The sequence below is a fragment of the Equus quagga genome, chromosome 11 (genome assembly GCF_021613505.1).
Source record: "Equus quagga isolate Etosha38 chromosome 11, UCLA_HA_Equagga_1.0, whole genome shotgun sequence".
In the NCBI taxonomy this organism is placed as follows: Eukaryota; Metazoa; Chordata; class Mammalia; order Perissodactyla; family Equidae; genus Equus; species Equus quagga.
Window position 1 is genome coordinate 101392556 of NC_060277.1, and position 69126 is coordinate 101461681.

Here is a 69126-nt window from a genome sequence, read left to right on the forward strand (position 1 = left end):
TCACCAGGAAATGGTGCCTGCAGGCTCCTGTTAAGCGATGAGCTCCAGCTCAGATGCTTGGTTATGCAGGCAGGTTATAGGACAGCTGAACTGGGATCCTGGATTTAGATATTTTAGCTGTTAAACCTACTATGAAAGATTCCTGTGGGTGTGGTTTCCTTCTCAGAAATATAGGCAAGAGGAAAAATAATTAGAAACCCACTTATGCTTGATAATTAAATCATAAGAAGTAGGAACAAGGTCTTCCCAGCTTCCACAGCAATGGCCCTGCTCTGGAAGCTGCAAGGGACTGAGGGGTTGACACTGGGCTCTGGGCTCTTCATCAAATCATCAACACCTCGACTATCAGTCTTGAAGGTCATTAGAGATCATCTAATCCTTTGCTTCCAACCTGAGTCTGTGGCCCTGAAAACTAGGAAATTGTATGACACAACTTTGTGTATGTGAGTCCATCGCTTTCACCATATTTTCAAAGGAATCTAAACCCTCCAAATGTTAAGAACCATTAGTCTAATCTCCTCATTTCAGCAGTGAAGAATCTGAAGCTCAGAGGTTAAGATGCTCCTTTGCGTTTCTGCAGCTGGAATCTGGCAGAGCCAGGACACACACTCACACCTCGCTCTGCCTTCAGGCCCAGTGCAGAGGGTGCTCTGATGGGGACCCAGCCTGTAGGGCAGTGAGATCTGGTCTGAGGCCACTGGGGAGGGTGGCTCCTGTGGCTTGGGGCAGGGGGAGGGTGCTTTGCCGTAGGGTTGCCAGATAAAATATAGGATGCCTAGTTAAATCTGAATTTCAGATGAGTACTTGTGTAGTATAAGTATGTCCCAAACATTACCTGGGGGCATACTTAGACTCAAAAATTATTCGTTTATCTGAAATTCAAACTTAATTGGGCATCCTGGCTTTTGGGGCGTTTTGTTGGTTTTTTTGCTCAGTCTGACAACCCTCTCTGCCAGGGACAGCCTAGAGGACTTCAGCTGGGAAACAAACACTGAAGACCAGTCAGTGGATGTTGAATGGATAATGAAGGCCACTCATAGGCCCTTGGCCTGTGAGTCTCAGCCCACTGATGACACCTGTGTGGTGTTCTCCGTGACTTCAGAAGGCCTGAGGAGTCCTCAAGCACTACAAATATTCTACATGCACATGGCCTCTCAGAAGATGACATTTCACAGGTCTGTGAAGAGTAAAGATCAAATTTATTTAATACAACACCCCACAGGGTCCCTGCAGCCGTGTCTCTGAGGTGGACAGGGGAAGTGGTTTCACTTAGGTGTGCTCACTAGTGAAATTCCACCACAAAATGGCCACAGCCCCTCGTCCACCCACTCAAGACACGATCAGAAACATCTTAAGACCTCAGGAGACCATTTCTTTAGCAAAGAATAAATAAAAAAAAATTAGTAAGAAAAATAGGCATTTCATTTTTCTATTAAAAACAATATTTGCTGTAGGCCACCATATTCCTGTCTTTCAGCCTTCAGTAAGGTAGAGGAAAAGAAAGAGAGGGTATAGAAAAACAGCTTAAGAACATCTGTGCTTTGTCCAACTTCATTTTCTATTTTGTGCATTGCCCGGAATGAACCTTGTCTTCAAGTCGGCATCTAAAGGGGTCACTCTCAAGCAGCTTTGTTTTTCCATTTGTGGTGGGTGAGGTCATAGAGGGGACAGGGTGCAGCCGTCTGGTCAGTGCTGTGCACTTCCAGAAACAAAGACTACCCAGAACCACAGGCCTTTGAAGGACCAAAGGCAAAGAGAAAAACTAGCCTCTAAGCCAGGCCATTCGCTAGAAGTGATTGACTACAAAACAAAAACAGGTTTCTGTGTCTGAGGGTGCTTGGAAAAGTTCTTTATCTCTGTACAAGACAAAATATTCAAGTTTCGAAATATCCCAATGGCCTGTTTACTCTGAACCTCCTTCTGCTGCTCTTCACTCCTGAGGATGCTCCAACTTGGTGAGAGGTGGGCCGTGTTGGAAATTAACCAGCCCCTATGCATCTCTTTATATCCAGCATAACTGTAGTAAGATGGATTTACAAACTGGTGACTTGGTCTGAGGAATTGCTTTGTTCAGTGGGAGCAGGGCAGGTTCATAAATAAGTGCACAGAGCTCTTGGAACACAGGAATCATCTGCTCTTCTTGGAATATGGATGTCTTCCCAGGGAGGAGCATCTGCTCTTGCAGTCCTAAGTTCCATCAAGGGAGCCTTCCGTTCTCTGTAGTGACAAGAGACAAGACAAGCCATGGTCACATACTTCAGGACTCAAGACTGGCCTGATGGATAAATACGCAAAATTGCAGACAGCTCTTCTCAAAGGAACTCCAAAGCAGTGCTGTCATCCACTGGTACCCCTACCCTGCTGGGACAGCTCCTGCCACACTCATTTCTCCCTTCGCTCCGTGCTTACTCTGCTCCACTCCCCATACACACGTTGTACATCAGGCTATCAACCAACTCCATTAAGCACGCACTGTGCACCCAGCACCACGTCCCATGGGCTCTACACTTACCCACAGAGGAAGACTAGTAAAGTTAAGAAAGACCTGGCTTCTTGTTCCAGCTCTGCCTCTAAAATGAGAGGAACCTTCTCTAGGTCTGTTTTTTAATTTTAAACATGAAGGAATGAAGTCAAATGGTAAAACTTAAATGTTTTAAAATTATGTGATTCTGCCTTAAAAAGGATTGAAATTCTGAGACATTTCAACATGCATAAACCTTGAAAATGTCACGCTAAGCAAAATAAGCCAGACACAAAAGAAACAAATTCTGTATGATTCCACTTATATGAGGTACCCAGAGTAGTCAAATTTGTAGAGACAGAAAGCAGAATAGTGGCTGCTGGGGCCTGGGGGTAAGGGGAAGTTAGTGTTTAATGGGGACAGAGTTTTGGTTTGGAATGGTGAAAAAGTTCTGCGGGTAGATGGTGGTGATGGTTGTGCAACAATGGCAGTGTACTTAATGTCACCGAAGTGTACACTTAAAAATGGTTAAAGTGGTAAATTTTATGTTGTATATGTTTCAGCACAATAAAAAAATTTTAAAAAAAGATTCCATATGCTGTCTCATAGTGTTTTCTAAATGCTTCATAAGGTATCTGTGTCACCTACCATCAGTGACCAGACCCCCATCTGACCCAGGCACTGTTCTCTACGCTGGGGATGCAAGAACCTGCCCCCCAAAATTTTATATCCTCCCAATTATTGACAAACAATGCTACCATGAAGTAGAAGGTGGAAGAAGTCCTAACAAACTGCAGCAGGAGTTCAGGGCGGGAAGAGGACCAGAGCTGGGCAGCAAGGGAATCACAGAAGGCTTGAGGGAAGTGACTCTGGAGCAGCCTCCAAGGTGGGGCAGATTTTGACAAATGGATGGAGCAAGGGGCAAGAGTGGAGCATGTTGGGAAATACTGGAATAGAGGGGCCCTGGGCAATGGTGAGCCCCAAGGGGCAGGCAGCATCTGAGTCCATGACTCTGGACCTTCCGTGAGCACAGGGCACCCTGCTGCAGGTGGAACTTAGGGAGGCAGGAGTGGCAGAAGTTGTGGGGATTAGCCAGGATCTTGGGAACCTGATGGCCGGGCTGGTTGGCTCCCTGAGGTTGGGCTGAGATAGAGCCCCTGTTTCTTCTGGCTCTGCCAGGGAGACTTGGGCAAGCTGACCAAGAGAGCTGTGTTGGCCCCAGAGGGCTGGAGGCCTGCCAACCCTGGCAGCTACACTTGTCCCCAGTTTTTTTGTTCCACCTGGAGGGGTGACCCTGGTGTCCAGCTTTTCTGCAGGCCCCAGACCAAGTCTCTCCTTTTCTAGGGGAAATGAGTGCTTGGGTAGCTGCTGCAGGACCAGCCTCACAGATGGGAAGGGCTGGGCCACCGTCAACTGGGCCTTGGGGATTTTGAAGTAAAGGTTAACATGCTCACATCCAAGGCCTGCGCTTGCTTGTGCTTGACTCAGAGGCCAGCAGTCAGCCACCCAAGTACAGCCATGAAATCGCCCCACCTCTGGCCAGAACATGGTGTGGACGCTCTGAAAGGTCATTTTGCTTCTTACACTCGTGGGATCTCTGCTTCTGGCTTCTAGAATGTACCCCTTATGAGCACTTTGAATACGTCAAGTCTGTGCTAAGTGCTCATTTAATCCTTGCGATAATCAGAGGAGGGGGTTTTATTTCCTCAAATGAGGAAACTGAGGCCCTGAAGGGTTAGGAGATCTGCCCAAAGTGACATGGCTAATAAATGTCTAGTTAGGGAGAAGTCAAGTGTTAATGTGGATCTCTGATTCCTAAGTCAAAGCCCGGCTTTGGTTGAATCCTGTGCCTTGGATAAGCAACTGCTACATCCCCCCCCCCCAATGTGACAGGGGCATTTCAGGGCCAACTAAGGTAAATTCCCCATCCATACCCCATACTGCCAGAGTGTTTGATGAAAAGAACTTTAGAATAGATAATCAACTAGGTTTTATATGGTAGTTTGAAGTTTGCAAAGTACTCTGCATATGTGTTTCTTGTTTAACCCTTAAGAAACTCCTAATGGATAGCTATTACTGTTTTTGTTGTTGTCATCATCATCTCCACTTTACAGATTGGGAAGCTTAGGCTTGAGGAAGGCAGGCTCACCCAAAAAATGGCCAGACAGCTGGAATTCACCCTCTAGTCTCTTGATCCCAACTCCTGAGCAGTTCCCATTGCAGCCCAGCTGCCTGCTGGCTCCCAGGAGCGGGGGAGGTGAGCTGTAACTGGGAATTGCCTTTTTTTTAGTAAGAAGGCAAGGTTCTTTCCAAGATCCTGAGGCCCACGCAGGTCCAGATTCACCTCTTTCACTTAAGTACAGGGTGTTCTCTTTCACGTTATCTGTCTGCCTGGGCCACAAACACGATTTATAAACAAGGCAAAAATGGCAGAGGAAAAATGAAGTCAGAATGTGCCATTGAAGCAAGTCAAACAATACTAAATTAGTATTTGGCGAAGTGGCTATCTCATTGTTAAGATATTTCCTCCAATATGTTTTCAGAAGCAACGGCCATTAAACAACTGGGAATGATCGCCAGGTTTGATTTCAGGAAGGAAATCCCCTCCCATTTCCCTGCTGGGCAATTCAATTAATTTTCTCCTGACCCTCACCAGCTGATTATTAGGCAAACTATACCTGCTTCTTTTATAAACAAAATGCATTTGCTTAAAGATTCAAAATCTCTTTCCCAATGGTTGGGAACCCCTGTGCTCCTGTCAAAAGGCTATATTATTTTGGGGGGCAGGACTAGCCGTGGGTGAGCTCTCAGGAGCATCCTGGGAGCAGACTTCTGGGCTCATAGGCCAGCTGCTGGGGAAAGGGAAAGGTCTGTCTGTCCTAGAGCTTGGAGCCTTTGTCCAGAGAGACCATTGGATTGAAGACAAAGTAAATAAGTCAGTCCTACAGGTCCAGCAGACCCGCCTCGGGTGGATACAGCCATATTGACTGCAGTGGCAGAACATCTCTTTACCTGGGTCTCACTCTGCTCATGGAGCAAAGTACTCACTTTCTACTCACAAGGCCATGACAGCTGCGGCAGTGACTTCACTTCTTGGAGGGAGGATTGTATCGTGGACTGGCCAGGGAGTCTGGACACCTGGGTTCTAGTCCTGGCTCTGCTATTAACTAGCTGGGTGACCCTGGACAAGCTTCTGCCAATTCAGGCCTTGATTTTCTCACCCATAAATTGGGCTCCCTGCCCTTCCAATGCAACAGTCTCTGATTTCAGGAGTCTGAGTGGATTTAGGCTAGAAAAAGACATTCAATTCATTCTTCTTTTCCTTAAATTGATAGCTTTCCTCTATAAAAAGAATGTCAGTGGCTTCCTGTCCGTCAGAGGCATAATGAGTTCCCTGTTTTACAAGAATTCAGACTTGGGCAAAACAAAGGAAGCCAGGGGCCCATTGGAAGGGATAACAGCAATCTTGCTCAAAATTCTTCCCAGATCTTAAAGAAGTAGTTTATGAGACAAATTCCTCATTTCTTAAGATACAAGCTCCCAGTTAGTTAACTCCTAGACTGCTGGGTAGCTCATACTGAGGTTGGGAGTAGGAAGCGGGGGTCTTTGCAAAGATTTGAACATGAACCTCTGCATTTCTTTTAAACATCCCCATCTGCCAAGTAGCAGCTTCCTAAATCCTCTACTTCCTACAGAATGAAAGTGTTGGAGTCTTTCACATGTAAGCTCTAACTTACCTCTCTCTATCACTTGTTACTGTCACCCTCTTCTCCTCCCATTCTGAGCTGCCTTAAACTGCTCCGTCACTCACATTTTTACTTTTGCTGATATTTCTACCTGGATGCTGCTGTAATCCCACTCACTCTTCACAGCCTATCCAGATGACCCCTCCCTGGTGAAGAGACCGCTAACCAGGCGGAATGAGGCGCCTCTCTTCTGTATTCCCACAGTCTCTGGTGGACCTCTCATCACCTTGCTTTCTCATCAGTGATAACTCATCTGATTCCCTCATTGGGTCAAGGACCTTGAGTGTCCCCTGCTGCAGAGGGCCTGGTATGTAAAGGAGACTGGTATATGTTCTCGAAGTTGACATGAGCTGTCAGATGCTTCGCTCCTCCAAGCATACCCCCGGAATCCGCCTCACTTCCCAAGACTGCACCCTGGACTAGGAGGAAATGCGTACTTTGTTCATCTGGAGTTGAGTGACCGAGATTCCCACTCCTATGGGGGGATTTCCAGGGTCTCCCTTCAGATGAGGGCTGAGATGTAATGATGGAAACAGTGGGAGAGAATATTCAAAATCACAGCTGGCCCAGAAAACCCGGCTAAGCCTGATGACCAAACCTCCAAGAGCCCAGGCTAATCAGAGGAGCCCAGGGACCCTGGGCTAACACAGAGGAGGCCAGCACAGGTGAGTAATTAGTGAGAATGCAGAACCTGGGTGAGTCTGGAAATGTTTCACTGTTCAATGGACTAGTTTAAAAAAATAATGTTTATGAAACGTGTACTTACAGAATATCTGTTTTCCACGAAATCTGCAAAACAAAGGATAACATGGAGGTGAGCAACGCACAGAGCACGGGTTAGGCTCCCCACCCCCAGCATCTCAGGGGCTGGCGGCGGGGGGAGTCGGGGGGACTGCAGGGGGCATGGGAGTGGGGGTACAGGAGGAGACTCCAAAGCCGCAAGCTCGCTGGGTGCCCAGGTTTATGGCTCCTCTGCCCACAGACAGCTTCTCCTGGGCCCTGTAGCTCCATGTGACGAGCATATAAAGTCCCTGGCAGCTCATGTGACATTTTAAACAGTTAAAAAAATACCAACACATGTTATTTTTGGAAAAAACTGAAAACTACAGAAAAGTAGAAAATAGTAGATAAAAATTCTCTCTTCAAACCCTCTTGATGCTTTTGGCTTCATTTTCTACTATGAGAAGGTTTTTTTTTTGAGTTATAATTATACAGTATATGCCATTTTACAGCAGATTCTTTTCACGGAACATGATTTTCTAAACATTTTCTGGTACCTTCTTAAACATAATTGTTAGTAGCTGCATAATAATCATTAAAAAGATGTGCAATTGTTTACTTAACCACTTCCTTATTTTAAAAATTTAGGTTCTTTCCAAATTTTTGCTATTTTAAATAATGCTGCCAGTATCCTTTTTGGGAACAAAGCTATTTCCATATTTCATACTAGTTTTCCATCCCCAGGAGTGGGATCAACGGAGCAGAAGGTATAAACCTCGTCAATGCTCTTGGCATATATGGCCCAAGTGCTGTCTGAAGGGCGGGACCACCACATCTCCTTCCCCTGGGAATCCGCATCTCAACTGTCCAGAGGCCACACCGTCTTCTGGCCAGAGAGCATGCTGGGACTGACTGGCCCTGCCAGCCTGTAATGGTGAAATGACCCTGGCCAAATGTCAGGAAGATGTCAGTGAGGGTGAGATAGGCCAAGGAGAACAGGAGACATTGGTTGAAGGTGAGTGATCCCTGCCTGTGTTAGTTAGAGGTGGTTTTACTACAAGAAGCAAGAGAGGGGTGTGGCTTGCCCTTTTGGACTGGACCAGACCCCCACTAATAGCAGAGTTTCTGAATGGGTAGTGGCCCACACATTGGGGCCGATTCCCCTAACAGTTCACTATGATATAGTCGTGAAAACAGAGAAGGCTCAGGGACCTCTTGCTGCCTGGGGGAGGCCCCAGAGGAGATTGATGTGGGTACTGGGAGTGGTTGCCGTTCTTAAAGATGGTGGAGGTAATGGTGGTGGTGGGAGGGCCATAACCTCTCCCCAACGCCTTGGTCTTTCTAGGGAAGTGCTCCAAGGGGCCTCGGTTTCTATCCAGCTGCCCAAGCTCAAACCTGGTGCCTTCTGAATCTTGGGCAGTCTCAGGCCCCATCTGTCACAACGGGACTCAAAACTCTTCTGTTTCTTTCTTTAACTTAAAAATATCCTGTTTCCACAAGTCCACTTCCCCCTTGAACCTTGTCTTATCACAGCTCCATTGTATGTCCCCTCTAGAGGGAATAGGGCCAGAAGTTCCTAAGGGGCCCCCCTCAGTCCTGGCTGGGCCAGAGGCTGCGTCAAAGGCCAAATGGATGAATCAGCCCAACCACGAAGTCAGGCCATTGTGTAAACTTCCACACATTGAGTGAGGCTGTGGGCAGCACCCCACCCCCAACCCAAATCTGACCTGGGAGGACCCAAAGGACCCCATGCTTCCTGCTCCTCCAGAGCCCCAAGGGCTCTGGAATCAGACGTAAGAGGGAAAGAGCCCCAGGCTGTGTTTCCTAAAGCAACATGAATACGAAATACTAAAATTCAAGTATGCTGATAATACTGATGGAACACCAGTTTATGCACATTCATAGATTTGTTTCTTCTTGATGATGGAGCAACGACCACAAAAATAGAATCTGGTGGGTAGCATCCATTTTTTACATGGAATACTTTTTACCCTCTTCCATTCCGAAGCAGGAAACAGCGCCTTGGGGGCAGGGTTGGCAGTGCCCGCCAGCCTGGCTGGCTCTGGGCCTCTCAGGAAGGGTGGGGACCCTCAAGTGCTCTTCCCTCCCTCCCAGAGGGGACGTGGCAGAGCGGCCTTCTGCTCTTTGGTCCTGTCTCGATGACCAGCCACTCTTGGTATGTTGGATTTCTGCCCCCTTGAGAAGCATCCTGGAAGTCTGAATTCCAGGCAAAGAGAAAGCAGAAGATGGAGGCTGAGTGAGTAGATCCTTTTGTTTTTTGGGTCAGACAGGAAGGTGGGCCCGGTCTGACCCAAAAAACGTAGGCTGGTGTCTAGAGCAGGACTTGGCATCTCTTCCCAGGGCCATAAGTTGTCAGGTGGGATGTGCCTAGAACACCTCCCAAGGTGGGCAGAGGACACGTAAAGAGAAAAACCAGCTCGCTTGTTGGAGGAATTGTAGGAGGTGAATTCCTCTAAACCAGGGTTTCTTTTTTTTTTTTTTCGCTGAGGAAGATTAGCCCTAACATCTGTGCCAGTCTTCCTCTACTTTATATGTGGGTCGCTGCCACAATGTGGCTGATGAGTGGTGTGGGCTCGCGCCCGAGATCTGAACCTGTGAACCTGGGCCGCCAAAGTGGAACACATCGAACTTAACCACTATGCCACAGGGGAGGCCCCTAAACCAGGGTTTCTAGCCAATGGCACTATTGACATTCTGGACTGCATAATTCTTTGTTGCGGGAGTCGTCCTGCACATTGGAAGATGTTTAGCAGCATCCCTGGCCTCCATCTGTTAGATGCAGTAGCGTCCCTGCTCCCTCCCAAATTACGACAACCAAAAATGTCTCCAGACATTGCCAGGATGTCTCCTGCTTTGAGAACCACAGCTGTGGAAATCTCATCCTAAACCTGAGTTCTTTCATAGGTAAGAACTTGACTGTGTTGCCAATTGTGATAAACCACGTTAGTCTTCTGTCTTAAAAACTGGTATTAATATATGTTAATAGGTTTTGCTTTAGATGAACTGCAAGCTGTTTTACAAAGTACTTTCAGAATAAGCTGGAGCACTGTAAAACTATCAAGCACTGAGGAAAGTTCATTGGAGTAAAGATACAAACTTTCCTGGCTAGCCAGAAATTGCAGTTCACACAAGGCTCAACCTGGTTGAGTGAAGTTGCTGGGCAAGCCACGGACAGCCCTGCAGCTACGCAGAGACCCCCTAGCCAGCCATGATGTCTCTCTTTTAGTTCTTGTCACTAGGAGAACAAGGCAGAGGAAACAAAAATCAAACCTTTCCTTGGATTAATTGGCACCAGTCAGAGAAAGAGGAAGTTGACCGTAGACAGAAGAGAGGTGGGAGGGCTTTGACCCCAGGTCACCCTGCAACCCAGAGCAGCAAAGCTATGAACAGCCTGGGAGGACACCACTGTCTAAACCAGGAGAACTCAGGTGGGTACCAAATTATCCTGCAGCAAGTCCAAAGCTAAAGGGGATGGGAGTAAATTGGTTCTAGTTAAGTGTTAAGAGAAAAAGTTACCAAACTGTAATCTGGTCTACTTACTTTAAACGTTCCCTTCTTTGGACCACATACGTTACTGTTCAGTAAGAGACCAAAAAACAGACTAACTTTCCCATTTCTGATAAGCCATAACAAGAGCTACTATTGCTGACTGGGATTTGCAAATCCTAACCTTAGGCAATAATTGAAAAGAGAATAAGAGAAAAGAGAATAAGAACTTAAAAAACCTCAAGTGCGGGGCTGGCCCGGTGGCGTAGTGGTTGAGTTCACACGCTCTGCTTTGGCAGCCTGGGGTTTGTGGGTTTGGATCCTGGGTGTGGACCTACACACTGCTCATCAAGCCATGCTGTGGCGGTATCCCACATACAAAATAGAAGAAGATTGGCAACAGATGTTAGCTCAGGGATAATCCTCCTCAAACAAAAAGAGGAAGATTGTGCTTGAGCTAACATCTGTTGCCAATCTTCCTCCCCAAAAAAACCCCTCAAGTGCCAAGCTTGCAGATATGTTATGAGGAAATTATCAATTTCTCCATTCCCCTAAGGAGGCTGAAGCTTACTGAGAGGCAAAAACTCTTTCTCAGCCTGCTCTGGCTACGTCCCAGGGCATGCCTTTCCTTCTCCTTAGGCCTCTCTCAATTTGGTCTGTTTCTGATATAATTTTTCTAGTTCTGGGAACCCCTCTCCTTCCCTCCTTAACAGGCAGGGAAAATAAAGCAAGGGATCATCTAACAGCTGGAAAGGGGAAAAGCTCAAAGATCAAGAGGCTTCCTTGCCTTAGGCTAAGAGTTCATTGCTGGGACAAGAAGAAGTTAGTTTGGCTATATGTCAACAAAATAGTAGGCTCCAATGGCACAGCAGACTTGCATGACCCTGGCCATGACCCAGTGGGAGATGCTGAGTTGAAAGAGATGCTTCCTCTTTCTCATTTTATAGAACCCACCTGCCTACCACGGCCTTTGTCCACCCAAGGGTCACACACACACTGAGATGTTCACTCTGCAGCAATTCCACACAGGTCAGGGGCATCTTATTGAGAATTAATGAGAAAGCTAATGCGCAGGGGAGAAGTGAGAGGTGAGGCCCAATCATATAACTTGATGAGCGCAGAGCTGAGATCAAACCCCTACTTAGGATGTTTTCCCTTAGGTTCGCAGAACAAAAACCACCCAGGCCCGACTCCAGCTGACATGAATGCAGCAGAAACCCAGTAAGTCAGCCCCTGAGATCCATGACTTAACTCAGATTTGAAGGGAAAACTTGAGAGTCAAGAGCGGGTGCAGGATCAGGATTATTGGCTCCAAGGGACCCAAGGAGTGACTCCCCACCATGTTCAGGGGCATTGGTCTGGAGTGACCAAGACATAGACAAATGACCATCATTTCCAGATGCCAGGACATTGAAACTCTTTGAATGTTATGATTGGAAGGCAACTTAAGATCATTCATTCAACCACCTCCTTTGACAGATAAGCTGAGCATAGTCAAATTCACAGAGACACAAAGCAGAATGGTCATTGCCAGGGGCTGTGGGGAGAATGAGGAGTTGTTGTTTAATGGGTGTGGAGTATCAGTCTGGAAAGATGAAAAAGTGCTGGAGATCATGATGGTGATGGTTGTACAACAATGTGAACAAACTTAGTGCCACTGAAATGTATACTTAAAAATGATTAAAACAGCAATGTTATTAAAGTTAAAAAAAAGTGTTATTAAAGTTTAAAAAAAAAAATAAAAAAATCCAGCTGAGCTTAGAGCTTAAACCCAAAATTGCAAAGATCTATTGCCTCCCACGAGATCTTCGACTCTCCTCAGCTGGCAGCCCCCAACCCTCTCTGCAGGGCCCTGGTCCTACTTTGAGCTCTGCCCCGGGGCTGCCCCTTGGAGGCAGGCCTGCCCAATGCCTTTTTGCTTATCTAGAGGTGCAGTTTTCCTTTGTATCACTCAGGGGAAAAGGGGGTTTAAGAGCCAGAACTACGCCCTGTGAGCCATTTCCCAAAATAGCCAGCCCTGAAGTGCTGCCGGTTGGAAGATTGGGAGATGACGGGGAACTAAGAAATTCGCATAGGGAAGAATAGAAAATTAAGAAGGAAAAGGCTAGAAAGACTCTGCACTCAGCCTGCTCCCTGACCTTTCCACAGGCCCACTCCCCACCAGGGCCTTAATTTAATTGTGGGTCACTCCCTCTGCCAACACACACACACAAACACGCACACACACACAGTGTTTCTGGGTTATCTCCGCTGGCCAAGGCTGAGCAATCCCAAGGATTGCTAGGGATTAAAAGAGAATCCACCCTTCAAATGAAAGACAGAGCAGAACCTAGAGTAGTGCAATCAGAAGGAATTTAGAGTATCTAGAAGATGGTTCTAAAAGTGTGGACGCTGGACCTGCAGCAGCAGAACGTGGGAATTTGTTAGAAAGGCAAATTCTCAGCCCCCCTCCAGACCTACTGAATCAGAAACTCAGGAGCTGGAACAACAAAAGACCCCGAATAGCCAAAGGATTCCTGAGAAAAAGGAACAAAGCTGCAGGTATCACACTCCCCCATTTCAAATTATACTACAAAGCCATAGTAACCAAAACAGCATGGTACTGGCACAAAAACAGACACACAGATCAATGGAACAAAATTGAGAGCCCAGAAGTAAACCCACATGTTTATGGACAGCTAATATTCGACAAGGGAGCCAAGAGCATACGATGGAGAAAGGAGAGTCTCTTCAATAAATGGTGTTGGGAAAACTGGACAGCCACATGCAAAAGAATGAAAGTAGACCATTCCCTTACACCATGCACAAAAATCAACTCAAAATGGATTAAAGACTTGAATGGAAGACCCGAAACCATGAGACTTCTAGAAGAAAATATAGGCAGTACGCTCTATGACATTGGTCTGAGCAGCATATTTTCAAGTCCCATGTCTGACCGGGCAAGGGAAACAAAAGAAAAAATGAACAAATGGGACTACATCAAACTAAAAAGTTTCTGCACAGCAAAGGAAACCATCAGCAAAACGAAAAGACAACCTAACAATTGGGAGAAGATATTTGCAAAGCACATATCAGATAAGGGGTTAATATCCAAAATATACAAAGAACTCATACAGCTCAACAACAACAAAACCAACAATCCAATTAGAAAATGGGCAAAAAATCTGAACAGAGATTTCTCCAAAGAAGAAATACAGATGGCCAACAGGCATATGAAAAGATGCTCAACATCATTAGCTATCAGGGAAATGCAAATCAAAACTACAATGAGGTATCACCTCACTCCGGTCAGAATGGCTATAATTAACAAGACAGGAAACAACAAATGTTGGAGAGGGTGTGGAGAGAAGGGAAGCCTTGTTCACTGCTGGTGACAGTGCAAACTGGTGCAGCCACTATGGACAGCAGTTTGGAATATCCTCAGAAAATTAAGGATAGATCTACCATATGATCCAGCTATTCCGCTGCTGGGTATTTATCCAAAGAACTTGAAAACACAAAGGCATAAAGATACTTGCACCCCTATGTTCATTGCGGCATTATACACAATAGCCAAGACTTGGAAGCAACCTAGGTGCCCATCAAGGGACGAATGGATAAAGAAGATGCGGTATTCATACACGATGGACTACTACTCAGCCATAAGAAATGACGAAATCCAGCCATTTGTGACAACATGGATGGACCTTGAGGGTATTATGCTGAGTGAAATCAGTCAGAGGGAGAAAGTCAAATACCATATGATTTCACTCATAAGTAGAAGATAAAAACGACAAGAAAAAAAAAAACATAGCATTGGAGATTGGACTGGTGGTTACCATTGGGGAAGGGGGGAGGGGGGGAGGGCAAAAGGGGTGATTAGGGTCACATTTGAGGGGATGCACTATAATTAGTGTTCGGGTGGTGAACATGATGTAATGTATCCAGAATTCGAAATATGATGTACATCCGAAAAAAATAAAAATTAAAAAAAAAAAAAGAAACTCAGGAGCTAATGCCAAGCCATCTGTGTTTTAACAAACCTGGAGAACCTTTGATCTAGAGTCCAGCCCATCCCCCTCATGTCACAGAGGTGACTGAGGTCCATGATCCTGACTCGCCCAGGGCCACCTGGGCCATACCAGGCGGTTACTCTTAGCTTCTAAAGTAGACAGAGTTGAATCCTCTAATTAAATTGATGATAATGTGGAAACCAAACAAAGAAAGCTGGAAGGTGCAGAGGCACACAGTCAATTGGTCTGGCAACACAGACAGGGAAATGTGAAGGCTCGTGAAGAGTGTGGTTCTGCTGCCAGGCTCCCTGCGTTCAAATCCCAGCTCCGCCACTGCCGGCCTTGGGACCAGGACAAGTTATTTAACCTCTGGGCCCATTTCCTCATCTGTAGAGCAGGAATAATAACAGGGCATCCAGCAACCCTGTAATGATTTTGAGGATTAAGTGAGCATCCGAGCAGCATCTGAGAGTAAGAGGAAAAGAAAGAAAGAAAAGGGAAGAGAAATTGACCAAAGCCTGCAGCCTCTTCCCCTTGAGCAGCAGCTGAGCTGGAGATGCTCAGAAACAGCAACTCCCTTGGCTTCCAGGATGGGCGCCTCCAAGGCGAGGGGGGCCCTGGCTTTTGCAGCAGCATTGTGGTTTTGGCTACAAGACCCACAGCTCGCTCTACCCTCAACCCCTGCGCAGGAGCCAGCTGCCAGGTTAGAGACCAGATTACAGAGGGACCCAAGCCCCAGCTGACCCCGATGGTCCAGATGGTGCAGCGGGAGCTCCCCGGCCTGGGAGTGGGAGATGGCTCTAGTCTCGCCTTGCGCCAGGCACTGGACTCCAGGGCTCAAGTTTTCTTGTGTTTTTCAGCTAAAATGGATTGAATGCTCACTATGCTGTAGGGGTGATACACTGACCAAGAGATTAGGGTAATTAGCACCATCTCCCCTGACGCTGTCTCATCTCTTGTTCTCGTTTAATCCCATCTCCATTTAACAGTAGAAGAAATTGAGTCTCAGAGGGGTTAGGCATCTTGGTCAAAGTCACACAGCTGATACGCGGCAGCACTAGGACAGGGGCTCGGATGTCTCCCAGCAAAACAGGGTCCTTCACTGCCTGGAATCACTATTGGGTTAGGTTCTAGGTGCCTATGGTCCATTCCAGTCAGGTTCCAACAGCTCAGGACTGAGGACTGGGGCATCTGGAACCAGGCTGGGGATGCTGAGAGAACCCACTTAAACAGCTGCCCTAAGTCAGAATACGCCACCCCCAAATATACCACTTTGGCATAGAGATTATTTTGAGCTGGAGGCAAATGAGAACCAGCGGATGCAGTAAGAAGCCTTTTGGGAGCTTCCCCTAACTGACTAAAACCAGAAACTTCTGAGAAATGGGGACTGCCATAAATCCCCTCTCCCAGGGAAGCTTTATGGCCACGAAGATGCTGGAAGCTGGTGCCGAGATGGGCCTGCACAAACAAACCTCACTCTGTTAGTGCCCCCACATATTTACTTTCCCACTGCTTGCCATCCTTGAAACTCCTTTTCCTTTGTCACTTCTCTACGAGCTTATTGTTCTTGGTTAACATGCTAAATGAGCCCCAACTTCTAACCATTCCACTGACTTACTCATCACTCAGTTTTTCTGTTCTTTAGTCTGTCCTTTGTTAATCTAATTTTCAGGGCCCCTAACACCACCCTTTGGAATCCACACTGGGTGTGGCCTTCACCAGCTGTATCAGGCCTCAGATGACCGCAGACCCCAAGGCCTCCTGTGGCTTGTGGGGATCCCTGTGGCCTCCATGCTCCACCAGTTTCCCTTCCCCCAAACCAAAGGCAGTCCAGCTCAGTGATCAGGAGCATGGAGTGAGGATCCAGGGTGGGCCAGATTTTGGGAAGTTGCTTGCTGTGTGACCTTGGGCAAGCGTTTTAACCTCTCTATGCCTCGGTATCCTCATCTGTAAAATGGGAGTTATTGTGAGGATTGAAAGATACAATGTAACACAGATCACTTAGCTCACGCAGTCAGCACTCAATAAATGTGAGTATTTGCATAACCAAAGCAATGAAAGTGAGCAATTTTAGGGAAAACAGAACGGGCATTTTTGTACGATTACCTAAGAGGACCAACCCGGAACCCTACTTGACCTTTAGCTTTCTGTTACATTGAAAGAAGAGAGAAAGCCTATTTCTGAATTTGTGTTTTGCTAGCTCTGAATATATTGAGAATGCAAAAGGAGACACTGAAGCCAAAAATTCCTCAGGAAATGGTTTTCAAAAATTGTTCAGTCAGGTGCCAGCCCTGTGGCCGAGTGGTTAAGTTCATGCACTTCACTTGGGCGGCCCAGGGATTCGCAGGTTCAGATCCTGGGCGTGGACCTAGCACTGCTCATCAGGCCTGATACTGATGATGCTGAGGCAGCATCCCACAGAGCACAACCAGAAGGACCTACAACTAGAATGTACAACTATCTACTGGGGGGCTTTGGGGAGAAGAGGAGGAAAAAAACAAGATTATCAAGGCAATAGATGTTAGCTCAGGTGCCAATCTTTAAGAAAAAACCCCAAAAAACCCCATTCTCTTTAAAAAAGAAAAATCATTCAGTCAGTGTCAAGTTCCACAGGGGCTGGGTTTCTGCTGTATGCATGAAAATAGCATTTTAAAAAAAGAGGTTAATTAAGGGGTGATTCCTATATTTCAGATGAAAAGTAGGCTCTTCAGGTAAGACAGTGCTTCTCAAACGTTGGCAGCATCAGAAACATCTGGGAGCTTCGTAGAGCTCAGATTCTGGAGATGCTGATTCTGCGGGTCTGGGTTGGGCCTGAGGCTGTCACGGCTGCCGGTGTGTGGACCACACTCGGTGTAGCCGAGCTTTACTGAAGTCTCCCAGCCCTTTGAATGATTCTCTTTCAAAGAATCCACTGAAAAAGAGGTCTGTTGTAGAAAGCAAGATATCCACATATTAACTGTTTCCCCCCAGAATGTTTGTGCCTTTTGGGTTGCGACTTATTTTCCGAATTCAAAAGTAGTCTTTATGGATTTCATTTCAACAGAATGGAATAGAAGAATCACGCAAAAAATGAGATTGTCAGGAGCTTCCCCAGTTCCCCATCTGCTTGGGCACCATGCTCAGTCGTGGGGGAAGCTTGGCACGAGGAAGCAGTGGCGATGGGAACTGAAGTGGGGTCTAGGCAGAAATCAAAGGAGATGGGAACAGCTCTGCACCCCCTCCCCAAAGTCCGTGTACTCTCAGAAAGGCTGAAGCTGCTGACGTTTCCAGAGCAAAGCACTGCCTGTTTAAGCCCTTCGGGAGCCCTGGGGCCCCAGGGCCCAGGTGCGGTGAGGCTCACCGGCTGGTACCTGAAAATAGGCAGAGCCACTCAGCTTCTCTCAGGGTCAGGAGACAGTGCCCCTAACCCTGCCAGGCATCCTGTGAACAGACAGCGGTGCCAGGACACACTCCTGTCCAACTCACCCATCCGTTGTGTATTGCAAACATCTGAGGTTCCGTTTGCCTGGCTTGTCGCAGGCACTCAGTGTGTTTGGTGGCTAAATAAACAGTGCATGTAACCTGTGGCTACTTTTTAAGGGTGTTGGGAGACAGACAACAGCTCTGGTGTAAGAGGTGTCACCCCTTTTGGCCTCCTTTGCCCCTTCTTTTCCATGCCCACTCCAAGGCCCCATAGCTGATTCTAGGGGAACTGTCTCCCCAGGCTGGGGGAGTTAGGGGGCCCTCACTCACCAGGGTCAGCTTTCCGGATTTCACTGTACACCGTCTCCGTGCCCTTTGTTCCCAGACCTGCAAAAGGGACCAGGCCCAGGTCAATAGCTGTCTCTGGGCACCAGGTCAGCCCACTGCTGAAGCAGAAAAATGTCAGAGGCTCTCTGCGTAAGGCTGCACCCCACACCCCCACGAACCCCCACTGGTGCCTGTCTCCATGAGTGCCTGGAGACCTTGCCACCATGAAGCCCGGGCCAATTCCCGGCTTTAAAAGATCTAATCAGCGTCACTGTCAGCCTGGAAGTACAAGGTCAACAGGCTACTGTGGGAACCCTGGACCTAAGGGGCTGCAGGTGGAGGAGTCCCCAGCACAGGCCTGCAGCCTCCAGCTCAGTGGCCCCATCCCTCTTTCCCTGCCACTGTGTCCCTGTGTCCAGCTGCTCAGCCAGCCTCTCCTAGGATACTGCGCTATGCTTCCCAATCACCTGAGTCCTGGGTGAGAGCCTGGCATCAGCTGGGACTGAGAACCACTTGCAGATCTAGACAGCTGAGCCAGTTGATTTCAAATGCCGTACCTGGGGCCACTTCAGATCCTGATTGCAATGGTCTGGGGTGGGCCCTGGCGTTGGTGTTTTTTAAGAGCTTCCCAGGTGATTGTAATATGCAGACAGAGTTGAGACCCTCTGGTCTGGACCCTTTCTGAACAGCAGACAAGATGACCAATCCGGAGTGTGGATTACACGCAGGGGAGACTCGAGTGTTTTAGGGGCAAAGAGAGCCCATATGGCCATCTTTTTATTTTAAACTGATGTATACGCACAGGTTGTGTATACACACACATACACACACTCACAGTACACACACACAGTATGCACACACAGACACACATACCCACACACCCTCAGGAAACAGGATGGAGCTCGCCACTTCCCCGGCTCCTCTCACCTGCAAAAAGGACCAGGAAGCCTCATTGCGGAAAGGCGCCTGATCCTTGCGGCCAGCATTCTCCTTCGAAAGATCAGAAAACGGAACCCCAGACTGAGTAAGACACTTCCTGGCACCACGGTCAGTGCCATGTGCACGTTTCTTTCCCCAGCGGCAGATGGCCGGGGCATGTTCACGGGCTCTAACTGTAGCGAGATTCCCTCCACTCACCACGTTCCAGGGACGTCCCTCTTTCTCACCCCCTAACCTTGCACACACTCCTCTCACTGCCTGCACCACACTTGTTCTTTGCCCCATCCCCCTTGTCCTCCAAGCCCCAGGACAATTTTGCTCCTGCGCTAGGTGTACACACCCTCACACACCTACACACTGCCTCACACACTCACCCCTTTCCTGTGCCCTGGGAGGTTACATGGACCCCCTGTACTCCCATAGCACGTTAGGGACACTTGCCCATGACAAACTGACATTATTTGTCCCCACGACTGTCTCCCCTGTTAGACCCTGAGCTTCTCCAGGGCAGCCCCCGAGGTCTTGCACATCTCCCAATCCCAGGACGTGCACAGCTACCTGGAGGCACCTGTAAAGGTTTGATGTGACAGCGAAGGCACCAGTCAGTGTCCCTGTAGGTGTCTCTATCTCAGACCCCCTGACCTTCAGGAAGGTGTTGCATAATCAGCCCAATCCCTGAGACTTTATGTCTTAGAATTAAAATCACGGTCATTCATTACAATAAATAATGGTGGTTCCTGTGTCAGGACCTGAAAGCCAGAAGAAAGAGCGGTGGCTCAGATCCCAACAGCTGAACTTGGGGCATTTGGGGTGCCAGGGCCTTGCAGAAGGCATTGTAGTGATTCCCCAGGGCACTGAACAGGAGCTGGTACTCAAGAGAGTGGCTGAGGTACCAGGCACCCCCCTGCCGGGACACTTGCCTGTCTCTAACAGAACAGCAAAAATGCTCACACCGTTCTCCACCCTCCCTCCAGGGCACCAGATTTGGGGGTGTAGAGGGAAGCTCCAGCAATCCCTGTTTCTGCTGAGAGATCTACCTCATCCCCAAGGGGCTCTGCACAACACCAGGCCTGGGCAAGTCACTCATTCCTCATGGTCCCAATACCATCTGTGTGCCGGGCACCATGGAAGAGGAAAAGGTGAACCAGACCTGGTCCCAGCTCTCGGGAGCTCCAGGCTGTGGGGCACAGGGTGTACAGACAACACTATGATAAACGTTATAGGGCACTGCATATCAGGCGTGCTGGAGTCCCTGCCCGCTCATCCTCTGACCCAGCCCCACACAGGAAGGAATGGAGTGCCGGGGCTGGGTAACCAAGCCTGGGGGCCTGGACACCCTTGTGAACTCCACTGCCCCAAGGCACATAAGGGGTGGCTGGTGGACCTCTCTGTTCACCTTGGGGATGCTCTAACACCCTCTGGACCTGAGAAGCCCCTCTTGACTCCCTTTCATCTCATAGCTCTGCACATCAGCTAGGGCAGCAGGGTGGTTTCTACTTCTTGGTTGAGCTGCTAGATTTGTAGCTGCCCCAGTGGTTTCTCCTGTTGCCTTCCTGGTTCTGCCGAGCTCAGTGATGGGGGGTAGCGGCGGGGGGGGGGGGGGGGTCGCAACTCATGACTATCTTCCCCTCCTCTCGCTTCTCCGTGGCAGCAGCTGCCTGCTAATGACTAACCCAGGCCAACAGGCTGTTTGTCTCTGCTGTCAGGGATGTTTCCTGATGGGGCTTTATTTTGGCTTCTGTTTTTCCTCTGTTAACAGAGAAAGAGATGGCTTCAACGTCATGGGGTTTTCCCAGCAATTAGCCTCAGAGCAAACCGGGGTTTAACGAGTTCCTTCCCACCCCTCCTCCACCCCCAAGCAACCACTTGGTCAGCTGCCAGCCAGGGTTAGAGCTGGACATGGGCCCCATCCCCTTCTCCATCAGAAATGTAGAGGAAGGGGGCCCTGAGGACAGGGAACTGGGCTGGACAAGACCAGGTCAAGTTTACTCACCACTGGCCTTGAACCCACAAGGCTTTTCCTCACCTGGTAATGTCCCACTCCCCACCCATGAGAGAGCAAAGGGACAGCATCATAGGCCAGGCCAGGCCTGCCCCACTGTCCCTTAGCTGCCAGGGAGGTTGGGTCCAGAAAACTCAACTTGAATCCTCTAGAAACTCTCCATTTCTATGCAAGTGACACTTACTCTAGCTCTACCAAGGCCCCGAAGCCCACAGAGCACCTTTGTGCAAATTGGGGAAAGGTGACCTATTGGGTGGTTGCAACCCTGCACCCGTGCAACTTGGCAAGGAAAGCACCTCTGCTTCACAGGGTCCTAGGGGCCGTTCTTTTCCCTTCAACCCCTCCCCATCTTCGAGCTGGAAAAAGAAAATCAGATGCTACCAGCAAGGGACAATTCCCAAAGGAGGAGAAAACAGACCCTTTTCCAAGGACAAAACCCTGCTTCCTTCATCCTGCTTCAGTTTCCTTCAATCCCAAGCCTTCTAGCCATCATGCACAGCCCTCACAATTCCACCTCGCCCTGGCCCAGCTGGCAGCAGGGGAAGGGCAGGGTCCGGCCCTCTGCGGAGAGTATCAGAACCTCAAGGCCAGAGCCCAGGGCAATCACTGTCTGCTTGAGCGCTCAGTCGCGTGTGGACGACAGTGGGGTTTTTCCACACACATTCAAAGTCTTTGGGCAGCTCTGCCCTCTTGTTATGGTTCTCGTTTCCTTTCAGGCTTGAAGCCCCTTAAGAGAAAGTAAGCTGTTGCCCACAAGACTGAGCCCACAATGTACAGTGATGGAGGGGTTCAGACTGGACCAGGTAAGGTTGGCAGGGAGCTCCTTACAGCCCCACTGGCCACATCCCACTCAGATTCAGTTCTGAGCACCAGACCCTGTGCTGTCTCCTCGTGAGCATCTCAAATTTAACCCAGCTGGACCAGATCTCCCCTGAGCCTGTTCTTCCCAATCTCAGACATCAAGACCATCCATGCGGTCGCTTGGTCCAGAAACATGGGGTAATTCTGTCTTCCCCATCCTGGCCAGGAAATTTTTCACTCAGTGCTGTGATGTCTCCAGAATATGTCTAGAATCCACCCATTGCCAGTACTTTGGCAACACCCTCCCTCCCTCTTGCCTGGTGAGAACATATTCATCTCTCTGCTTCCATACTTGTCCCCCTGTCAATGCATCCTCCACACCAGCCACAAGGATCCTTTTTAAAGAAGGAAGTTGGAACCTGTTACTTCCCTGCTTGAAGGCTTCCAAAGGCCCCTAATCCACTGAGGCTAGAATGCAAAGAGAACCTGAGAGGCCCTACAAGCCCCGGCCCTGGCCCCATCCCCCACTGCTTCTGCCTCCTCTCCCTCTCTCTGCAAACACACGAGTCTCCTTCCAGATCCTTAAACGAGCCAAGCTCTGGGTACCAATTCCTGGGTCCTCCCAACCCTCCCTCCTCTTAGTGAGGCCACCTTCTTTGTGCTCTTCAGACACAAAGCTTAAATGCCACCTCTTGAATAGGCCTCCTAGGATCACCCAAGCCAGAGAAGTTGTCACTTTTCATGCTTTCTCATTGCATCCATTCTTCTTCTTCCAAGCACTTATTATAACCTGATATTATCTGTTTACGCTTTGGTTCCTTGTTTTTCTGGCTCCTTCATAGGCTATACCTCCATGAGGAGGACCACATCTATACCTTTCCTGCCTGCACGGGGCTGGTCCATCATGGGCCCTTAATTTGTTAACTCAATAAGCAAATCACTTTACAATGAAACAAAAAGGAAGAGAACTTTAGGCCTGCCATGGCCCCCACCCCTCCCAGGTCCAGTCTAGACTTGGGAACAGGATGTCCTGTGTAGTCACGCGAAATAGGCAGTACCAATTCTAGGGGCCATTCTGACTGCACACTATGGGAATGGTGTCCCCATTGTGCAGCACACTTCCTGGGGGCTCTGCCTGAAGGTTCTGTACACATACCTGCTAACATGGTACCCAGAACCTAAGTGAGGGAAGAAGGAAGGAACCCCAAACTCCTCCCAGAACATAGAGAAGAGGTGACAAGAGGGCGTCATTGCCATATGGCTCTGGTTAAAGCTACACAGGCATGGTCTGGAAAACTGCCCCAGGCCTGTCTGGCTTAGTGCACCCAGCGTAACCTTAGCCTCAGCAGGAAGGCGGATGCACAGCAATAGCCCCAAGGAGCTTCCCAGCAGGGCAGGAAGGCTCTGGGTGGCCACTTCCTTTGAGAGTGCAGTGGCCTCTGGAAGAGCTAAGGTGGAGGAGGGTTAGGAAGATAGGCGTGGTTTTTTGTGGTGCCAAAAGCAACTGAGATTGATGTTCTAGCATTTGCTGTGGACCAGCCCACTCTGAGTCAGTCTCCCTAGCACAGAACCAGAGCTAGGGACCTCTAGGTCAGCCTGCCAGAAAGAACCACATAAAAACAAAACCTGAAGCATAAAACCATTGCCACTGTTTACAGAGAAAGAGATTCTTTGCTTTCAAAAGCCTTTATCCAAGTGTCCTTTAAATAGCCAAGCGCTTGCTACTTTTAAGCATGCATTTCATTTACACAAGCTTAGTCTGCAAGCAACTTTTTAAGATGATGCTGGGTTTGGGCAAGAGGGTTACCTCTAGAAGAAAGCCCCAACACCCAGGAGTGAGGCTGCCCTCAACACTCAACAAACATTTCTTAGCACTTAGTAATTGCTTAATAAAATATATCCATTATTAGCAGTATGATAAATAATAACTAATAAAATTTTACACCTCAAAGCCTGGGCGCTCCCACCTCAGGCATGTCCAGCAGGTCTGTCTGCTGACTACCTCCCTTCTTGTCCCTGGGTCACAACACACCCCACCCCAGCATCTACACTCAAGTAGAGAGCAGAGCCAAGCATGAGGAAGCACTCGAGTGATGGTGTTTACCTTGATGAGGTTCAGATGAGGTCACTTCCACTTCCGTGTACTCCACGTCCGAGGTCAGAGGCTCTGCTCAAAAGAACCATAGCGCCCTGTGGTTAGATAGAATCTCCTTGCGAGGCCTCAGACCACCTTGGAGATTTCCATTCAAGTGATTACAGGATCCTGTATTTTGAGGGGGAAGCTGGACACAGGCTTAACTCCGTTCTAAGTGGGCAAGAAAGCTCGGGCTGGGGAGGGTAGTGATGAGGCCTGTACTTGCCGGGTTGTGGAGTGACTCTGCTGCCCAGGTTCCTGTTGTTTCCCCAGTGGGAGGACTTGTAAAAGCTCGGTAGGTACAGAAAACAGCCAGTATCAGCCCCAGCAGTGAACTCTAAGAGTCTTTTCCACAGCCACAGGCACGGAAAGCTACGTCCAAGATAGAAGGAATCTCCGGAAATGGGGAACAGGGTCCCTGGCCTAAACATGCTCTGAGAGCGTGAGGCGTATGTGGAGAAAAACAAGCGAATGAGAGCTGTCGGGGTGCTACAGTGAAATCTAGTAAATTAACTTGTCTTCAACTCAAAGTAACATTATCGTTTTCTTTCTGAAGCCTCAAAGAATCAGGGTTTCTCACTAGCAACTAAAACAGTGATTTTGCAGTCAAGGACACAGCGGTATTTACAGAACCCTTTTGCTTTTTTGGAGTTTTAGTCCCACGATCGCAGATCCGAGGGGAAGGGAATTTTGAAAAATGATTTAGCTCAATCCTGCTGAGCTTTAGGCAGAAGAGAGCAATTTATTGTTAATTGTCTTAAAAAATTAGCAGCAATGCTGTTTTATTTTTTACAGTGTAGTTTTCATTTTTATTAAATACTTAGTAGATACAACATAATATTTGTAAGTTATGTATAAAACATAACAATTCAATAAATAACAGTGTACCCGTCACGGTTTTTAAGAAAAAGAACGTTTTCATTATCTTTGAAGGCCTCTGTGTACTTCTTCCATCCCAGCCCCTCAATACTTTTTTCCCAGCTTTATTGAGATGTAATTGACAATACACATTGTGTAAATTTAAGGTGTACAACCTGATGATCTGCCACCCTGCTATTTTAAAAAGCACCTCTGCCTCTACTGTCCAAGAGAAGGGAGGGCCTCCTGCCTCATTCAGCAGCCCATTCTGAATCAGAAGCTCCCTTTTAGGTGCTGCCCAGTTCCTTCCTACTGGAGTTTAGGTTACTTTCCCATTAGAGACACTGGATAGCGTCTTTGGAGAAAGCAAGCAGCCATCTCCATTTTACATGGCCGTCAGTGACAGGGTCTTTGAGAGAGGTGGGGAAATATCCACAGGTCTTAACAGTTTTAGTTCTTTTCCTAGGGGACTTTTTTTAATATAAGGGTTCCTAATTTTACAAAACTTAATTAGATAATTACCTTTATTTTCATTGATTGGTTTCATCGCATGGTTTCCAACATCTTCACTATAACCTAGTTGAAAAATAATGCAAGATGAAAGGCCATGGAAATTGCAGTTTTCTATATAACTTTTAAAAAATTCAGTGACGCTAATAAGGGAAGTCAAGCCTAATTTCTTCAGTGAAGTTGGCAACCAGCAGTGTATCTGGGTTCTGGATTCCCTCCTGGTCCCATGCATTCCCGTCTGACGCACTGTGTGGTCTCTTTCTAACACCAGTGGGATGTCCACCATCCCATGGGAGGGATACTTCTACGTACGAATTCTTCAAGATTCAGAACTGTTCAATTTGAGCAAGTTCATTAGAAGTTAAGCTTAATTCTGGAAGGGGTGGGCCAGGAACCAGAAACATGAAGAATATTAGTAGACATTAATCTTCTCTAGCTGGAGAATTGGATCCATGAGAACATGGTTTAAAGAAATTGCAGTACCTCCGGGCTGCCACCTCAGTGGGCAAAAATTTTTAAATCTTTTTTATCAATCTGTTCTTTATTAAAAAGAATTCTTACAAATGTTATAAATACTATTCCTGAAGAACGTGCAGCGGGACGTCCTGGTGGCGTAGTGGTTAAGTTCTCACACTCCACTTTGGCAGCCCAGGATCTGCAGGTTCGGATCCTGGGCATGGACCTACACACCACTCATCAAGCCAGGCTGTGGAGGCATCCCACACAGAAGAACTAGAAGGATATACAACTATGTACTGGGGCTTTGGGGAGAAAAAAAAATGGAAAATTGGCAACAGATGTTAGTTCAGGGCCAATCTTCCTCTCCATCATGTATTTGAACTGATTACTATTGTGATTACTAAAATATATTTATAAACTAAAATAATCCATGGAGAGATAACATAAGAATTGGAACATTTCTTGCACTTTGGAAATTTGGGAAAACTCTATTTTAAGGTAAGTCTATATCAGCATTTAATTTAAAGTATCTCTGCTTTTGTGTATAAATCATACAAATAACCAACTGAACACACCTTATACCATGAAAAAATATTTTCTCTATAGTACTGGATTACTTTTTGCTAAATATTCACCAAATTTTTCTGAATGTAGTTTCTTAAATGATACATTTGCTCTTTTCTCTTTATTGGCATATTAGTTTGCTACTACGAATGTTTTATTTCACTTTTTAAAAGTTTATGATTCAGTATAATAAGAATTGCTCAATTCTTAAAACATGTTTCTCAAGTATGCTCTGTAAAAGGCATATGCTAAAATTTTCTTATTTTGTGGAGCACTGATACAGAATTAGAAAAGAGCATGGACATTCTATTCCCAAACTTGCTGATAAAGAAAGAAAACTGCCCCAAATCTGGTCTGAGACAGGACTTTTTGTGTGATGTAACTAGAGCCCCCTCTGGGAAGCTGCTAGCATCCTGCTAAAAGCCTTAAACAATTTTCTGAGACCTATTGGGATTAGGAGCTCCTGGGACTGGCTGCCCATCCTACCGAGCTGACTCTCAGGCTTGCATATGCCTTGTAACAGAATATTCCTCATAAAGGAATAAAGATATTCCTCTCCTGCACCTCCTTGAAAAACAAAATGCCTCTTCTAACAGAGAAATATTTAGATTGGTTTCCCGTTGTGGCGAGTTTGAAATGGAACTATCTTGTGCTTGTAATAAATAATTCCATCCGAGAAGATGTTTTATCCATGCCTTAATCTGGTCTCTGGTCTCTGTCTTACAAACGGAGAATGTTTCCACTTGGGCAATGTTCAAAGTCTTTGAAGATAACCCAGGACGGGTATCCACAACATTATGATTACTCCCCGCCTTTCATTCTTTGGGATATTTAGAAGGTGGCGACATTAGAGGAAAATGTTCTGCCTTTCCTCTTTAGTTTTTGTTTTGCTTATCAGCTCACCATCCAGCAACTGATTACATTAAGTGCACCTGCTAGAAGATGGTTTTTCCCTTCCAAGTTTAACCCCCTCACCTACAGATTCTGCTTCTAGGAGGGGGTAAGGGGAAAGTTTAGCAAGTTGGGAAAAACTCTTAGCAACTTCAGGAAACCATGACTGTACCGTAATGTCTGTTGGCTTCAGTATTGGGATCTGACAACATCTTCTCGTTGTTGGAGTTCAGAAGTGGTGCTCCCGGCCTTGAAATGAAATTTGAAAAGGAAAAAAATATATCAATTTTTTTGCTCTAACTCCAAACCAACAAAATAATCAAGGAAAGATCATGAGAAAATCAGGAAGAGTTTTCTGAAGTTGCGAAAACTTTACTCTCTCATTTGGAAGACTAACATTTTTTTTCAGCTCTAAGATTATTTGATAAAAACTTTCTGCTGTTAAAATAAGTGCTAGGGCCAAAGGGCACATGAATACCAGGAGCCCTTTATCAGATGGATCTCAACCCCTTGAATTCCTCATCCTGTGCTACAGTTTCTTCCAGAAACAGAGCTATCATTTCCATACTTTTGGATTTTGGATTTCTAGAACAGTAAAAATGGTACAACGATTTTTTTAGACCAACTCTATTTTGCCAAGTAAGTAAAATTTTAAAATTCCATCTACTACCATTAAAATTTCACATGGAAAAGAGGATTTCACAAGGAACTGTGTAGGAAGGACAGGATCTTGGAATAAAGCTATTCCATCCCATGAAAGGACACTTGGCAATCTTCCGCTGAGACAAATACATAAACACACACACACACACATAACCGTACACTACCCACACCCAAGGCCCTTATTTTTCTGAGCTTTCCAAAAACCATTGAAAACTTTCTAATGACCAGAATGTCCCTACACATAAGTCTATCCATGCCCAGAGAGCAGCCACCTCTCTTTCAGGTACACACACTGACCTGGACATCGCCACTGGATTCTGCTTGGCTTTAAAAGAGAAAGAGAAAAACCAAAGTCAGTATAAAGTACCCATGTCCATACCAGATAAGAATACTCACTTCAACCATATTTGACTTTCTTGAAGATTCAATACCCATAAAAAAAAAGAAAAGAGGGGCCAGCCCAGTGGTGCAGCTGTTAAGTTCACGCACTCCGCCTCAGCAACCTGGGGTTCACTGGTTCAGATCCCAGGTGTGGACCTGTCCACCCCTTATCAAACCACTCTGTGGCAGGCATCCCACATATAAAGTAGAGGAAGATGGGCACAGATGTCAGCTTAGGGCCCATCTTCCTCAGCAAAAAGAGGAGAATTAGCAGCAGATGTTAGCTCAGGGCTAATCTTCCTCAAAAAAGAAAAGAAAAGAAAGCCAAATATATTTCCACTTAAAAAAAAAAAGAAAAGGGGCCAGCTCCGTGGTGCATCGGTTAAGTTTGCATGTTCCACTTTGGCAGCTTGGGGTTTGCTGGTTTGGATCCTGGGTGGAGACCTGCACACTGCTCGTCAAGCCATGATGTGGCAGGCGCCCCACATATAAAATAGAGGAAGATGGGCATGGATGTTAGCTCAGGGCCAGTCTTCCTCAGCAAAAAATGGAGGATTGGCGGCAGATGTTAGCTCAGGGCTAATCTTCCTCAAAAAAAAAAAAAAAAACAGAAAAGAAAAGAAAAGAAAGGAAAGAGAAAGAAAATTAAGAACAAACAAACAAAGTAGGTCTTCTCTTGGTGTTACGCTGAGAGATTTTGCATCATTTCCCCCCGAAATATGACATTTTGACTGTTTCAGCCAGGAGCGATTTTCTTAGTGGAATGTGATAGAGATGAAGACAATAGTACAGGAACTAGATTAGCCACATAAACAAGCAACTATTTCTTTGATTCAGGACCATTCCAAAAAGTAAGGCTAAATCAGTCCTTGTACTTTCAATTCCTCGCTGGCCTGAGACAAAGGTCAGGGTCAGCCTTAGGAAGGGGTTCGTTTTGGAGCCTGTCTTACCAGAGGGGTTGTAGCTTTCTTGCTCCAGAAAAAGCCCAGGGCCCCTCTTCATCCCATCTGCCCCCACCTGTGCCCGGCAGCCCCAGGGGCTCCCACAGAGCCCACCCTATCCCACAAAATTGTTTGCGGAATATACTGATGCTGTGCCCTTTTCCTTGAGTCCAGGCTAACTGACTGATTCCTGAGTGTCGGCGGGTGATCCTGGCTTCCTATCTGTGCATGGCCAATCCCAAGCACCGGGTAGAGATCACGGTAAAACTGTTGGACTCATTGGAAGGCATTTAGCGTGTGTGTGAGCACGTCCATAACACTCACACCCACTCTACTAACTGCTGGACCAGGTGTAGCCAAATCCACAGAATCAGCTTCATCTGACCACATGTAGTAGCAATTTCCCCCCCAAATTCATCTTTTCTGAGGTGCCCAACTTGGAGAGCAATTATTTTCATTTTTGCCTAGCTAAAACCAGGGACCAGAAAAGCTCCACTCCCACCAGAGCCAAAAATCTTTGGTTATTGAAGTGACACTCGAAGGAGAAAAACACTGTCCTCAGTTACATCTCCTCAGCTCCCGCTGGGGCAGAGCGCCAGCCCCCCACGGAGCTGAAGCCCCACACATCCACGGCTGGTTTCTAGCAAGGGCAACCGATCAGAATGGAATGAAAGAACTGTGCTCACCCTTGGCTTTCTTCAGAAAATAGCATCTGGCCCCGAGTATCAAGAGAGCAATTATCACTCCAATGATGACCACTGCAATAAGTCCTTTCTTCCACGGGGAAAGAAAGACTAGAAATAACAAAAATTTAAATACAAAATTAAAAATTTAGACTAAAAATTTAAACAGGTTTTTCCTCTGCCAGGAAGAAATACTATCAGTCTTAAGCAACAAATAAGACTGATTTTGACAGTCTTTGTAACCACATCTTGCACTGAGCATCTACCTCTGAGGGACTCTTGTTCATAGCTGGTGTGGAAGTAGTTGCTTTTGGTAGAAGCAGAGTCAGCTGTGGTCTTAAAGAACCACAGGTCTGAAGTAGACTCCTTTCTGGGGTCTGTTCAGCCTACCCCTTCTCTAGAAATCACCCTCTACCCACAAAGGTGGGTTCCTCTAACCATGTCCTTTCTGCATGACCCAATCTCCTTGGCCACGGGTGGTTCTTGAGTGGACATTTGACTCAAGATGGGCCAATTGGTACCTCCCTGCCAAGAATTTGGAATTACTACTGTGTGAAATACTTCCATTTCCTTATAATAACCAATTTGAGTGGGTTTCCGTCACTTGTGACCAAAGAGCCTGGAGGACACTGGTCTCTTAATCCTCAGTAAGATGTGCTTAATTCAGACCCACTTCCTCTTACAAGTGGTGAGCTTTGTGGCTTCCCCCTTGATGGCTACACTGTATCTCACCACTGAGACCTTGACTTACCTCTAACTGTGAGCGCGTTGCTTTGGGGGACCTTTTTGGCAAGGTTGGCTCTGTTGGAGGCTGTGCAATAATACTGTCCCTCCTGCTCCTTACTCGCCTGCGACTCATGCCAAATGGCTTGGGTCTCATTCGATATGATTTGGTAGAAGGGCTTGCCCTCCTTTTCTCTGTAAAACGTGTAGGTGATTGGACCAGACGCATTGTTCACGGAGCATCGAAGCACAATGGGCTTCCCCGTCTCCACCACCTCGGTCAACAGGATAGAGAGCTTAACCTCCTCCACCGGGGCTGAAAAGCAGGAAAAAGATTAGCACTGAGAAAAGAAGGGAAAGGGGAAAAGAAGAAAAACGACACTGCCATCACTCATGGCCAGCCTCCTTTCGCTGTGACTCAGATTTGCCCTTTAGGGATTGTCCTCTTTATTCAAATCACTCCTCTCATGCCACATCCTTCACAGTTCCTCCTCTGATTAGCCAAGCAGGGCAGCAACAGATGCCTCCAGTCCTCAAGTATTGATTAAACACAAGATGCTAGGGGCACCTCCCTTCACTTACCACCTCAAGTATTCCTGACCACTCAGCTTCACTATAAGATTAACGTATATGTTATGTTGGGGTCTGTTGTGCTATGTGTGTGTGTGTATTTCTCTCCCTCTGCTCACAAAGATGCATAGCTACTTCCAGATCTTACAAACAAAGAAGCTTGACCACTACCTTCTCTAGCTCTGGTCCTGTTTTTCTCCTTCTCCCTTTATGAGTGGTCTAAACCTATTGCTTTCACATCCTCTTTCCTCACCTTCTCGTTACCCCTGAAATCTGACTTCTGTCCCTCTGCTTCTGAAACTGCACTCTATCTATGGTTGTGAAGAAACTTGAAAGGTCATCTGATCCCCTCCTAACTCATCCCAGAGTCCCCTGCAGATTGCACCACATAGTGGATGTTCTTCCAGTCTTCCCACCCTTGGCTTCCCTACAGCTCTCCACTGTCCCTCAGCCCTTCCTTTCGAGCTTTGTCTGGACCTCTGTGAAGAGAACCCTGATGCCCTTCACCCTGCACCTGTCATTCCCTCTTTATTCAATAGCTTTTCTTCTTTCACTCCTTAAATGTGGACTTTCTGAATATTCAGTGCCCAGTTTTCCATCTCCATTCTCCTCTTTGCTGACTTCATGTACATCATAACTTCTATTTGTGCATTTAACACATAAACATAGAGCCCTTAATGCCTAAATATATAGCTCTAGTCCAGAGGACTTCCTTGAATGCTAAGTCTTGATTTTTACCTGGGCATTTCCACCTGGAAGTCTTGCCAGCCCCTCACTCCCAGCAGATCCAAGCAGGACTCATCTTCCTCCTGTATCCTCTTTCCCTGGCTCCATGTCCAGCTGCCAAAATTCTGATCTTAAATAGTCTTCCCTAAATGATCTTCCTATTAGTGTGAGAATGGAGTGGTCGGCAGACTGGCACCTGACTTACGAATCACCCTCTTATGAGTGCAGTGGGTGGCCAGCCCATGGAGCTGCTGGTCCAACAAGAGGGAACACCAGGCCCGGGATGGAATCGTGGAAGTCAACCACAAGGGCAGATTCCTGGAGTATGCAGCCTGACCCCACAGCCTCTCTTGTTGCAAAGCACAAGCGGGTGGTAGCAAGTTGGGCTCAGGAGCCAAACTGCCCCTCAATTCTCAGCTCTACTGCCAACCAGCTGTCTGTCTTAAGCCTTAGTTGCCTCGTCATAAAACAAGGATAATATTATGGGTCTTACATGGCTATTGTAAGTATTAATGGGAATAATGTACTAAAATACTTCACACAGGCGTGGGCACATGGCCAGGGCTCAGTAAATATTAGCCACTAATGTTGACCCATTTTAAACCAACAGATTCACATGGGTTTCTACATTAGCTTCTTAAGGTATTATGAGGTCTGAAGTCTCCACTCCTTCTAACTGATAGGGTCACCAGGTTAATCTTCCCAAGACACCATTCTCATCATGCCCTCCTTCCCTCTTCTGGCTCTTCAATGCACATAGGACAAATTCCCTACTCCTAAGACTGGCATTCGGTGCCCTTTGCAGTTGGGCTCAGTCACTTTTTCAGTTTATATCCAATGATTCTCCATTCCCACCCTTTGTCTCCAGCCATCTGATTTACCCAGCCTTTTGAACTGCTCCATGGGGCCTTTGCTCATGTATTTGATGAGACTGGTAGGCCATCTCTAGCTCTCTCTGCCCACCACTGTCAAGTCCTGGCTCCTAACCCAGCTGTTTCCACTCAAGCTAGATGATGTTTTTCATGCCCTAAATTCCTATCACCATCATTGTAAGGATAGTTCATGTGACAATTAATCATGTGTTGCCTAGTAACACTTTTTCTATGCTTGTTTGCACTGTTATCCAAATATATTAATTTTAATCAGCTATTTAATCAGGAGATCCTGTGTTCTTGTTATACCATTGAAAACAAAGAATCTGTTTTTTTTTTTTGTATGCCCTATAGCGTTAGGTGCTTTATATATATGATGTTAATTTGAAAAGCATGGCTACTCTTAGACTATACATTAACAGAAGCAGGAATCTCTATCCAACTCAGGATGTCCACATGGTACATGAAGATAAGCAGTTATTAAACAAGAAGAAAGAGGAGGAAGCCTTATTAAGATTTTTACAACAGGATACAGACTGTCTCAGAGATGCAAGCAATGGCACTCCTAAGGCCTTCTGAGAGGCACAAGATAGAGGCTCACGGAAAAAGAGCCTCCCCAGGACAATGGTATATCTCTTTTGAGTATGAGAGGCTCCGGTGAACGTTAGCAAGTCCCACGACGTTATAGCCAGCAGCTCTGATTGCTGCGGGTTGTGCACATGACAGAGTTTGCCCCATCAAAGGTCAATTATAGAGAAGAGCTCTGGTCGCCAGTTCTCAGAGAAGGCTGTCAGTTCATCTAAAAAGGAGCAAATGCTAAGGAAGCCCCAAAAGCAGAATTTTAGTGCTTCCTGAAGCCGGGACACTTTGCTCTTATATCTTAGCGGTTTGCTTGAATGTTTCTGAAAAGAGATGACACAGGTCACACCAATAGTCCCCAGATATCTTCTGGCCCCATTTACCTCAGCCTTGGTCCTTCTTTACCACATGTCATGTTTATGGACTTTGTACAAATACCACCCACTTTTCTCGTCCACACAATCCCTGGACACCCCCAAACCTTTGAAAATGTGAACTAAAGCCCCAATCCCACGTGACTTCTTCTCATAGCACGGCAACTTACCTATCACCTTGACCCGCAGAACTTCACTGACCATTTTGGTGTGGGAATGGCAATTATCCACGATACAGTAGTATTCGACATCCTTTGTTGGGTTATCTTTGAATACCGCAGGCTCATTTGAGCTCATGTTATGACTCTTCAAAACATTATTTGCTTTAAAAAGTTGATAAAAAATAGGCGAGGTTCCGTCACTGGATTGGCAACTGACTTCTATGGCCTGTCCTTTTATCACCTCAGATTTGGAGTCACGAAAAATCTTGGGCTTGGAGAGCATTTCTAGAATGACAGAGAGAAACAAGCTGAAGCAGAGCATCCACTCCAAGGGCCTACTTCTCCAAACTCTGGGCTTTGCTTTTTCTGTCATTATCGTAATTTTAAATGCCTACCTACCTTATCTACGTTTACAGAACTCCTTTAAGACTGACGGGTAATGTGTGTGTTTGTGGTGAGGAGGGAGAGAAAAGAGAATGATGCAAACAAAAAAGGGTGACACAATCGAGAAAAACATTACATCCCTTTAAATATATGTTTTTATTTTCATATATCTCACATGCACATGTACACACATCCATATCTTTTTGTATTGAGAAAAGACATAAGAAAAGCATAAAAATATAACAAATGCCCAACCAGGATGTATTTTTAAACAATTCCCAGTGCCTCAGCCTCTCCTGATAGAAAATTGATTGCCTCAATAAACTAGCATTCTTCCGGGTCGTTATTTAGAAGTTAGCTTATTTACGAAGCTTGTAAAATAAAATGACCTCTTCCGAAGAATAACAACACTAAGAATCAACATGTAATGACCCGCATTTGCCTCTTGCGTTATTTCCTTTTGAGTTAGCTGGTTAGAGAGTTGACAATAGACTAAAACCCTGGTTCAGTTGAGACTACAGTCTTGGCTGGATCAACCACAGTCACAGTCACAGGTTAGCCTGCAGGACCAGAACTGAACAGTAACAGTGATAGTGACAGCTTGACCAGAGTTCCACATTCATGTAGAATCCCTGTACTCAAAATATGGTCTGGGGCCCAGCATGCCCAAGGTGCTACTTAGAGATGTGGAATCTGGCCCCATCTGACCTGCCTTCTAACCAGGTTTTGGATGCACAGTCAAGTGTGAGAAGCATGGCTTTGGGTGGTCCCAATACCTACATTCTGCCCACCGGAAGTTCTAGCCCTTCTGGTCAGCCATGATATGGATTTAAAACTGGAGCTTACATCTTAAACCTTAGCATTGACTAAGTGGTGTTTCCTCGCTGAACTTTCGGGTGAGTGCCTGCTCCAGCAACCAGAATCTTGCCAAATCAGAGTCCACATCAACAGCGTGCAGCCACCATAAAACCATGAACTTGATTGTTGCTAACAAAATCTTCTCTGTATTATCCCTCTCCTGCGCTCTGAGCAGGAATACCCACCTGTTTCTGTTGAGTCTCTCGGTTTCACTCCTCTCTTTCCCTCGAGTTCTTACCTTGCCTCAATCTGATCTGCCTTCAGACTGGAGATGGTGGCAGCTGGTGATAAATTCCCTTTTTCCCACTCAGTCCCAAGACTCTCTGAGCCAGTGGGGACGTACTCACCACACACGGCTATCTGGACCGTGTTGCTTTTCTTGACCACCTTGCCGATGCCTGCGGTGCAGGTATATGTCCCGCTGTCCCACTTTGAGGCTATCTTGGTGAAATTTTGAGACTGAGACACAACCGTGTGTCCCTTCTGGATGGTGAAGTTGGCTGTAGGCGCTCCTGGAATGGAGCACCACAAGTCCAAGCTTCCACCCTTGTCCAGACGTATGGTGGGAGATTCCAGCTTCGGCTTGGAAAATAGCTCTGAAAAACCAGTGAATGGGAATGGGGTAAGATATTTCTGGGCACCACTCCCAAAGCTCCTTTACAGAGATGCCCTTGGCCAAGCTGATTTTGGCAGAACCAACCGCTAATTTCCTGCAAAAAGTTTTCCTTTGCTTCTCATATACCTGATAATCACACAATTAAAGAGCTAGGGCTCATTCTTTGCCTGGGATTCCAAAGACAGGTTTTCCGCCCTTGTTAATCCAATTTATTCCACAGACATGGATTAGAAAAGTTTTGCAATTTATAATGCAGCAAGTAACGATTCATGCATTCACCCAATTATTCATTCACTCACATGTTTTATTCCACAAGTATTTATTTCAGGCTCTCTTTGCGCAGGGCATCTTGCTTAGCATTGTGGAGATAGCAGAGCAAAAGAAACAGCCCCTGACTTCAAAGTGTTTACATCCAGTGGGTGATTCAGACACAGTGTTTTCAGAAGAGCCCATAGAGGAGACGCTGAACCCAGGCTTGGGGAATCAGGAACGGACTCTTGGAGGAAGTTATCCAGGCAAAGAGCAGTGTTTGAGGCAGAGGGAACAGCATATGGAAGCCCTCACAGGAGGTTCGAGCACCTGAAAGTGCAGTCGTCCGGGAACACACTGGGAGTAGAAGAGGCCAAAGGAAGGCTTGTGGATCTGGAAGGACCTTGGGAACCAACAAAGAAGTATGGACTGTATCCTCAGGGCAATGGAAGCAGGGAGAGTCTGGGTCAGGGGAATGGCATCTGATATGTGTTGTAGGGAGATCTCTGGGAGGAGAACGGATGAGTTTGGAGGGGCCCAGACTGGAAGCAGAGTGACAGCGTGAGGTTGAGGGGGAGTGGCGGCTGGCCATCATCCTCCAACGCTGCCCACGGAGAAGGATGAAGACGACCCCTGAAGCCTCCCAAGGTCAAGTACTTTGTAAGCCATAGCATTCCACGCTACCTATGGCATTTTAGTGCCATAATTTAGTTTGGACGTCAACAGTAGTAAAGACTGAAGCTGACTTTTAAGAAGCCTTGTCATTTCCTTATTTAAATATTTCTTGAAGTATATCGACATTTCATAGTTATGGTATGTGTTTTTATTTTCAGCTACAGGGAAATTACTTTTTAACTACTTAACCAATGTGAAGGCTTGGATCCTGCACATAAACAAATGCACACTGACTTCACAGTTATGGCCCTGAATGCAGAAAGAAGAAGGAGTCAGTAACTCTGGAGACTATCTGCATATTGAGAAAGGGGCGGAGACGCAAATCCTCTTAGGAAAGATTCTTGGGTTAGAGGTTTGAGGACGCAATGAAGAGTCAGGGAATCAAATACTACCTTTGGCTCTAAATTTACGCGCCATACAGGTTTGGTGATACAAATCAACACTGTCACTGTCATCAGTGATGTTACCTAGCTATGGAAGTTATTTCCATCATAATCAGTCCACAATGTCTTCCTAGTTTCTTTGACAGGGAATAAAATAAAACTTCAAGTAAGGTGGTATCTCAATAATTAATCTATATTTCATTAAGGTCCATCCCACCCTTCCTTCCATATAGTAAGTATTGACTTATCTGTTTTTAGAGCACCATCCAAAGCTCTAGGTTGGGAGTGGGGAAAAGGAACCAAAGAAACTGACATCCTAAAGTGTCTTACAACCTCATTGGGCAGATACCAAAGAATGTGAATAAATGACTTAGGAAAAAATCCCACAACAATGACTCTACATTTAAAAATATGTAAAACAAAGATGTAAAAATAGAAACCATCTTTCTGAGGTAGGTGCAAGATAGCTTAGAATTAGGACTGCAATGTTGGGGAATGGTCTGTTTGTAAAGGAGGCAATTTAAACAGAATGGCAGGACCATGATATGGACTAGTAAGGATCAGTCTCTTACTCACTCATTGAATGAATATTTATTGAGCTCCTACCATGTGACAGGCTCTGTGCTAAGAATCAACAATGTAAGGTGAATTGAGCTACAGACTTGGTTCTTCAAGAGCTCACACAGAGTGATGGAGACAGATGCTAAGTTTTTACAGTGACTGTTGACGTGAAGATAGGAGCAGAGGGCAATGGGAACTGAGATGTGACCATGGGACTGTACCTAGGGGAGCCTGAAGGGAGATTTGGGGCTTGGTCTTTAAGGACAACAGAAGCTTTCCAGTGGCCAAGGGGAAAGGGTGTTCTAGGCAGAGTAGGGAGGGATGTTTGGCAGGGGGAGAGGTCAAGGTGAAGGATCAGGACTGTGTGGGAATTTAAGCCCATGAATAGTGATGTTGAGCAGGGGCCATTTTAGGAGGGCTTCTCCTGCAGCTGGCTGAAGGACGCCTTGGAACAGAGGTGCTCAGGGAGATCCCTCATTGGTGCGAGGGCCAGTGTTAGGGTGTGACTATAGAGATGAGGAGACAGGACAGCGTTGAGAGACCTGGCAGTACATGGGAACAGATTGGATCTGAAAAGGTGGACAGTGCGGGGTGGAATAAACCCTTTTTCTATCCAAAGACAAATGACTAATTCAATGATTTTAATATTCACAAAATTATTGTGAGTCTCCAACATCACTAGAAAGAGCCATTTACAGGGAGGCTTGATAGCAACAGGGGTGTGGGAAAGCAGATGCCTCAGTGGGCCTGGAGACATGTCCAAAGGCACGGTAGAACTTGGATACAAGGGTGCTTGCCCGCCAGCCCTGGTGTGGCTTGGTTAGCGCCACACAGAAAGGACAGAGCTCAGGAGCAAAGAGCACCAGCCCGAGAGGGTGAGAAGGGCAGGCTGAGCATAACACTGCCTTCTTGGCCGAGGAGACTGATCTACTGAGTGACTTGCACGACCTGCATGCCACAGACTTCTGGATGTGGGTGATCAGCTACAATAGCATGTTATGGTCCAATGATGCTTTATGCTTTCCTAAAGCAGCCTGACCCACGGGGTAAGGATGAAGCTCTAATTGGTGAAAGAGTCCATGTGTTCACCACTTGCTCCCTTCTGCTCTTAGAGCAGAATGCCCATCCCTATATTGTACTTGCTCACTGCACTGCATTCTAATGGTCTATTTACATCTATGAATTCTTTAAAGGCAAAGCCTGGCTTAGGCGGCTCTCTATCCCCAATAAGTTGCCCAGCATACAGAAGGTGCTCAATATATGTTGAATTGAATACTTTTCTTTAATGAGATAATATATCCTATCAGTGAAAAAATCACATGCCATCAAAATATTTGTCATTATCAATAATAAACTACATTGCTAGCACACACTATAGACAAGCAGGATCCAACACATATGCCAATCTCTCGGTTGGGTAGTTAGCAGCCTATGACACTGGGGTCTGTCCCTGTGACTGTACACTCAATGCTTGACACATAGGAGGCTTTTAGTAAATAAGTGAATGAATGAACACTTTCACCTGGGAACCAAGAAGTGCTGACTCTCTCTGATCTCTGAAACACTATCATCCAATGCTCATTCATTCATCCAATAAATACATATTGAATTCCTACTATGCACAGGCACAGTTCTATGTGTTCAGGATATAGCACTGAATAAAATAGGTACTGTTCTTGCCCTCATCAGCTTACATTCTAGTGCCTGAATATATACAACAAACAGGAAGAGGTAGAGTACGTTTTTTTTGGTGATGAGTGCTACAGAGAGAAGTAAAGCCAGGCAAAGGGGAAGAAGTCCAAGGGAACTTTTAAGTGAAGGGGTTTGGAAGTCAAATGGGCCTGGGGTGACTCTTGCTCTGCCACGTGGTAACCCTGTGATCACTGGGTGAGTTACCTAACCTCTCAGCCTCAGTTTCCACATCCATAAAACCAGGATCATAATACCTACCTCATAGCACGATACGAGCATGAAATGAAAATGTATGTAAATCAGTACACAGCATTCAACAAAGGGGAATCGTTACTATTATTTTTGAGTTTATGAATGCTTTCTCACTCCTGACCCTGTCATAGGACTTACGTCTGGGATCTAGCACAGTGGTTGGCACAGAGGAAAGATAAATGTGATATAATAATAGAAACACTAAGATTCACTGAGTGCTTATTCCATACGAGGCTGCTTATGGCAGAGTCATGTCATTTGGTCACTGTAACAGTCCTATAGGTGAGTGCTGTCATTATGCCCATCTCACAGTTGTGGCAACGAGAAGCTTAATAACTCACCCGAGGCTCCTGAAGTAGTGAGTAGCAGGGTTGAGATTTTGTACCTTCACCCTCAACCACCACAGCTACATGCGTACTTGCTCTGCGTTGACTTTTCCCCATGAGCACCATGTCCCCCCCGAGTACCTTCACCCAGACAAGCAGGGGCAGAAAGAGCAGCTCTCATTGGCCACCCTGGATTCCAGCACATATGTTTCTTGAGCCTGCCATATGCCAACAGCCTCCAGCAGCAGTCCTACCTGTGATGTTGACCATGATGCTGGTGACCTTGGATATCCGACTGGCTTCCACTTTGCATGTGTAGTTGCCGTTGTGTTCCATCATGGCCATCACTGAGTAGACAGCCTCACTGCCATGATTACTGTGTGCCACAATCACCTTGTCCTTCTGGATTATGATTTCTGGAAATTGGGCCAAGTGCCTCACTTGAATGGTGCACACAATGCGGAGCTGTTCTCCTTCTGTGATCTTTCCCTGGGGGCTCACATTGAATTTGGGCATAGAGAAGGATTCTACAAGAAGAGGACAAGTCAGTTGGACTCAGCTTTAAACATGGGTGGGGGGAAAAGGTACTTTCTCTCCTCTTCTGCTCTTTTCATGGCTAATCACTGTTTTTCCTTATTAATTAAAAAAAAAATTCAACCTTTCCTCTCAAAAACCTTCACCTTGGCTGCTCTGATGCTTCCTCCCTTCTCACTCACTCTTGCATCTTCAGTCTTCTTACCTGCAATTCTTTAACTTTCTTGAGCTTCCCAAAGGCCAAACCACCTTCTCTAGATCTCATCTGCAGAACCTTCTTCAAATGACCTCAGAAATAACTATAGCGGTTGGACAGACTCTTCCGTGTGGCCACCAAGGATTTTCTAGGCTGGAACTCTGGCATTTCAGCATAAATATTCCATAGCTTTCAAAAGTGACAACCGTGTGTACTGTGCCACTTCATGGAAATGCTTATTTAAATAACCATATGCCCCAATAAAGTGATTGCTATTCTATTCTATTTCTTTTTTTTTTTTTTTTTCCTTTTTCTCCCCAAAGCCCCCCGGTACATAGTTGTGTATTCTTCGTTGTGGGTTCTTCTAGTTGTGGCATGTGGAACGCTGCCTCAGCGTGGTCTGATGAGCAGTGCCATGTCCGCGCCCAGGATTCGAACCAACGAAACACTGGGCCACCTGCAGCGGAGCACGCGAACTTAACCACTCGGCCACGGGGCCAGCCCCTATTCTATTTCTTTTTTAAAAATGCTGGCCATGACTGATTAAATTGACTTCCTGACTCACGTAGTTTGAAAAACACTGTTTTAATAAAATCTGGGTCAGATACCAGGGCATGGGAGCTTCAGGAGACGGTGAGGGAAGTAGGGCTAGGCCCACTATATTTATTCGCTATAAAAAGCTATCATTTAAGAAAAAAGTCTACTTTGCTGAGGAAAAGTCATAAAAGAGAGGACATCTTTTAAGACTCTGAGCAACTGCCGTTAGGGAGCTTAGTAATAACCGAAGGGTTGTTTCTTACACCCAAATTAACTCCAGATGCACCAGAGACCTAAAGGCAGAAAAAAATTAAACCACAAAAAATTGTAAGAGAAAACATGGGTGAGTTGTTTCCTTTAATAATCTTGGCGTGTAGAGGAACTTTACGTATGAATCACAAAACTGAGATACCATAAAGAAAGAAGACGAATAAATTTCATTAACTAAAGATTAAAAGCTTCTTTAAGGAAAACATCATAAAATAAAGGCAAATGAGAAACCGGGAGAAATATCTACATAGTACCTGACAAAGAACTAAATGCTTTAATTTATAAAGGGCTCACGCAAATCAATGAGAAGCAGTAAAAATGGGCAAAGCATATATGGGCAGTTCAGGGGGGGGAATGCAATAGGCCAATAAACATAAAGAACATTCTCAACCTCACTCAAGACCAAAAAGGTACAAATCGTGACAATGATGTATCATTGTGCCTTGATTCAGTTGACAAAAATAATAAAACACTGATAATACTCCGTGTTGGTAAGGATATGGGAAAATAAATACTGGCATCACTTTTGATGGAAATGTTCGGCCATTTTGAGGAGCACTACGGCAATATCTATCAATATTGAAAATGCACAAAACATTTGAACCAACAATTTAACTGCTGGAAATCAACCCCATAAACAATAATAATAAAATACTCGCAGAAGTACACAAGTTATAGGTAAAGTATATCCATTGCAAGGTTGTTTTAGTAGCAAAAACTGGGAAAATACCTAATGGTCGATCAGTAGAAAATGAGGTAAATAAATTATGGCACATCCCTATAACAGAATTCTAAGTTGCCACTAAAATGATGTAGATCTACATTTCTCTACACAGACAAAAGTCCAGGGGCTGGCCCCGAGGCCGAGTGGTTAAGTTTGCACGCTCTGCTTCGGCAGCCCAGGGTTTCGCCGGTCTGGAACCTGGGCGAGGACATGGTACCACTCATCAGGCCACGCTGAGGCGGCATCCCACATGCCACAACTAGAAGGACTCACAACTAAAATATACAACTATATACTGGGGGGATTTGGGGAGAAAAAAGTAGAAAAAAATAAAGAGGATTGGCAAGAGTTGTTAGCTCAGGTGCCAACCTTTTAAAAAAAAAAGTCCATAACGTACTGTTAAGTTAAAAAGAAGTTATATTGGGGCCCGCCCAGTTGAGCAGCGGTTAAGTGCGCACATTCCACTTTGGCGGCCGGGGTTCGCCGGTTCGGATTCCGGGTGTGGACGTGACACCGCTTGGCATGCCATGCTGTGGTAGGCGTCCCACATATAAAGCGGAGGAAGATGGGCATGGATGTTAGCTCAGGGCCAGTCTTCCTCAGCAAAAAGAGGAGGATTGGCAGATGTTAGCTCAGAGCTAATCTTCCTCAAAAAAAAAAAGAAGTTATAAAATAGTATGTTTGATAGGTCCTATTTTTTGGAAAAACAAACAAAAACTCTGTGTGTGTGTATGAACATATAAGCAGAATAAGTCTAGAGGAACATACAAGTGGTTTTCTGCAAGTAATGGTACCATAAATGATTGTCACTTTATATCGTATCATATTTTCTGAAAATTTAAGCCACATCATGAATTATAATCAGAAAATTACTATGTATACATAATATTATGCATGATATATAATATTATATATTATGTATATATATGTATACATATGTGCATACACAACGAGCTGGGGTGAAGTAAGGTGCCAAAGGCAGAGGATCATTTATGACAAACTTTAGGGCTCCTCTTTTGAAAATATTTGAGGCTATCTGCATTAGAGTCTGCCTTTCCTTGACTCTTCCCTGCCTCACGAGTCCTTGTCCCACAGGTCACCGGGAGCTGCTGGTCACCCGTCCTGGAGGTCTCTTTGTCCTGGACACTCACACTCAGGCTTCCCTCTGCTGTTGCCTTTCTTTCCTAAGAGAATTTCTCAGGTCATCTCATTTGTTTCCTATTTGTGCAATGTCTTGGTGATGGGAAGGTGGGCAGAACAGGAGAGTTCCTCATCAAATGTTGGGGGCAAAGGCTGAGGAACGGGCCCCGGTTCCCTTTTGATCCCCTCCAGACCCCGCTTCCTGGTACCCAATGCACAGTGGCATAAAGCTGTGGTTTCCAAACCACAGGTCACACAATGCATCATTTCTGTGAGTTGTGGCCACTGTTTTCAAAAACTGAAATAGACTAGAATAAAAAAATAGCAAAATGTATCATAAATTAAGGTTAAGTACTGTTTGCAAAACTTTTGTTTGGGAAATCTATAAATACGTGTGTATATATATACATATATATATATACATATATTTGTAACTGTGTCACAGTCAAAAAGTTTGAAAACTTATTAAGTGATTAAGAACAGTCTTGAGAACAGCAGCCCCACCAGAAGTCCCCAGCCCCTCCGACCCTGTGCTCTTTCGCCCCATACCAAACCAGTAAACCAGAAAGAATGACAAAGAGAAGAGCAGGCCTCTGACCTGTCACTGTGACCAGTTCACTCTTGCTGGATTCAGAGGTCTCCACACGGTTCCCAGAAACGATGCTAGCTTGACAATGGAATGATAAAAGTCGGTCCTGTTCCTCAACTGTAAATTCCAGCGTCACAAAATTCTGCTTCTGTGAAGTTTTTTCTCTTTTTTGCCGGAAACCTTTTGTGTCTAGGTCGTGTTTTTCAATGGTGAAATGTATTGGGGCCCTTTCCTCTGGGACAGAACAGTTGACCGTCACGGTCCCGCCTTCTATGGTCTCCTTCTTGTCCAGCGTCACTCTGGGACGGGGCACTCCTTTAGGGAAAGAGAAAGTTCATTACTATCAGTTGGATCTAGCAGCAGAAGCCTCCCCCAGCTGAGTCGTTGTGACTGACCCATCTGAGGGTTCTTGTCCTTTGTTCCCAGAACACCCAGTGCTACCTACCAGGTAATTATTGAGTATGTATGTGTCCAGCACTGTATCAGCTATTTTAAAGAAACATAAAGCATGTTTAAGATGTGATCGGTGCTTTCGACATTTATAATCCCAGTTAAAAAACAAAGCAAAACAAAACAGCCAGCATTTATTAGTATTACCATGTTGTTATATTTTATTGAATGCCCGCCACAAGCTAGGATTGACTTTATATCCATGACCCCATGTAATTCTCATAATAAACATCCTGGGTGCGCATGAAAGATAGACTTATGCCTACTTTATACGTGAAGAATGTGGAGCTCAGAGAGGTTCATAGCCCATCCAAAAGTTCATAGTTCATGAGATTTGACTCCTGGTCTGTCTTGCTCCGAAGCCAGAGGTTGGGGTGGAGGTGGAGGGGTGGGAGAGAGGAGGGACGTGTGGCCTCCCAGTTCAAAAAGCAAAACTGGAAATAACTAAGCATCAGAGCGTGTTACAGAGACAATGAGTGATGGAGCAGTGGGGAAAAGAAGAGGCCCTCTTTGCCTGGAGGATCAGAGAAGTTTCTAGAAAGGAACAGGGTCTGAGAGAAATCTTGAAGGAAGGACGTTATTTGGACAGATGAGGTGGGACGGGAGTTAAGGACAGGCATTTTGGGGTGCACATGGGCACAGGGAACTGCTTGTGCCAAGGAGTATGAGCGGCTTTTCAGGAGGGCTGTCTAGGTCAGGGAAAGGAGTGGAGGGGACGGTACACTGGGTGGTAAGCCAGGGTCAAATTACGGGGAGCTGGGAGAGCCTGGGTGAGATTAGATGTCCTGTCCAGGCCCCGTGGTCTGGTGGTCATGACCTCCATCTTAGAGTCAGGCAGACTTGCTTGCACCCTAAACCTGCCTCTTTCTGGATGTGCCACCTCACCCAGTCACTTATGACACTTATGAATCTTTTCTTTTTGACCCACCCAGTTCAGAGGCAGAGGACTGTCCTGTTGGGAATGAGATCTTGGGAAGTCATCACATGGGGTCATGGACATACAGTGTATTCATACCACTATTTTCACCTGTGGCGGCAGATGTTTGTGAAGGTGTCGCTCTGCTTTACGCTGAGCTCTCCAAGGGAAGGGATCCTCTCTTACTCATTGTTGGATCCAGTTGGCCTGGATTGGAGAAGGGACTCAAAAAATGTTGAATGAATTGCCTTTTGTCTACCTCAAAGACCTATCATAATATCAAGAGTTAAAGAGGCTAACTTTGCAGTCAAATAGATCTTGGTTGTAACTCTGGTTTTGCCTCTGACGAGTTACAGGACATGAGCATGCCGCTCAACCTCTCTGAGCCCAGTGTCCACACCTGTAAATGGGAGGAACCATGTTTCCCTCCCAGTGCTATTGCAAGGGTTAAGTGAAACGTGTGTACAGCACTAATAACCGTTCATCTCATGAGGGCCTACTAAGTGGTAGTTCTTATTAGTGGAAGTAATAATAGTATGAATGTTCTGATCATACAAGTGAGCACAAAAATGCAGAAATGACATTTATGGCAGCCGCTGTCAGGGAAGCACAGGGCTGAATTTACCAACTCTATCCATTAAATCATCCAAGTTTTAAGAAAAATTACCCTAAGTTTCCAAAGCCTGCCAGCACGTTTCTTTTCAATACACATTTTCCAAACTTTTGGCCTGCCAAACTTTCCTCATCACTAATGTAAATGCCCAGATCTGTTGATTCCTCCCGTGTCCTCAGTGGAGATGAAGAAGAGCTGGTGTGCATCCCTGTGGCTGTTACCCCTGATGGCACAAAGGGATATCCGGTCAGCCGTGTGCCCTGACTGTCCATAGGACACCCATGGAGGAACTGGCCTAGAAGGTGATGCAGTCATGTTCTCCTGTGTGGGCCTCAAAGACTGACAAGAAAGTGGTCAGAGATGGTATACTTATGAAAGAAAAATGCCCTGGAACTCTTGCCCACTGGTTCTTCCTGATTCCTGTTTGTGTAAAACATCTAAGGATGGCCTGGTTGAGCACCTCACACATGATGGGCCATTCTTTCATTCAACACTTGGTTACTGAGGCATGCTTCATTCACTATCCAACTTAATCCTCAAAACAAGACAACATTCAAGGATACACGTAGTTACTTCGGTATCCCTATTTTAGATTCAGGAAATGAAGACTCCAAGAGGTTGGGGAATTTGACCACGGGGCTCTCTGCTTGGATACTAACCTCTGTCTCAGCCTGTGCTCTCTCACTCTTACGCTACTTCCCATTCTCTGCCCTTGCCCCACTTCTCCATCAAGCAAACTCTGTATCTGGACCCAATGCGCCTTCCTCCAGGAAGCCGTCCCTAACTTCTCTAGGCAGAATTGTTTCCTCCCGCCTTTGTGCTCCCAAGGCACCCGTATCATATGACTATGGGGCTGTAATGATTTGTTTAAATGTCTTTCTTCCCCACCAGACTTTAAGTGCCTCCATTGCTGGGATCTGCCTGCTACATTTTCACGTCTAGCCCTCATTATTTCCTGACTTGCAGCCTTGGGAAAGGTTTCTTGAGGGAGTAAATGAATGAATGAATGAATGGAACTCTGTATCTATGAACCTAAATTTCCCACAGTGATTTTTCTCCTGTTTCTCAACCCCTATCCATTTCTACTTGCCCTTTTCATCTATTTAATTTATTCCACAATCATTTATTGAGTGCCTACTATGAGCCAGATGCTTTGTTCAAGATACAAAAATAGATCAAACTCCTTCTCTTTCCTCATGATCTCACAGGCCAGAAGAGTAGACAGATGTGTGGGAATTAGTTGCAACATTGAGTGAAATAATAGTTGCCATTTATTGGGAACTCATTATGAGTTGGAAATTATGTTAAGCACTTTCCCTACACATGTCTAATCCTCTCAGTAACTCCCTGAGCTGGGTATTTTTATTACCTTCATTTCACTGATGAGAATTTTAAAGTTTAGAGAAGTTAGGGACTTGCTCAGATTGGAATCCAGGCAGAGTGACTGCAGAATCCGGTGTCAACACTCAGCCCTATGGCCTTTACATAAATACCGCTGAACGTAGAGACAGCATACAAGCTGTAAGGACTGAGACTCTGGAGGGGATTAATTTTGTTTGGGAAAGTGTCAGAGAAGAGATCACTGAGCCGAGTACTGTAGGAAAAGTAGTAGTTCACAAAGAGATGAGAAGAAGGGTATTCCTGGGATAGAGAATAACACGTGCAAAGGCAATGACGTGAGAAATAGTCTGGCATACTGGGAGCATGGCTAATACCTACATTTTCAGGTTAGGAAAATGCCAGGCAGATGAATGAGAAGGGAGATGGACAGGCAGGTAGATCCATTGTTACTACTCATTCAATTACTATTCTTGCTACTGCATGTGTTACGCTTCATCTTCAGCTGGAGCTACGTTCAATCCCAGGGACTCACCTTTTACCAACACTTGGGACTCTGCAGTGGTTTTCTGCTTGTTGTTTAGAATCACACTGCATTTGTAGATCCCTGCGTTATAGACTCGGGCTTGGGGAATAACATAACTCTCTGTGTTCTCGATGGAGGAGACGTTGTAAAATAGCACATCATCCTTATAGAACAGCAGCAAGTGCTTAGGCTTGACTCGTGAGGTGGTGCTGACATCCACGATGCACTGCAGGGTCAGGTTCTCCCCATTTTGCACCGTGTCCCTTGGCAGGATCTTCATGTAGATGCTGTTGATGGTGAAAGCTAAATGCCAAGGAAAGGGGGGCAGACACACCTGTTAGCTCAGAAACAACATCATCCTGGTGACCTTCATTAGTATTGGTGTTATCACATCCTATGCAGTGTAGTGTTTGGGGGTCCCAAATGCCTACAGAGGCCAGGCAGGTAATGAGTGTATATGGTGGGTCAAGCATGAGGCAGTTGGTACTAAGCTGTTCATATTCCCACCAAGAAATGTGGAGGCCTTCAGAGTGTGACAAATAAAACATTTACATAAGATGTATGCAGCTTGTGAGCTGCCACATTATAGCCCCTGGAGGAACCATAGAATTTAGGCAGACAAGCATTCAAGTCCTGGCTCATCACCTTCTTTGTGACCTTGGGCGATTACCTCTAAGCTCAGCTTCCTCATCTGTAAGATAGGGAATAATACCCACTTAGTAGATTGTTGCAAGACTTACAGGAGAGGAGCAGGAAAGCATCCAGTATAGTGACTGGCACACAGTAATTGCTTAATAAATAATGGCGCTTTTTTTTTTGAAGGAAGATTAGCCCTGAGCTAACATCTGCTGCCAATCCTCCTCTTTTTGCTGAGGAAGACTGGCCCTGAGCTAATATCCATGCCCATCTTCCTCTACTTTATATGTGGGACACCTGCCACAGCATGGCTTGCCAAGCGGTGCCATGTCCGCACCCGGGATCCGAACTGGTGAACCCCGAGCTGCCAAAGCAGAACATGCTCACTTAACCGCTGCGAGCCACTGGGCTGGCTCTGGCTACCACTGTTCTAAAATTGGATGGTCACGCCCAGGAACTTTCCTTCCCCACCCAGGGCCGACCAAATTAGCACTGGCCCAGGTGGTGCTTTTTTTCTCCCCAAAGCCCCAGTACATAGTTGTATATCCTAGTTGTAAGTCATTCTAGTTCCTCTGTGTGGGATGCCATCACAGCATAGCTTGACGAGCAGCAGGTAGGTCCAGGATCCCAACAGGTGAACCCCGGGCAGCTGAAGCGAGCGCACAAACTTAACCATTCAGCTATGGAACCAGCCCCCCAGCTGGTGTTTTCTATCTGATAAACTCAGAATTCTCACCAGATGGATGAGAACTTGAAACCACTTCTGAGGCAGCCACTTGCAGTTCCCATCACCATCTGCCACTGAGAAACAAAGAGCAGTGGTTCTACTCTACTGATGAGGGAAAGGAACCTCTGGCCAAGCCCAGAGCAGCCACAATGCCCAACTAGCTATCTGATCTCTGCCAGAAACCAGGCCCTAGATCAACCAACCAAATGCATCATTTCTGGCCCATGGCCTCCAGCATTTAATTGGCTTATATCCAGCAACCATAGGCCATCGACAGAATTCAGCTTACCTGACTAGAGATCACATTTTGAGACTTATTTGTAGTGGTGGGCTAATGGGAAGATGACTTGCTTAAAACTGGATGCTTGGGGCTGGCCCTGTGGCCGAGGGGTTAAGTTTGCATGCTCCACTTCGGCAGCCCAGGGTTTCATGGGTTTGGATCCTGGGCGCGGACACGGCACTGCTCATCAGGCCACGCTGAGGCGGCATCCCACATGCCACAGCTAGAAGGACCCACAACTAAAAATACACAACTATGTACCGGGGGGCTTTGGGGAGAAAAAGGAAAAGTTTAAAAACAAAACAAAAAAATTGGATGCTCTCTGGCTGTTTAATAAGTACCTCTGTCTGTTGATTGGTTGGAGGTGGGCCGCTGCTATGAAAATTTTTCAGGCTAGAAGGTTCTGAACTATGCTCATTAGTCAGGACTTTTGACCAAGCTTCAGAGCAGACCAGGGCAGGTCTGTCTTTTGAGGGTCCTCTTGGACCTGCCTATAGGTCCTTCTGCATCCTATCTGGGATCCCAGTCACGTTTCTTGATATATCTCAGAGCACTCAGCCTTCCCTTCCCTATGGTTTGTTATTCAAGCACATGGATCTGGGCTTAATCAGTGCTAGGAAATATTCACTCTCCAAATTCCTGCCATAAAAACAACCTCAAACATCTTTGTGATCAATATACGGGCAGAAAGAATGGATGGTAGGTGAGGAATTTTGGGGAAAATGTGAAGTACACCATCTTAAAATCAGGTGGCTCAGGCTCTCAAACAAGAATATAATTTTTACAAGTGATTCCAAATCATTTTTCAAACAAGAAAAGATATAGCTAGCTAGCTGGCTAGAGATACTGGCGAAAATTATCTTTCTTTCCCCCTCTTTTAGTAAAGTTAAGCATTTTTTTTTTAACAATTTAGAATTTAATTTTTCTGTGACGTATCTCAGGTGTTAAAATGAATACAATAGTCCACACCTATTACTTTCTTCTGAGGAATTAATTTAACAAAAAATGGCATCTGATCACTCCACAAGATGAAACAAGGGGGCTGTTTAAATCTGAGTTGTTTCCCGCAGCATTAATCTTTAGAACTCCCTTTTCTGTCTTTCTCTGTACTCGATTAGCTCCCGGCCTGAGGAGCCCGCTGGGTGAGCTCTCAGAACAGAAGTTTCTTTGGACCATAATTAGTTTCCCGACGATTCATAGGCTCATTCCCAGGTAGGGACAGGCAGGTCTTGCTGCCCCTTCAGTTCCTCCTCCTTCATTTCAAGCCGTGCTTTTAGTACAGTGATTCTATTGGAAGACAACAGAGAGCCCAAGATGAGTGCAAAGCCAGACTGCCTGGACCAAATCCCGCCTCTGCTCACAAACTGTGTGGCTTTTGGCAAGTCACTGAGCTTCTCTGAGCCTCAGTTTGCTTATCCATACAATGGACATAATAATGGTAAGTGTAAATGGGAACCTGAGTTTGAGGAATTGGAGCAATTTCTAGCACAGACGAAATGTTAGCAAAATTCTGTCAGTCACAGGTATAAAACTAACTCGAGTCTTGAAGTCTCTAAAGCTCTATCTTGACTCCATATTGCTAGTGAATTTTTTCAAAGAAAACCATTTTTTAATTTTCTAGGTTAAGTACTGCGACTTCTCCGGACTCCCAGTGTTGGTCATCCCGCTGTGTTGGGCTGCTTTACTGTCATCATCCTGAATGAAATGCACACCCATGGTGGTTATACCCCAGGCTGAGACACAGAGCTGGGTCTGGAAGAAGGCAAGTGAGGCACGCCCGGGGCCAAACTCCTGACCCCACAGCCGTCAGTAATGGCTAGGGGAGGTGGGGGGTTATTTAACTCCTCTGGGCTACCACTTCTCCTATAAAATGGCAACACAAATACCTGCCCTCCCTGGTATTCTAATCTTGAACAATAACCGAACCAAGATGGCGGAAAGCATTGAAGGCACAGAGTATACACTGCCCAGTGCCTGCCCCTGGTTGACAGTCCCTTCCCTCTTCCTTAGCACCATTCATTCAGCAGACATTTAAGGGGTCTTCTCTGTGCCAGACATTTCACCCAGGACTGGAGGTTCAGAGAAGAGTGAGACAGGCACAGTTTCTGCCCGCCTGGAGTTCAGTCTGCATTTCACAATTCTTCCCTACTCCAGCCCTTCCAGCCTCAGCACCGTCCCTGCCTGGGTCTCCTACTGACCAGTTCATTTCCTTTTTAAGGAGCTGTATTGCTTTTTAGCAATTTTAAGCAAACGTGGCGAAAGCATCAGGTGGTGGTTTTTAGAGAGGATATATCCACTAGCATGGGGTACTTCTGCCATCTTATTTCTCTAAGCAACTCTAAAACACACCTGCTTAATGAATTAACTCAACCAATTCATAGGTAGGATTCCCATGGCCAGCTGGAACAGATAAGGGAGAAGAAAGGAGGGCAGGACTGAAAAAGGGAAAGCATCTTAGAAAATTGATCAAGATATGAATCCCAGCTCTTCAACTTAACCCAAAACCTCGCTGACTTGATGCGACTAAAACAGCAGCATAGCTTTTCCCACCACCTCCACCACCTCCACCACCATCGTTGTGGTAGCCAGCTTTTGAGATGGCCCCCGATCAGCTTTGCCTTCTAGTATTCACACCTACGTGTGGCTCTTCATCACCGTACCAGGGTTGGTCTTGTGACTAACAATACTGCAGAAGTGCTAGTATGTCATTTCTAAGATTCGATTATAAAAGACATTGCAACCCTCGTCTTGGTCACTCTTTCCTGTTCTGAGATCACTTACTCTGAGCAAAGCCAGGGACTAGGTCGTGAGCTAGAGAGGTCTACGTGGTGAGGAACAGCCACATGAATGAGCTTGAAAGCAGACCCCCAGCCTCAGACTAGCCTACAGATAACCGTAATCCTGACCCACATTTTATCTGCAATCTCCCAACAGACCTGAGCCAGAACTATCCAACGAAGCCGCTCCCAGACTCCTGACCACCAGAAACTGTGTGAGATAATAAATTGTTTTCTTAAGCCACTAAATTTTAGGGTAACCCAAATCAATCAAGCAATCAGTCCTCAAAAATCTCTACCTGATTATTAAGATAATACGGAAAACATTATCCTGTTTGTGAAAAAATTGCTGGGAACAGCCAAACTGGATTACTGTGTGTAGGTCTCACTATTTATGCAATAGAGTGTTCACAACCTGGGCTACCTGGGGCCCCAAAGGTTCACAGGTGGGTGTTATGGGGCCTATGAACCACCTCCAATTACATGCACGTGTACTTTTTTCTGGAGAAAGAATCCACAGCTTTCCTTATGGAACCCAAAAGGTGCAGAACTGTTGCGAAGGAAGGACAGGGTTGTGGAACAGCCTAAAAAGGTCAAATCTGGGGCCAGCCCCGTGGCCGAATGGTTAAGTTCATGCGCTCCTCTTGGACGGCCCCAGGTTTTGCTGGTTCGAAATCTGGGCGTGGACATAGCACCACTCATCAGGCCATGCTGAGGCGGCATCCCACATGCCACAACTAGAAGGACCCACAACTGAAAACATACAACTATGTACTGGGGGGCTTTGGGGAGAAAAAGCAGAAAAAAAAAAAAAAAGGAAGCGGATTAGCAACAGTTTTTAGCTCAGGTGCCAATCTTAAGAAAAAAAAAGCTAACAAAAAAAAAAGTCAAATCTTTTCAACCTGGAGAGACGAAGCCTGCTGGAGGAGGATCCAAAGTCACAAAGTCACTACAGCACAGATGTGGCACCCGGGGAACACAGTGCCAAATCCTCAAACCCTAAAACGAAGGGGCCTGCTTCCCTCTACCTCAAGCCACCAGTCAGCGGAGGCTGGTGCTCCCCGGGAAGATGAGGCATCATGATTCAGATGGTCACTTGGCACTCAACCTGGAAATGACTCAGAAAGAAAGGGGTGTGGGGGAGGACCTGCCATTGTCAGGAAGAGTTACAGGCAGCCAAGAAGCATAGAATCCCTGCTGAGTTTTGGTGCTCAGCATAGAGTGTGCTGACACATCTCGTCTGAATCTCAAGCATGCCCAGGTTCAGTTGAGCCTCTTTCAATGAGACATTTATCAAGCACCTGTGCTGGGCTTACTTGGTGAGCAAGAAATCATCTCTGTTGTCCTAGACTGTGTGGGCTAGTGGGGACTCAGATAACTAGAGTATGCTGATGTAAGCACCAAGAGGAAGGGTGGCCTAGGAGAGGCCAAGAAAAATCTGAAGGAAGTCACCTCTGAACCGAGCTTTGGACCGGGCCAAGAACAGGTGGCGGGGTGCTCTGTCAGGAGAACAGCACGTACCAGGGCCCAGGGGCGTGAGAAACCAATGCTTCTGGGCCCAGGCAGTGACAGAAACCAAAGTGTGGGGCCAGAGGGCCAGGTGGGCCAGGCAAAAGGTACCAGGCCAGAGGGCCTTGCCCACTGTGCTGACAAGCTGGGCCCTGTCCGGAGGGTCTTCAAGGGGCGGTGATAGGACGACACTGGAGTTTTAGAAAGATCACTGTGGGCTGGAGGGAGAGACCAGAGGCCTGCAACAGCTTGGACAAGGGTTCAGGTGGAAGCTGATGAGGCCAGCACAGTGGGAATAAAGGAAGGAGTGGACTCGAGAAATATTTAGTGGACACAAAAGGATTTATTTTTTGGAGTGATCAAAATGTTCTGGAACTAGGGCCTGGCCCCGTGGCCGAGTGGTTAAGTTCGCACACTCCGCTGCAGGTGGCCCAGTGTTTCGTTGGTTCGAATCCTGGGCGCGGACATGGCACTGCTCATCAAACCACGCTGAGGCAGCATCCCACATGCCACAACTAGAAGGACCCCCAACGAAGAATATACAACTATGTACCGGGGGGCTTTGGGGAGAAAAAGGAAAAAAAAAAAAAATGTTCTGGAACTAGACAGTGGTGATATTTTCACAACTATGAATTTATTATGTACTATGTACTAAATGCCATTCATAATAAAATTTTATATTACGTGTATTTTATTACAATAAAAAAAAAGACTTGTTTGACCAGATATGGAGATTGAGGCAAAGAGTGGAAGGTAAAGTTCCTGGATTGCGTGCCCAGGAGGCTATGGGTGCCGCCAACTGAAGTAGAGAACTCCAGAAAAAGATCAGTGCGGACTCAAAGCCATGGTAGTGCAGCTGGCTTTGAGTGGCCTGGCGGACAACTAGGAGATGTCACCCATTGGCCCTGCATAATGCTCAGAGGACAGCCCAGGGCTCCACTGGACTGAGGGGAGGGGATGGGCAGCGGGCATGTGGAGGCATAGAGATGGGGTTGAGCTCCAGAGAGGAGAAGATCACGGAGCCTGCAGAGACCAGGGGATGGAGGTCAGACCCCGTCAAAGTCCAGAGTCCAAGACGCCCCTGTGGGAGAAGGAGGAGGGTTTGCGGAGAGACCGGAGAACACTGGGAAGAGGTCTAGGAGGTCAGGAGGAGGCTTCCTGCCGAGGCAGCACAAGGGCCCAGAGAGCTGAGGGCTGGGAGGCTTCGCGACGGCTGGCATCAGGAGGTCTTTGGTGACCCCTTGGTGAAAGGATTCCAATGGCAGGGAGGGGTGGAGGCCAAGGCCAGATTGCTGAGTGAGGGGTGACTGAGAGGTGAGGAAGCAGAGACGGCGCTTATAAACTAGACTTGGGAGAAGTTTGAGGAAGGAAATGGGTAGATAGGAGGACACAAGATAAATGGAGGGGAGGGGGTTGTTTGTGCTTTTTCTTTCTCCTAAAAAAATAAGAGCTACTAATCGTGTTTATAGACTGAGGGAAAAGAGCCAGAAGGAGGAGGAAGAGATACTGAAAGTGGAGTGGGGAGCTGAGTAAATGATAGACTGAGACGCCCCGGAGGCGAAGTGAGGGATGGGCTCAGAGCCCAGGTGGACAGGCTGGCCCTGGTTGGCCACGGGGTAGACGTCTCCTCTGAAAGCGGGAGGGAAGCTGGGAGGATGGGTGGGGAGGCAGATAAGCCTGCAGCCAGGGCAGGGCGGGAAGCTGAGGGAGTTCCCCCCAGACAGCACTGTTTTCTAGGTGAGGATGGAGCTGAGGTCATCTCCTGAGGCAGGCCGGCTGAGGGGGTTGGGGGCCTGCGATCAAAGGAGGGAAAGGGCCAAGGATGACCAAGGACCTCAGCCACCGAAAGCAGGCAACGTGGAGGAAGCTGGCAGGTCATGCATGTCAAACGCGTCAGCGTGGTCTTGGGTGGCCTAAGGAATGGGAGGCCTGGGTCCTGGCCTCCACTCTGCTAACAACCAGTGTTGACCATGCACGAGTACCTTATGGACTCTCAGCCTCAGTCTCCTCAAGTGTAAAACAAGATGGAGGCCTGAGGAAGCAGTGGGAGAGCCTCCCTGCTCTAAGTCCTGCTGTCCTGAGGTCACCCCTGAAGGTCTGAAGGACTTTCCCTAGTAACCCTGGGAAGGGAGGTGGGGAAGGAGATGGGAGAGAATGGAGGTCCTGGGAAACAGGATGTCCAGAGCAAGAGACGCAGAAGCCCAGAAGCACGGGTGTTGGCAGGGCGCCGTCTGGACAAGAGCAAGGGGTTCGTGGACAGGGATGTGGGATGCAGGAGCCCTGACTGTAAAGGTAGGCTAGGACCAGATAGTATTAACCACTGCATACAGGGCAGGCAAGTCACCTCCTTTTATCCAGTCTCATCTTCACACTGACTCTGTGATCGATTCTTTTATCATCCCCGTTTTACAGACTGACAAAAAGGCTCGAAGAGGCAAAGTAAAAGTGGCTTTAAAGATTTGAGTCAGGCCTATGGCTCCAGACAGACTGTCGGGTTTCGCACAGCGGAGGTTCTGGTACCGATGCCCTGCTAACTCTCTCTCATATGGACAAGTTGGTTATTTCTCTGAGGTGCAGAAACATCATTGATCAATTAGGATGATTATGAAGATAATGGATATCCTGCCTCCGTGGGTTACCCTGGGGGTCAAATGACCACCGAAGCACATGGACTGTCGAGCAGGAGACCCACAGACCGGCTTTGCTAGTAGCCACACTAGCCCACCCCATCAGGAACCATTGCTCTAAGCTTTGGCTCAACAAACCAGCATTGCCCATGTACCTCATCTCCAAAGAGCTGTACAACTGTCTGCAACCCAGTCACCCCCATGCTTTCCCTACTGAAGTGACCTCTGACACAGGGATCCTGTTCTGTGGGCTCCCATTCCATTCAGCTCCCAGACTCAGCCGAGCCCCCTCCTTTACGTGGTTCCAGGTGAAGCAAAACCAAGCCCACTTATCTTAAGATTCAAAATTAGCTCTAAATTGGATGACAAACCAGACATCAAAGATAGGGAGAAGCCCCCTTCCTGTGCACAAGCCCCAAGTACTGCGGGTGTAACCACAGCCTCGTGGGTGGATGGGAAGTGAAACCCAACATCTATTTTGGATCATTTAGGAGAAAGTCATCACCACAATTTAAACTGTGTTCTGTCCTCGTGAATCTAACAAATTGATCATATCTCATTTGTGAATAAAAACGATTGAGGGGGCTGGCCCCGTGGCCGAGTGGTTAAGTTCGCGCACTCCGCTGCAGGCGGCCCAGTGTTTCATTGGTTCGAATCCTGGGCGCGGACATGGCACTGCTCATCAAACCACGCTGAGGCAGCGTCCCACATGCCACAACTAGAAGAACCCACAACGAAGAATACACAACTATGTACCGGGGGGCTTTGGGGAGAAAAAGGAAAAAATAAAATCTTTAAAAAAAAAAAAACGATTGAGGATGGAGTTGAATACGAAATCGAGAAATTTATGGTAGAACAACAAAAAACAAATTATGGAATCATTCACTTTTTTATCACTTGCCCAATCCTAACAGATAGCAGTTCACTAGGATCTAGAAAATGTATGCTACTTCTAGAACAAGCTAATTAGATCTCGGTTTAGTACAAGCGTTTTGTTCTAAAACCCCCTAAAAATGCCAGAAAGGAATAAAATTTAGCTCTCAAATGGAATATTTTTCTCAACTGTTATAAACATTAAACCCAAGCGATCTTACATGAGTTTCAAGAATCACAGAAAGACAATGAAACTAGGTAAAAACTTCGCAACTCACAGTTTTCTTGACCCTCAAGGCTTGAACCTGGAAAAGACAGAATATGTTGATTTAATTAGTTTCAATTCTCCTAAAGTTTAACTAATGTGAGAAGGGAATAAAAACTCACAGAGCAGAAGTGTCAGCAGGACTCTGAGCCACATCTTGCCCTCTCGGGCCCACCCCTGATGCATCCTGAGAGAGACGTCTTCACACAGTTAGTTCTGCATTCGGGCCATGCCCCTGGGGCAGAAGATGCTTTCCACGTGCCACAGATGAGAAACCCGCGCTGTGAAAAGCAGAGAGACCACTCTGGTAACTTCTCCGGGCGCTGCAGAGAGACTGGCTGTGGCACTGATCAGGTAATGGCGGCCATTGCTGGAAACTGGGAACAATGCCTGGGCCAGCCTGATATCTCCTCAGGAAATGACTGGCCTTCCTGAGAGGCCACTGAATGCAGCTGCTTTGTTTAGGTTTTTAGGGAAAAAAAGATACAAGTGACATTTGTCTCAGCACTCCTGACCCTCCCTCCTCTCGCCTGAGTTTGGGGGCCCCATCTCATGGCAGGGTGCCTCCCTCCAACCTCCACCCAAAAGGACTTCTCTCCTTGGACACTCAGCAAGATCTCTCTGCTTCTCCTGTGGCCTCCCAAGGAGGCTCTTTTCACACAGCATAAATCTGGACCTCCTGCCTTTCCTAGCAAGGCCATGGGACAGGCCTGACTTTTCCAGAAAATTGCAGGTTCCTCAGGGAGACCTCGTAATGGTTCCCCAATGCCTTCCAGGGAAAAGTTAGTTTACAATCCTCCACTGTCCAGCCCTTGCTTACCTCTCCAGCCTGGTCTCTCACAGCTTCCTTCCATACCCCTACATTCTGGTTGCTAGAATTTATAGTTCCCGGAACACGTCATGTGTCAATGTCTTTGCCAATGTTGTTCCCGTCTGGGGTACTCTTCTTCCTCTTCTTTTCTGGCTAATTCATGCCCATTCATCGTAACTCTTTTTAGGCATCAACTTCTCCAGAATTCTCCCCCATCTTCTGCACGCTGAGCTGCCCTTCCTCTGCGCCCCCTCACCTCCCTAGTCTTCCCTCTGTCAGACACTTTCTGTAGTCTTCCTCTGAGTGGAATACTGGCAGGGACAGTGTCTGGTACCCAGTAGATCAAAACCCATTAGTAGAATGGATGATTGTCTGGGTGAAAGAAGACAAGTTAACCGTACTGTCTGGATTTGATTATCGTTGCCTTGAGGCCAGGGTGCCATGCTGTTTCTGAAATGCTACCCTCTAATACTGCCACATGGTAAAGCTAAGTCAGATTTGAACCGGGACATAGAAAGGAAAGACTTCTCTGCCTCAAGGTAAGTACCGAGAAGCGATGGCTTCTAGTTAGAGAACGATTCTTCTCTCTCATCTATGGTTCAATCAAAGTTTCGATAAGAGCTGTTGAAGAGCAATGCATGCATAAAGGAATTTTTTTCTATGTTTTGTATTATTTACTTTTGTTGTTTTGTGTTTTTCATTCTCCACTGTAAACCGTCTTCTTTGGCAACCTACTGGAAATTGCCCCCACCCATCTACCAAATTTTGATTTGGCAGGAAACACAATGAGTAATAAAATAAATGTTGGCTTCAAAGGTAACTTTTACATACTGTAGAGTAAGCAGCTTTTGCTTCTCAAAGTGACATTTAAGCAATAGTGATAAATGTCCCACCCCATGCCCCTAAGTTCCAAAGTAAACTTTTAAAAATTAGTCATTGTTTCATACACAATGCTAATACTTTTAGAACACTGGGAGAAAACTAAGCTTTATTTAAAAAATAAGTGCTAATGTAAAAAGAATAAAATATCTAGGAACAAATTTAACCAAGGAGGTGAAAGACCTATACAATGGAAACTATAAGACATTATTGAAAGAAATCAATGATGATATAAAGAAATGAAAAGATATTTCATGCACATGGATGGGAAAAATAAACATAGTTAAAATGCCTATGCTATGTAAAGCAATCTTCAGATTCTGTGCAATCCCAATCAGAATCTCAATGACATTCTTCATGGAAATAGAACAAAGAATCCTAAAATTCATACGGGGTAACAAGAGAATAGCTAAAGCAATCCTGAGAAAAAAGAATAAAGCTGGAGGCATCACAATCCCTGCCTTCAACATATACTACAAAGCTATAGTAATCAAAATAGCATGGTACTGGTACCAAAACAGACACACAGATCAGTGGAACAGAATTGAAAGCCCAGAAATAAAACCACACATCTTCAGACAGCTAATCTTCGACAAAGGAGCTAAGAATATACAATGGGGAAAGGAAAGTCTCTTCAATAAATAGTGTTGGGAAAACTGGACAGCCACATGCAAAAGGATGAAGGTAGACCATTATCTTTCGCCATACACAAAAATTCACTCAAAAAAGGGGCCAGCCCTGTGGCCGAGTGGTTAAGTTCGCGTGTTCCACTGCGGCAGCCCAGGGTTTCGCCAGTTTGGATCCTGGGTGCGGACATGGCACCACTCATCAGGCCATGTTGAGGTGGTGTCCCACATGCCACAACTAGAAGGACCTGCAACTAAGATATACAACTATGTACCAGGGGAGTTTGGGGAGATAAAGCAGAAAAAAAAAAAAGAGAAGAAGAAGATTGGCAACAGTTGTTAGCTCAGGTGTCAATCTTTAAAAAAAAAATTAATTCAAAATGGATTAAAGACTTGAAGGTAAGACGTGAAATCATAAGAAACCTAGAAGAAAATACAGGCAATACACTCTTTCACATGGGTCTTAGAAGGATCTTTTCAAATGCCATGTCTACTTGGGCAAGGGAAACAAAAGAAAAAAATTAACAAGTGGGACTCCATCAAACTAAAGAGCTCCTGCAAGGCAAAGAACACCAGGCACAAAACGAAAAGACAACCCACTGACTGGGAGAAAATATTTGCAAATCATATATCCAACAAGGGGTTAATTTCCAAAATATATAAAGAACTGATACAACTCAACAATAAAAAAACAGACAACCTGATCAACAAATGGGCAGAGGATATGAACAGACTTTTTTCCAAAGAAGATATACAGATGGCCAACAGACACATGAAAAGATGTTCAAAATCACTAATAATCATTTGCAGGGAAATGCAAATCAAAACTACAATGAGATATCACCCTACACCCGTTAGAATGTCTATAATTATCAAGACAAAAAACAACAAATGTTGGAGAGGATGTGGAGAAAAGAGAACCCTCATATACTGCTGGTGGGAATGCAAACTGGTGCAGCCACTATGCAAAACAGCATAGAGATTTCTCCAAATATTAAAAATGGAAATACTGTATGACCCAGCTATTCCACTACTGGATATTTATCCAAAGAACTTGAAATCAAAAATTCAAAGAGACTTATGCACCCCTATGTTCATTGCAGCTTTATTCACAATAGCCAAGATGTGGAAGCAACCCATGTGCTCAGCAGTTGATGGATGTATAAAGATGTGGTATATATACAATGGAATACTACTCAGCCATAAAAAAGACAAAATTGTCCCATTTGCAACAACATGGATGGAACATGAGGGTATTTTGTTAAGTGAGATAAGCCAGACAAAGACAAACACTGTACGATCTCACTCATAACGTGGAAGATAAAAAAATACATGGACAAAGAGAACAGATTAGTGGTTACCAGAGGGAAAGGGAGTTTGAGGGTGGGTTTAAGGGGTAAAGGGGTGCATATATACGGTGACTGACAAATAATAATGTATAACTGAAATTTCACAATGTTATAAACTTTTATGACATCAATTTTAAAAGAATGTGTTAACGTTTTAAAAGAAAAGTAGAAACACTGCATCCCACAATTTATACCACACACCAGAACGAATTCTAAATGGATCAATCATCTGAAGGTACAAATGAAACCATGAAAGTTCTAGAAGAAAGCAGGATAAAATTCCTCATGACCTTGGAATGGCAAAGGCTGGTTTGACTATGACTTAAAATCCGGAAGTCATAATATAAAAGATTGATAAATTGTCCTTCATGAAAAAAATTCTGCTTTACCAAAAAAAAAAAAAAAGTTCAGTAAAAACTACAAACCGGAAAAAAAATATTTGCAATTCACATCATGGAGAAAGAGCTAACCTCTCTTAGTATGTAAAGAGCTCTCAGAATCACAAAGAAAAAAAACGGGCAAAGGATGTGAACAGATAGATAACATAAGAAAAAGTATCTGAAATTTGGAAATAGGCAAAAGGATTACAATGTGTTCTTTCAATGCTGGACATTGACTAGCAGGGTCTCCTAGAGATTAACTGACTCTCTAAGGGTAGGTAAACTGTTGTTTACCTTGTTAATTACTATTGACTAGGCTATTTCCCAGACAGTCAACATTAACTTCTGCAAAGTCTATAGCAACGCAAATGATTCCTCTTGTCTGTGGTATGGGGACGGGTGGTGGAAACTGGGCAGCTGGGAACTTTTCATTCTAAACCTTTTTGTACATTTTAGCTTTTAAATTCTGGGACTGTATGACCTTTTTTTTGTATTAACTTTTAAACTTTTAGTTAAGAAATGGAAAATTTTAACAGGTTTATCAAGTTATAACTGACATACAATAAACTGCACATATTTAAAAGGTACAATTAGAACACTGTTGTTTTATACATACCTCTTGACTCGACCACCACAATTAGGAAGATGAACATACAATCACCCCTAAAAGTTTCCTTGTTCCTCTTGGCACTCCTTCCCTCCCTGCACCCTTCCCACACCTACCAGTCCCCATGCAGACATTGATCTGCTTTCTGTCACCATGGGTTCATTTGCATTTCTAGAATTTTATATAAATGGAATCATATGGTATGTACTTTTTTTGTTCTTGGTCTATCTTCTTTTAATCAACATGATCAATATTTCATTCCTTTTTGCTCAGTAGCATTCCATTGCATGAATATACCAGTTAACAAACTGGTTTATCCATTCACCTATTCATGGACTATTTGGGTTGTTTCCAATTTTGAGCTAATATGGATAGAGCTGCTATGAATAAGCCTTTGTGTGGACACACACTTTCATTTCTCTTGAGTAAATACCTAAGAGAGGAATGCCTGGGTTATACAGTAGGTGTACGTTTAACATTTTAAGGAACTGCCAAACTGTTTTCCAAACTTGATTGTATCATTTCACTTTTCCACCAGCAACGTATGAGAGTTCCAGTTGCTCCACATCCTCACCAAAACTTGGCAGGTCAATCTTTTTAATTTTAGCCATTCTGGTGGGGAGTGTTGTGATTTCTTATCACGGTTTTAATTTGCATTTTCCTAATGACCAATGATATTGAGCATATTTTCATGTGCTTATTTGCCATCTGATGTGTCTATTAAAATCTTTTTCCCAATTCTTAGTTAGGTTGTTTGTTTTCTTGGTATTGTGTTTTTAGAGTTTTTTATATATTCTGGATACAAGCCCTTTATCAATTATGTGATTTGCAAATATTTTCTCCCAGTTTGTGGTGTGTCTTTTTATCCTCTTAATGGTCTCTTTGATAAGCAGAAGTTTTAAATTTTTAAAGAATGAAGTCCAATTTATCAATTTTTTCTTTTATGGGTCATCCTTTTGGTGTTTCATCTAAGAAATCTATGCTTACCAAGGTCACGAAGATTTGCCCCCATGTTTTTACATTTAGATCTATTATCTATTTTGAGTTAGCTTTTGTATATGATACAAAGTGTGGATCAAAGTTCTTTTTTCTTTTGCATATGGATGTCAATTGTTCTAGCATCATTTGTTGAAAAGACTATCTTTTCTCCAGGGAATTCTCTCTGCACCTTTGCTGAAAATCCGTTATCCATATATGGGTAGGTTTATTTCCGGAGTCTGTTCCATTGATTGATTTGTTTATCTTTCTGCAGTACAACACTATTTTGATTTCTGTAGCTTTATAATACATCTTGAAGTCAGGGAGCGTGAATCCTCAAACTTTTTTCTTCCTTTGTAAGTTATTTGGGGCTATTCTAGGGCTTTTGCACTTCCGTATGAACTTTAAAATCAGCTTCTCAATTTTCACCAAAAATCGCCTTCTGAGATTTTGACTGGAATTGCATTGAATCTATAAATCAATTTGGGGAAAACTGACATCTCAACAACCCCGAGTATTCTGATCCGTGAACAACGTATCTGTCTCCAGTTGCTAAAGTCTTTTGTGCTTTCCCTCAGCAAAGTTTTATAGTTTTCAGTGTACTCTTCATTGTAAACCCTTGTGCCTTTTTCAGTTTTTAAATCATGTGAATGTGTTACCTATTAAAAATTAAATTAAGAAATTGAATTTTAAAGTAAAAGCTGTGCCTCAGAGTGTTGCAAATCATTTGAAACGGGTGCTGTATCCACCCCTCCCCACCCCAGACAATACCGCGAAGGTGACCTGTGTTGAGGCCCCAGGAGCCAAGTCAACATCGGGCCAGTCCTTCACAGGACATGTGGATCCTCATAGGAGAGCCCCTCTCCGCTACTCTCCATGGGTCTGTCTGACTGTCTGTCTCCCTGTCTCTCTCTTTCCATGAGAACCCCTCCTTCTAGTTCTCGTGGAAATCTCTTCCAGCTCTCTCATGCATTGGCTATGATACAACAACCGAAACGCATATTCTCCATCATTTATTTTATTCATTGGAAAGATGATCATGTGCCTGATTCTTTATTTATAAGGTATCAATGTCTTATCAAAAATTAAAAATGTACGTATGAATGGAATTTTTTCTATTTCACCTTCTTAAACACAGTCAATTGAGTGGCTTTTTGTATGTGTGTGGCCCTCACATACCTTCCCCCTGCCTTGCCCTTGTCCTTAGTGGATTCCTTGATCAGAAAAAAAAAAAAAAAAAAGATTCCCTACAACTGTTTTAGCTCCTTGGTAAATAATCAAGAAACTGACTCCTACGTTGCCAAGGATGAAGAGCCAGGTGCTCCCACCAGGCGTGACACGCTCACCCAGGACCATAATTCTCCCACAGTGCCCCTACCTTCTTCCCCTTCTCTGCGAAGGGAACTCAAGTGAGACTAAGCGGTTTCTACCTGCTGTGCTTCTGCTTTCAAATCATATTAATTCATTCGCTGCATGAAAAAGCTAACTGCTGGACTAATCCTCAGGAAGTTGTTTTTCTGAGAAGCTGGGGTGGGGTAAGGGCGGAAGGGCGGGGGGTGGCAGACAGTAGCCATGCCGGAGAGCTGTCGGCACCAGGCGTGGCTGACCTCCCGTCTAGTTCCTGATTGCGGTGATGGAAAATAAGACATCGGCCTTTCCCCCAGCCTGTGACCACAAGTCTGATTAATTAACCTTGGTGAGTTGATGACCAGGACTAATACCTCATTCACTGGATTTCGAAGTCACCCCAGTGGGAGAATGTACGTGTACTAATACGCAAATCAGAAGCCTGGGGTTCCAGTCTCTTCTCTGCAGTTTAATAGTGTGTTGGTTGAGGTTACTTTCCTCACCTATAAAATGGGAATATGCCCACTCTACTCAGTTCACAGGCTTGTTATGACGATCAAAAGCTAGCATTTGAAAGCACATTTAACCAGCAGAGCACAGTAAGAACATAGTAACAATGAAAACAAGAGTAATGAAAACAATAGTTGTAGGTCTGGTTTGAGCCCCAGCCTGCCCCATCTAAATTGCTGCCCTGGCAACTCAGCTGTCTTCATGAACTCAAGGGGAGGGCCTCAAAGTCCCTAATTCAATGCCCACCCGTGTGCTGTCCTCATAGCCTCCATCTGGCCCCTCACAAAGCTGGACAGCTGGGCCAAAGGGAGGCAGACTGGGACAGTGTGGAGGGGTCAGTGCTGTTCCATCACCTGCTGGAGGCCCCCCTCCAATGACAGGGGACAGGACTGTATTATGATTCATGGCTGTAGGCATTTTTGCCTCCCTGGGCCCCTTCCTCCATAAAAAATAAATTTTAATTATATTTTACAACTGCACTGGTATAAACAAGAATATATTAGTATTATATGTATTAAAACATTTCTTTCTACTAAAAGCTCTTTTTTATTCTTCCGATTAAAACATTTTTTTTTCTGGGCCCCTAAAAGTATTTCAGGCCCTGGCACCGTGCCTCCTAGGCCTAAAGGACAAGTGGGCCCTAACACAGATCAGCCACACAATAGCCCAAGGGGCCACGGGGCCTGATCTCTTCTGCCCTGAGTCGCCTGGTCACTGGCCTGGGAAGAGAGACAAGAGAGCCACCATGTCCCAGGCACTGAAGTGCAACCTCCAACAGGTATTCGTGCCTTCTGTTCTCAAAAGCACAAGCAATAAAGGAAAAAAAATAGATAAATTGGACTTCAGTGAAATTAAAAATTTTTGTGTTGCAAAGGACACCATCAAGAAAATGAAAGGCCATCCACAGAATGGGAGGAAATATTTGGAAATCATATATCTGATAAGGATCCAGAAAATATAAAGAACTCTTACAACTTAACAATAAAAGGACAACCATTTTAAAAAATAGGCAAAGGACTTGAATAGACATTTCTCCAAAGATGATATACAAATGGCCAATGAGCACATGAAAAAATGCTCGACATCGTTAGTCATTAGGGAATTGCAAATCAAAACTACAACAAATCATGTCACACTCACTAGGATAGCTATAATTAAAAAGACAGACAATATAGTAAGTGTCAATGAGGATGTGGAAAAGCTGGAAGCCTCATACATTGCTGGTGGGATTATAAAATGATGCAGCCACTTTGGAAAACAATCTGGCACTTCCTCAAAAGGTTAAAAACAGAGTTACCATATGACCCAGCAGCAATTCCATTCTTAGGTACATATCCAAAAGAAATGAAAACGTGTCTACACAAATACTTTTACTCAAATGTTTATAGCAGCGTTATTAATAATTGCCAAAATATAGAAACAACTCAGATGTCCATCAACTGATAAACAAAATGTGGTAAATCTGTACATTAGAATGTTATTTGACAATAAAAAGAATGAAGTATTGATACATGCTACCATATGGATGACGCTTGAAAACATCATGTTAAGTTAAAGAAGCAGAACGTGAAAGGCCACATATCCTGTGACTCTACTTATATGAAGTGTCCAGAATAGGTAAATCCATTGAGACAGAAAGTAGACTAGTGGTTTCCCAGGTCTAGACGAGTTAGGAGAAATAGAAATGACTGCTAACAGGTGTAGGGTTTCTTTTTAGGGGTACTTAGAATGTTCTAAAGTTGAATGTGGTAATGGTTGCACAACTCGGTGAATTTACTAAAGACCATTGAATTGTACACTTTAAATAAATAAATGCTATGTTTTATGATATACATCTCCATAAAGCTTTTATTTAAAAAATCCCAGGAGGTGGGTGTTTTAGTTTCTTGTGGTTGCTGTAACAAATTCCCACAAACTCTGTGGCTTAAAACAACAGAAACTTAGTCTATTACAGCTCTGGAGGGCAGAAACACAAAATCAGTACCACTGGACCCAAAGCAAGGTGTCAGCAGGGCCACACGCTCTCTGAGGCTCTGGGGGAGAATTTGCTCCTCGCCTCTTCCAGCTTCTGGGGGAGGCCGGCAGGCCTTGGCTTGCGGCTGCATCGCTCTCATCTTCAAGGCCGGCATCTTCAAATCTCTCTCTGTCCGTCTTCTCCTTGCCTTCTCCTCTGTGTGTAAATCTCCCTCTGCCTTTCTCTTTTAAAGACACGTGATTGCTTTTAGGGCCCACTCAGATAATCCAGGTTACTCTCTCCATCTCAAGATCCCTAACTGAATCACATCTGCAAAAACCCTTTTTTCCAAATCAGGTCAAATTCACAGGTTCCATGGATTAGGACCCGATATCTTTGGGGGCCACTATCAGCCCTCTACAGACGGTGTCACCATCTCTGTTACATTTGGGGAAACAGAGCCAGAAGGTGAAGGATCAGCCAGTCCTCAGAGTCATGTCCGCCAGCATGTGCCTGCCTGGTTTGCTCTGAAGCCTCCAGTAACTAGCCTTGTAAGGTGTCTTCCTAGGCAGAAGACTCAGATCCAGTCCCTGACCTGACACATACATGAATCAGGAGACCAGGACCAGCCTCCTGGGCGTGTGACCCGGGCGGTTGCACCGGCAGGGCCCGGTCCTCAGAAGGGTCCAGGCTTAGTTTAATGCCCTGCTGTTGCCATCTTGAAATTCTTAATAATTGTGGAAGACAAGACCCGGCCTTTTCATTTTGTACTGGATCCACAAGTTGCGTAACGGGCCCTGCATGAGACTTTGGGCAGGAAAAGGAAGAGAGGAGATGACGTGGGTAAAAGGCTGCCCTGCACACTGGCCTCTCCTCGGCCCTGGAAAGTGCCAGGCTCCCCGAGCCTGCCCCACCAGCCTGCAGTCAGGCTCTCTCCTCTACTTGGAAAGCTCTTCCTGACCCCTCACCTCTTTCTAGCAGGCTCTTCCCCTCCAGGCCCAGCTCCAAGAAGCCTCCTAGACTAGAGCAGACCTCTGCCTCACGGTCTCGAAGCTCCCCGTATGCTCCTTCATAGCACTCATCACTGTTGGTAATCCTATACTTACCTGTGCCGTCCCTGAGAAGCGCCTCCCCTATGAGGCTGTCAATTCTGTGAGGGCAGATGCTTGTCTGCTGGGCCCACCCCATTGCCCCTGTGGTCAACACAATGCCTGTGACACGGTGGGCCCCGCATAGATATTTGCCAAATAAGTGAATGAGCCAGAAGCAGAGCCCAGATGTAAACAGTCATCATGTCTGATGGCATCAGATTTGCTCTGGATGGCTGGCCTCAGGGCCAAGTGAGGCTCCTTGGGGGCGGGTAGAAAGCCAGTGGCAGCCCCTAGACCCATAAGGCTAGATTCAGCCCTGATGGGAGGGCTGGCCCCAGGCCAGTGGAGATGACTAGGGCCTGAGGAGCCCACAGGAGCGAAGGAGGAAGTGTGTGTGTGTGGTTTGGGGGTCTGCATTCCGTTAGGTGAAAGGCGATTTGGGCTGGAAGTGGGCCAGGCCAGGCCTCCTGAGGGTCCCCTGGCAGTCACCTCTGACCTGCCTTGGCTGCGCGCAGGGTAGGGCTGCCAGATTTAGCAAATAAAAATACCTGACACCCGGTGACATTTGAATTTCACACAGGCAACAAGTCATTTTGTAGTATTGCATGGGACGTACCAAAAAATCATTTGGTCTTCATCTGAGATTCAAACATAACTGGACATCCTGTATTTTATCTGAGAAACTTCCCTCAGGACCCCTTCTGGGAAGCGGCCGTTTCAGGAATGCTTATGCTAAACTGGAGTCGTGTGTAGAATGCCAGAATTTTCGGGGGCTGAAGCAGACTCTTTCCTCATTTTTTCTTTTTCAGGTTATTGAGGGAACACGAGGGGAAACAGGGCACTAACCAGGGCTGCGGATGGGAGGGAGCCTCAGAAATACTCTGCTCCAGGCCGGGCCAGGACTAGAAGGTCAGTGTCCTCCAGGAGGCCGCATGGGGGTGAAACAGCAAGGATGCTCTGCCAGAGGGATGGCATCTCTCATTCCCAGCAGATGCCATGCTGAGCAGCAGGAAAGATAAAGGCCCCGGGCGCTTGAGTGGTTTGGAGGCTGGGTTATCAACAGATTTTTCAACACAGCTTCAGGC

General features: G+C 45.7%; 1 protein-coding gene across 3 annotated transcripts; it reads right to left on the bottom strand.

Moving 5' to 3' along the window:
- Positions 1-1180: 1180 nt before the first annotated feature.
- PECAM1 (platelet and endothelial cell adhesion molecule 1) lies at positions 1181-57896 on the bottom strand. 3 transcript variants are annotated; one of them, XM_046674933.1, is made up of 16 exons: positions 57632-57896; positions 57523-57549; positions 47825-48118; positions 43982-44287; positions 40237-40509; positions 35576-35824; positions 33996-34271; positions 30733-31020; positions 29985-30092; positions 28274-28301; positions 27486-27562; positions 25412-25465; positions 24002-24064; positions 18159-18215; positions 6974-6996; positions 1181-2217 (listed from the first exon to the last, which is right to left on the bottom strand). In XM_046674933.1, exons 1-16 carry the CDS (start codon positions 57693-57695, stop codon positions 2188-2190), a joined length of 2217 nt encoding a protein of 738 aa, XP_046530889.1. In that variant the 5' UTR covers positions 57696-57896; the 3' UTR covers positions 1181-2187. The 3 variants fall into 3 exon arrangements, with proteins under 3 accessions (XP_046530889.1, XP_046530892.1, XP_046530891.1); XM_046674936.1 differs by lacking the exon at positions 18159-18215; XM_046674935.1 differs by lacking the exon at positions 6974-6996.
- Between the last annotated feature and the right edge of the window lie 11230 nt (positions 57897-69126).

Bases quoted from the DNA above. Each gene is read 5' to 3' on its own strand.
- PECAM1 (XM_046674933.1), bottom strand. From the start codon at position 57,695: ATGCATCAGGGGTGGGCCCGAGAGGGCAAGATGTGGCTCAGAGTCCTG. The intron at 30,093-30,732 runs GTAAGTCAAGGT...TGTTATTTCTAG, and splicing joins CAACGCGCTCACAGTTAGAG to TCTTTCTTTCCCCGTGGAAG. The intron at 2,218-6,973 runs GTAAGTACACGT...TTGTCACTACAG, and splicing joins TCGTGGAAAACAGATATTCT to AGAACGGAAGGCTCCCTTGA.